Raw genomic sequence first — 65589 nt, 5'->3', positions numbered from 1 at the left:
CACTGAGCCAGGGATTGCTGCCAACAGTAACAGTGTAACTTCAGTAGCCACAACTCTGATGCTCTGTATCCACCCTTGCGATCAATTATTTTGTTTCACCTATAGATATTGGAACAAAGAATTCATTCAAGAAGCACCTTTTTGCCTCAGGTGTTTCAGGATGTTTTTAAGAAGGGTGTTTTGTAAATCACTTTTTCCCCTTCCCAGCCTTAGTCCACAGAAGAGAGCTACAAAATTTTGAAAATAATTTGGGCTCAGCATTAACAAAAGTAGCAGTAGGTGTGAGAGCCGCAGGAATCACTGTGTTGTTTCAAGATTCTGAACCTTAACATCAAGACTCAAAATGTCACCACTCTCCAGAGAGCAGCAAGGTGCTGTGAAAAAAAATATTTTCAGTCTGAAGGAAAGTTTTGGTTGTCTTAAGTCTGAACAGTCTGGTTTTGACTCTCGTCTGAATTTAAACAGTTTGATTTCCCAGCTCTGTGAAATGGCAATGTTATCCAAAAGGTACAATTATAAAGGCAAAGTAAAACTTATTTGACAGTTATTTTGGGAAGAAGTGTTGTGATAAGTTTTCCACGATAATTGCAGTGAAAACAATCTACTTCTCATGGAGATTTTCTTTTCATGCAAACAGGTTTTGTTTTTCAATAGTCTGTTCTCTCAGGGGAAAAAAAACATAAAGACCTTTAAATTGATTTTTTTTTTTTTTTGCCAGTGACTCCTCTATGTTGATAATTTTCTCTGTTATGCTTTAGGTAATGACTGTGCAAGAAAACCTTGCTCCACCTTAGGCTGCCTTATTTCATACATACCTACACCCTTTTTATAGTAAATCATTTCTTTTCCTTCAACACCATGCAAAAAATACCACCACAGCAGGATCAGGATTCCAGACTTCCACCACCTTTTTCAAATTGTAGAGGTTTCACAAAAAAAAAAAAAAAAAAAAAAAAATTCTAGAAATGGGAAGTGAAAAAGAAAAGGAGGGGCCAAAACATAACCCTCAACACAAATATCCCTAAACAGGAGCTATGGACCTCTCCTGGGCCCCAAGGCCAGAGACAAAAATTGGCTAAAATCACACTGCTTGGAGCTCATCCCTCTAATGCAGCTTTGTGTTGGGGAGAACCAGGGAGTGGGTTAAGAGAGAGATCTGGCACTGTGAGAGATCAGAGGTTCAGTGCATCAATTCTCTCCCTGGCCCACACTTTTTTTAGAGGCATAGATGTCACTGGGAGAATGTGTTACCTCTTTTTATTCAGAGAAAGCATTTGTGGAAGATTCTCTCTGTTTTGTTGTTGGTTTTTGTTTTTTGGGGTTTTTTTCAAGGGAAGGCACCAATCATACATTTTTCATTGCCTCAGTGACAGGTGCAAGATCTAAAAGATTCAGGACCAGAATTAGAAGATGAGACCATCATAAAGAAAATGTGCTAAGGGTATGTGGGGGATCTCTTTTGACTGAGGACTGAATGTTGATCATTAATTGGTTGCTGTGCCAAATAAGTGATTTCCTTCCAACAATTCACTCTATACATTTGAGTTAACCAACTGTGCACAGCAGCCAAGTATTCCATGTTTGAACAGCCTTGGAATCCAGTCTGGGCTGGATCCCTCTGCACAAATAGCACAAGGGCAATGGAGCTGCTCCCTGCTAAACATCCAGGCAGAGGGGCTGACCCTGGAATTCTGACTAGCTCAGCCTGAAGAAGAACACACAGGCAGTTAGTTCAAATTTTGTTTCACTAGGTCAATTTTTCTCTCCCAAAGAATTAAGACTTTTGCTCACTATGAGTAATGCACTTAACAACTTGTTTTTCTAGACGGGTATGCCTTCTGTAGAATCATCCCAGCAAAAATCTGGGATTTATCCTCAAACACCTTAACCCCTGGTATTTATCATTAGAAACAGTAAATAAATGAAGGTGTGAATCAGGTAAATGACAATATAATGAACATCTTTAAAGCAGCAAGCAAATATAAAAATGAGATAATAGGTGACTCATGTAATTGCACAAATATAAATATTGTATCCATTATAGCACACATTACCCTGAAGGTGTGCACAACACAGAGTCACTGGATGATTTGTTTTGGGAGGGACCTCAAAGATCACCTCCTTCCAAACCCCCTGCCATGGGCAAGGACACCTCCCAGTACAAGGTTGCTCAGAGCCCCATCCTGCCTGGATATAGAGTTACAGAAATTTCTGTCTCAAAAAATACCCAGCCTGACTCTCCCACTCTCTGCCTACCCTCAACACCACAAGAGAACGTCAGTGCCAATTACTGCAATTAGTGACAAAGTTAATTCCATGAGTATGTGGATTATTGAATGCTTCTAGCTGGTTTTTTTTTTCTCACAATGAAAATCAGCCTCAACCTTTGTGCACTTTGAAAAAAAAAAAAAAGAATTAATTACCTGTAATGATTGCTCAGTATACCGGGCATGGCATATCATAATCCTTTTTTGTGCTCCAAAACCTCACAAAAAAATGTGCCTACACAACACAGGTGTGGGAACAGGAATTCGGTGACGTTTGTGAACAGGGTACAGGGAGTTTAAACAGCCTTGTTTGCAAGCACCCCATAAGTTTGTGAAAGATGTTTCAGCCCAAGATGATTTTGAATTTTCCTGTGATGATGCTCTGGGGCAGCTCAAAGACATCCAACTCCTTTCTAGGTTAATCCCACTGCCAGGTGGGCTCAGCTCCCCGTGCCTGCTCCAGCTGATTTCTGAGAAACCATTTTGCAAGTCAGATATGAAAACAACAAGAGCTTAGCTGGAATGCAAATTATTCTTCTGGGGCCTGCCAGCATTAATGGGAGGAGGATGGGACCCATAATCTTTGCAGGACTAAATATAATGGAAGGCTCTGTTTCCCTGTTACTGTCTTCCTTCAAGGGCTCCAGCAGGAGATCAATGACTAAGACTTGTCCTCTGCTGTCATTTCTTTGTCTCAGTTCCTTAGAATGCTCTTTTCTTTCCTCACTTTAATCTGGTCTGGTTTGCTCTCCTGAGGGGTATTAATTCAATAATTTTCTAGGCTAGACTCTGGCATTGGAGACTTTCTCCTCCACCAGCCTGATCTGTCCCTGCTTTCAAGACAAACATATGAGAATCTGGCACATTTATCTAGCAAGAATATACCCAGAAACAATTAAGCTAACGATCCTTCTCTGAAGCACCAGTTCTTTAAATGAATCACCACAAAACAATCCTTCAAATTCCTGTATGAGCCCTGCAAAGGAAAGGTGTGTGAGAAAGGGAGAACCGGGGCAAGGGAGGGGCAACACCAATCCCTGCTCCCTGTGAACGGTGCCAGGGCTTGAGGGAATGGCATGAAGAGGTGTCAGGAGAGGTTTAGGTTGGATTTTAGGAAAATATTCTTCCTCTAGAGGGTGGTTGGACACTGAACAGGATGCCCAGGGAATGGGCATAGCCCCAAGGCTGCCAGAGCTCCAGGAGTTTGGACAACATTCTCAGGCACAGGGTGGGATTGTTGGGGTGTCTGTGTAACCAGGAGTTGGAGTCTGATCCCTGTGGGTCCCTTTCAGATCAGGATATTCTGTGATTCTGCATTTCAAGTGTAGAGTGCATAGGATAACAAGAGGATCTATGATCACTAGCAAATAAAACAATATTAAAATAATTTAAAATATCCATTCAAGTCCTCCAAGATTGTGTTGACTTTGGCAGTCACTTGATTTCAGTGCCTAAGGATTATGAAACAGCCTTAAAGTTTGCATCTCTACAGCAGCTGCCATTTAAGATTTTCAGAATATTCTGGAAATATGATTTGGCTACATTTAACAATTCATCAGGGTTTCACTAAGATGAATTTCCCTTGTTTTATTAACAGAGAAATTCAGTGGTTAGATATCTGGCTGAAGTACTTCCACAAAGATTTCCTGAAGACTATGGATACCACTCCTTAAAGACTAAAAATCTGCCCACATCTGGCATGGAAAGCTTTCAGATGAATTAGTGCAGCAGATCATTGGTACCACAAGAGGTGAAGAACTGGTGTGTGGAAACCTCAAGCACTCGGAAAACTTTTTATTTCCCCGAAGAAAGCTTAAAACCCAAATAAATGCAAGTGATTGAACAACATGAGGATATGCATTCTATTTATTTATTTTTATGAAAGCAATGTAAGCCGTGGAGAGACGTAGAAATAGAGAAGCTTTAGGACTGTCAATGTATTTCCTCAAGAAAGGAAGAAATGGTTACCTACTGCTAACTGGAGTACTTTGAGATACACTGCCCATGTGCACATTTGCTGCTCATTCTCCACCCTGTGTCTCTCTGACCAACAGAGAGGGTGAATGCACACCAGTGTGCAAAGTAGAATGGGTGTGGAGGCTGGTAAGTGCCCCTCTGTGTGGACTGTAAGGGGAGGTGGGTGCAGAAGTCACTGAAATGAAAAAGCCTCAGTGCTTGAGGTCCTCATGACATATGTGTCCTTACAGATAGAGAAAATATATATTATATAAATATATGCATATATTAAATAAATATATAAATATAAAAATATATAAAATATATAAATATAAAATATACAATATATATATATATATTTATATATAAATATATATAAAATATATATATATTTATATTTATATTTATATATAATTATATAAAATATATACATATATTCCTATATATTACATAGGCATATATTTACACATAAATATATATTTTTATATAAATATAAAATCTTTATATATTACATATATAAATATATGTAATATAAATATATGCACACGTGAAATATAAATCACAAAGGCTGTGGGTAAGTAATCTCCTTTTCTGTGATGTGGCACATATTACTGCATGGGAGATGCATTACTGCATGGCATAAAAAAAAAAAAACCCATATATTTCTTAGATCAGTGGCTGGGTATTTTGCATGCAGCTTATTTCTTCCACTGTCTCATATTGCACTGTGATCTCCTTGGGAAAGGGACACTCATGTCCTACAAAGGGCCAGCACAAAGCACTGCCAGTCTGCCCCCTCTGTTCTACTGTGACACAAATTATTAAACCCACTTGCTTGGCATTTCTACTGCCTTTGTCTTCCAGTTACTGCTGAAGACACAAAAGGAGCTGTGAACTCAGTCTCAAGAAGTGAAAAATGGCTAAAAATTCTGAATTAGTCTTGTAAGAAGCCACTGGGAATTCAGCTTACAAGAAAGATGGAGAGAGATTATTTATGAGGGCAGGTGGTGGCAGGGCAAGGGGGAACAGGTTCAGATTGGAAGAGGGTAGGTTTAGATTAGATATTTAAAAGAAATTTTTTATTTTGAGGGTGCTGAGGCCCTGGCACAGGCTGCCCAGAGAAGCTGGGGCTGCCCCATCCCTGGAAGTGTCCAAGGCCAGGTAGGATGAGGCTCTGAGAGCAACCTGGGATGGTGGAAGGTGTCCCTGCCCATGGCAGGGGTTGGAGCTGGATGATTTTTAAGGTCCCTTCCAACTCAAACCATCCAGTGATTCTCTGATTCTGTGACAACTTTCTGTTCAGCTCTGCTACGTAACAGGGAAGGGGGAAGTTACACTGCTGGATGAGGTGAAAGGGAAGGGAGGAGCCCCTCCTTTGTTGAGCAATCCTGAATCCACACGTCACTTTGCAATGTTAATAGTCAGGTGAAAACTGCCTTCTAACCTGAGGTACTCAAACAGCAGGTGAATAAAATTTATGGGGAAAGATTCATGTGCAAACGTAAAAGAAAAGTGCACACCCCAGTTATTTAAAGAAAAGCAGTAATTCAAGTACTCTTGAAGTATATTTCCCTATAGATTTCTTATTTAAATGTGGGATTTATTGGCTGAGTGAAAGTATTTTCATAAATCTGACGCCAATTTACACTGCAGGTGCTGTCCAAACAAGCAACACTACCTGAAAGTTGAAGTCAAGTCTCTAAAATTAACCCACAAAGGTCAGAACCTGCATTCAGTTGAGGAGAACAAAAAATTCCGTTACCAGTTCTGATCTTATCACTGCAGATCTGTGTTTGCTTTTGCTTCAGCACGTTCTTTTCTCCCTGTTCCTGGCTGTAAGTGCCTCATGGCCCAGCCTGAGAGCAGGACTGTTGAGGGTTTTCCCATTTTCCATTATGTTGTGGCTGACTGCACTGGGGTAAGGCAAATGTGAGGGATGAAGGAGGGGACCAGCACTGCACTACCTGAGAGGAGGTTTGGGAAAAAAACCCATGGCTTGGCCACAGCCCAGCTCCTCCAAACACAAAAAGGTAGATCCCAGCTAGAAACAAAACACCTCCCTCTGGCGTGTTCAGGTGATGTGCCAAAATCTCTTAGCTCTAAGTCATGTTATAAACACTTTGGTTTGTACTGGGGATGTGCAGACACTTAAAAGCATCTTTCCCCTGTCCCAAATGTGGTTTTGTAAAACCCCTGTCCTCGCTGCTGCTTGTGCAGCTTTGGGTCACCTGGGGGCAGGTAACCAGAGCAGCTCCCCGGAGTGGCAGATCCTTTGGTAAGCAGGACAGAACAATCTCCAGGCTCAAGTACACAGCACAGCAGGTCTCCATGGGGTCAGAAAAGAGGCTCATTAGCTGTCTATATCATAGGCAGGTTTGTGGTTTTGCTTATTTCCTGCATTACTGCACTGGAAAGCAACACTTTCCCAAACTCATGCCACTTGAAATTAATAGTTATTGTTATTGCTGCCAGTACAGAAATAGAGAGGATGGAGGGAGGAGCACTGAGAGGCTCATTATCTGACTGGAAAAACATATTTTCCATCCTAGACTGGTCTTCTCTCCGCTAAGTGATTCATCCAAAGATATTCTTGCAGGATTCCAGAAAGGATCCACTCTTATCCCACGAAGCCTGAGATTTGACTCATTGTGGTTGGCTCTCCAAACTCCCTTAATATCCCAAAGCTTTCCCTCCTTTCTCCAAGTAACCAATATCTTTGCCTTTTATAAAAGAATAAAACCAAGGAGGGATCGGGTTTTCTTGAGATTTACCACCCAAACTCTGGCTTCTTGACACCATGAGTAGGTTAACCTTGTTGGTGTAGTGAATTTACCAGATACTCTCCAGCCTTGCAAGAATTCAGTTTTGTAGCTTTTCAAAGTATTTTCAGCCAAGCTATTGTTGGCTGAAGAGAGAGAGGAGTCTGTCTACCCCAGGTGAAAGGGGGAAAGAGGAGGACAGAGGAGTTTTGAAGGAGCAGAAATGAAAAAGCAGTTTTCAGTAGTGATGCAATCACACAGCAAGATACCTCAAAAAGGCACACAACCAGATGCCTCCAAAAGGCACACTTATGGTGCACTTTTAATTAAAAAAGTTTTTGTTCACCTTCTAGCTGGTAAAAATTGGAGAAAAATGAGGAGGGGAAGGACAGAAATAATGACACACCTCCCTTATGTCTGTCCTTGGCTTGTTCCCCTAGCCTGGGGAAATTCCCGGCAGCAATGTGAGTAGAGAGTCAACAGCTTCACCTGATGGTTATCAACAGACACTGGGACTATAAAAGGAGGAATTACGTCATCTCTAAGGATCAGTCGTAAATAAATTTGTCATTGCATACAAACATGGGAATGTACAACATGTGAGCTCATCCAGCTCTGTGAATGCAGCAGTTGGAAGAGCTAAAATATTGCCCACATGCATCAGGTCTCAAATCCTCTTTAGGCCATGGGATCCTTCCCGAGAGGCCGTGGACAGATGGGCTGGAACATCTCTGGAGAGCGTATTCAGGAATATTCCTGAGAGTAGATTCAAGTGCACAGCAGAGGAAAAGCTACATGAAGGAAGACTTGCACTACCCTCCTCTCTCATCTTTGGACCTTCACTTCTACCAGAGCTCATCCTGTGAGCTACAGAGCTTCAGAAAGGCTGTGAGCCTTTCCTCTTTCAGTTCAACCCATCTGACCACGAATTTTTGAATTGTTCCACTGGCTGCAATAAGAGATGAGTTATTTCATAGAACCATAGAATGATTTGGGTTGGAAAGGGCCTTAAAGTTCCAAAACCCTGCCATGGACAGGGACATCTTCCACAATCCCAGGTTGCTCACAGCCTCCTCCAACCTCATTTTTGAACACTTCCAGGGATCCAGGGGCATCCACAGCTTTTCTGGGCAACCTGTTCCAGTGCCTCACCACCCTCACAGGGAAGATTTTCTTTCTAATATCCCATCTTTGAAGGGCAGTAGGTTTAGAATCCCATTCCCCCTTGTCCTATCACTGCATGCTCTTGTATAAAGTCTATTATTCTTTTGAGTTATTCAAGCCACAGAACAGGATCTGTGTTTCAGAAGCCATTTCCATTTGAAGAAGCATAGAAATCACTGAGTTTCCAGTTCTGTAAAGAAAGTGATATGCAATTTGATTTCTATGGGAATGTGTTATTTGCCACAGGGCAAAGAAAAGAGAAATCCACAGGCAACGATAAAAGTACACAGTGAGTGGCAACAAACTGAACAACTGAATTATTGTATCTGTTGCTGTTTTAAAAGAGAGCTCGAGAAAGGTGTGGAGAAATGAGCAAAAAATTTCTGTCCTGGGGTCAGAACCACCTGCACCGGCTTAAGAGGTAGTTACAGGTAAGGTAGATAGAGAAAAATGCTCTTTTATATGTTTTATGTGATCTCTTTATCACACATAGATTTCTTCTGCATGGCTCTGCAAATCCCTTTGCAGAGAATTTACATATATCTGTGGTAAAAAAAGAATATGATATATACTGCGCAGTAATAAATGTACCCTGCCAAGACATGGCAAGTCATTAAGCTTTAAAATATGGCAGAAATTATAAAATACTTTAAGAAGTTTTAACTGGACATATAAGTATAGTCACAACAGGAAAGAAAACCTACCAAAGCCCAAAACCATTTATTGTTTGTCGGGAAGGAATGTGAGAACCTGTGCTATTCTTGGGACTTGGTTTCAAAGTACTTTGAACAGTTATTTAGGTGTCTTCTTCTGCTTGGTAGATAAACAGAATAATTTGCCAGATTGCTGAATGAATCACTGCTGAGAACAAAACAACACTTTAGTTTCAGATCCTGAACAGCTTCCACCTTCTGCTGGGAAGGAAAATCCACCAGTGCCAAATCATGTGACAAGGAAGTAATGTGACAAAAGCACTTTGTCCACATGTAACTCAGTGCTGGCTCACCTTGGCATGTGTAGCACAGCTGCCTCCCCCTGGTTTTGTGATTATGAAATCTGTGAAAGAAAAGGAGGAAATTGACTTTGCAGTGTTACACAACAGGGCAGGAATTAAACACGGGAGATTCGATTTAGGGCTTAGAATCATAGATTCATTCAATGGTTTGGGCTGGAAGGGAACTTAAAGATCATCTATTTCCCTCTATCACCTATAGATCATCTACAACCCTCTGCCATGGGCAGGGACAGCTTCCACTAGAAGTGGTTTCTGAGAGCCCCCTTCAACCTGGCCTTGGACACTTCTAGGACTGGGGAATCCACAGCTTCTCTGGGCACCCTGGGCCAGGGCCTCCCCACCCTGACAGTGACCTCTGCCTGCCTTGGGTGCCCCCCTACCACTGGCTCCAGCACATGGCCAAGCAATGGCAGGATTAGCAGAAAAATAAAACCCAAACCCTGTTGGCAGGAGGGAGAACAGTTTCTCTGTGGAAAGGCAGAGGAAGGGTTGCCCTCTCCCTTGAGCAGGAGAAGCCCCTGCTGCCAGCCCAGGGGCCAAGGACTGGATGGCTGATCCTCAACCAGGACATCTCCAGGAGGAAGGTGTGTTTGGTCAGCTGTGACCTCAGAGGGTGGTGTTTTATCAGCTGCCAGATTCCTGCTCTCTGCCAGTTCAAATCCCTCTGTGTACCTATTGAAATCAGCTGCTTACAGCTTTACAGTGAGAGGGGCTGCTCCTGGGGACTGCAGATCCTCTCCTAGCAAAGCAGAGCCCAAAGGCACCACTGTGAGCTCCCAGCAGAGAGCTCAGAAAACTGGGCAACAGGTACAGAGCATTAACTCACCTGCCTGTGCTGAGTGAATTAGTCAAGGCTGTGTTGGCAGGGGAAATGCAGTAAAACTTTCCATGAGATTTTACTCGGGCACGTTAATAATGTAAGGTTGGTTTGCAAGGGCACCACAAAGCATTCATTAAGTCCAGCAGCTGTAATTGCAGATTTTGTGTGTAAGTAGACAGAAAACCTGAGTAAACCTGTGTCAGTAGATGTGCAGAGTGTGGCTAAGGGATTCTGTAGGTTAGCAGGGTCCATCTGACTCCCTCAGGAAGTGCTAAAACAGAGACAGATCTGTTTGCATCTTTATGGAGACTGGGAAAGAAAACAAACTCCAAGCAGGTGACTTTAGAGAACAGGTATAGTTTGTTCAGCTGACAGTCACTAATCCCTGCTCCTAAACAAACAAAAGCTGTACAATCACAGAAACAATTTAAGGCGATTTTTCATCCTTTATTCTGTCTCCTGCTTCCTCCATCATGTGCCAAAAGCAGCAGGAATTCCAGCAAGAAGTTGCCATGAAGACTTACGTTAAATATCAGCAACTTGCACAAAGGGAGGTTGTGTTTTCACTCAGCACCCCACTTTGAAAAAACCCAGGCACCATCACACGAACTTCAAACTGCATCTCTTACTCTTGATTTTGAATTTCCTTGGAAAAGTTGAGCAGATGCCTGCACAGGCCTGGATGAAGGCTGCTGGGAGGCAAATGTGTGTCACATCTTGCTCTCAGTGACAGGTGCCAGAGGCAGTCACAGCAGCTGAATGGATTTGAGTGGCACTGGGGAATTCAAAGCAGGAGGAGCAAAGATGCAGCACACCAAGACATGGCACAAATATCAGCTGCTCATATGGATGGGAAGACACTTGCACATGTGGTTGCAACAGAGGGAGGCAGTGAGACAGTAGCATAGGCCACCCCAGGTGCTCCTTTCTCTGGTGTGTATGGCTTCATCCCATGAAAATCCCAGGATCCGTTTAAGAAATTAGATTTTGGGGGAAGTGCTAGAAATAAAAAACCTGGAAGATGCCAAATATGCATTTTCTCAGGGAGGCCACACAGCCTGCAGTCTGTATAGGGAGTACCAGAAGAGGTACGTAAGAATTGTGTTTTCTTTGGGAGTGCTGTGTCACAAGAGAAGTGCAGGATACAGGACATCCAAGATATAGGACAAAGACACAGCGTGGACATCCTGGCATGCAAAATCCTTAGGTGTCCTTTCAGGGAAGAGACTAAACTTCACAAGGTCATGCATCTCACTGATCTTTCAGAAAACAGAGGTGCCTTTGTCCTGTTCAAGACTTTGATGTCACAGCTGTAGCCAATCAGGTGAAAAGGAGGAGAACAGGTAGTCAGATAAATGCTAACAGGTAGTCAAATAAATGCCAAGAAACTCAGGAAATTTGCAGCAGTAGGTACCATTTCCTGTGACTAAGCCAGCCGATTTTTATGTGGGGTACAAAACGTAGTCTCAAACAACTTATCAGCTGAAAATCTTTCTGGGACAATAAAAACATGCCCAGAAGTAAACAGCATCTTGTTCAGCTGTAACTCCTGATGTATTCCTTACAGACACACAAAGGTGGGGCCTCAGAGCTGCTCTGTAAAAATTAAAGTTGGATTCAGTAAATGTGACATTCTGAATTCCAGTTCCTCTGCCACACTGTGACACAAAATAACTCACAGAAGCAGGCTAGATGTAAAAGGAAAGAAAAAGAACCCAAAAAAGCCAACTTTATTTTCTAACTCTACTATATATACAATAGCCAAAGTGACAGTGGATTGGAGGGTGAAACTGCCTCCTCTCCAAGCACACTGGTCAAACCAACAGTTCATTAATTCTCTCCACCCACAAAGAAGAATGCAAAACAATCATTATTTACATGAACATGCGTGAGAAAACTTAGTTCAAATATGTAAATATCAGAAGGTACAGGAACTTTTAGAAGAACTTTAAAACTCTTAAAAGAACTGGGCAACATTCCTCCATATTTTCACATTTTTGGCTGAAGTAGCCCAGTGGACAATTTGCTCACTGGGCAGGTATGATACAGAGCACTATTCAATGTGCTGGAATAACCCTGAGAACACTGTTGATATGTAACACTCAGTAATTACCTTCTCAAGGCTGGCACGAGAACAAACACATGACGCTTCTGTCTCCATGTACCAATAACAGCCGCATTTGTTCAAAAATATTGCTGTGAATCCCTTCCTTCATCTTTCCAAATTGCCAGATGCCAAGGGCAGCTAATAAATGAGAGCACTGTTTGTGGCCAACATTCCATATCAAAGCTGCAGACACTCTGAGAGGCAAAGCCAGACATTTCCTGAGTGGATTTGCAGAGTTTCAGTGTTACTAAGCATAAGCCACGGAGAATCCACGCTGTCAGTAGTGTTAGTAGCTGCCAGCACGTTCCCAAGGATGCAGGGATATTATTTGCTGGAATAATTACACCTCAATGAAAATTCTACCCAAATGTCTCTTTTGGGAAGGCAGACTCTTCTTGGAATTCAGAGTCACCTGGGGGGATCAAGGTTTTTTGGGATGGATGTGCGTCAGCCTGCTGAGAATGCAGCTCCTCATATCCTACTGAACCATGTCTGATCTGCCTCCAAATACCAGCGAAAGCAACTCCATAATGCCACCATACCTGGAGGTCCCAAGCACTCCTCAATGCTTATATCAATTTTTCCCCTGGATTTTCCCAAAGGCTTGATCCAGGTGAGGAAAGAGTAAAAGTCCCATGCAGCAATTTGCCAAATATTCACTGCATCAGCAATAAAGTAACCAAAGCTTATTTTCTCTTCTCTTTCTTATTTTATTTTCTTTTCTCTTTCTTATTTTCCTTAGGTTCTGGTCCTCCTCAGAGATACCTGTAGCAAAACCACCCACCCAACAACTCAAAGAAAAGCAGCTGCCAAATGATTGTGTTGTTTATGGGCTTAAACAGAAATATCGTGGAGGAGAAATGCCACTTTCTTTTGAAATTGATTACTTCTGCAGTAAAGCAGGAAAAGGAGAAAACCACTGTTGAAATAAAGGTTTCTTACTTCACCTGTTCCTACAAATGCTTGTAATTTTCCAGAAGGTATTAAATGTTTTTATGTGTAAGAAAATTACCAAGGAAAAAACACTTTTACTAATATTTCCTCTGTAAGGACAGGGAGAGGAAAAAGGGGAAAAGGTGAGCTCAAAATTGATCTCTCTGCACTGTAAAATTGCAGTATTCCTAAATGTGCTTAACTTTCTCTAACACACACCTGAACACTCAAAAAGATAGTTGGATAAAACTAATATTTTTTTTCATTCCTTACTGTTATTATTTCCCCAAATCCAGTTTCTAAGCAGAAACACTCCTTTACCCCGACCATCCTAATTGTTTTAGCCTTCATCATAGAGAGGACTGAACACCACCTGATTTAAAGAGAATATTGTGAGTGGATGTTTTGAGATCCATTGCAAGCACTACAGCAGAGTTTTATTAGTGAAACTTCCTCACAGAATTTGAACTTCCTTGCTCTGATCTTTTCCTTGCCATCTCCAAATATTCTGGCTTTTTCTCGATTCTTCTTTTACACTTGCACTATGGTTGTTTTGAGTGTGTAAATATTTGTGTTAGGTCTCTGAAACTCTTCCTTCTGCAGATTTCAGAGGAAAAAATCTCTGGGGAAAGGTGGGCAGGAGAGGCAGGGAAGAGAATTTTCTGCCTGTGGATCAGGGAAGCCATTAGGAGGCTCTCTGCTCTAGGCTTTTGACTAAATCATATTTGACATCATGGTTTTAGATCAATTGCAGCCAAACTTTTTCAGTTCCTTTGTTTCCTTCCGCAGCCTGCAAGTAAACTTTCCAAACTGGCATTAAAAACCTGACTTGTTTATATTTTAATGGACGAGGACATTTTCCAATATCTCAGCTTTTTGCCAACCCCACTGGGAGCAGAATTTGGCAGCGTTATAATATGGGGGAAAGGAATAGTGGTGAGTGTTTTGCATCAGGTGTCAGCAGTGCTGTGCTCTCAGTGAACAATGGGACATTAGACAGGCACACCACTGGCCTCAAGAGCTCCTTAGGAAACAGTGTGAGAAGTCAAAACCAAATCTTCATTTCTCCATATTTTCCATCCTTTGTTTTAAATAATTATTTAGAGCCAGTGCTTCATTGAAAGGACAAAATACGGGCAATGCCAAATTGGAAAGGGGAAAAGCAGCTCAGGGATTTGAAAGCAAACAGTGAGGCTCTGGGGCACAATGAGGTTAATTTCTTAATCCAAGGGATAGTGCAAAGAGAGAGGAAGCATTTCTTCACCTGTTGCTTACCAGCACAGGTGTAATAATTCAGCATTGGTGAAATAATAACTGTAAGGAATGAAAAAAAATATTAGTTTTATCCAACTATCTTTTTGAGTGTTCAGGTGTGTGTTAGAGAAAGTTAAGCACATTTAGGAATAATGCGATTTTACAGCGCAGAGAGATCAATTTGAGCTCACCTTTTCCCCTTTTTCCTCTCCCTGTCCTTACAGAGGAAATATGAGTAAAATGCTTTTTCCTAGGTAATTTTCTCACAGATAAAATTAATGTTGAGGGCTTTGTTTTTATTTATGTATATGTTTATTCATTTGCATTTATGTTTTTAAATTGTAGAGATGTCAACACTGGCAGCAGCCTGGGCTGCAGTGATCATGCCCTGGTGGGTTTCACAAGCCTGAGGTATATAGGCCAGGCAAAGAGTCAGAACATTGAATTTTAAAAGACCAAACTTTCAGTTGCTTAAGGAATCAGTGGATACAACCCCCTGGACAACTTCCTTCAGGGAAAAAGGAGCTGTGCAGAGCTGGCCACTCTTTAAGAACCTATTTATTCAAGCAAAGAGCACTCAGTTCTTCTTTTGGAGCAGCTGTCAGAGCTGTGCAAATTAAACACCTGGGGAGGCTGCTGTGACAGTAGTTTCAGATTGAATCACCACATTGCTGCAATAAATTGGACTGGGAATGTTGAATGCTCTTTTGGTTGTCTGTGCTGAAAAGGATGAAACTAAAGCGTGTTTGCCCTTTGTAAAGATGAAGAAAGAGACCCTTAGGAGGTACAGGGATATAGTTGGTGGTAACTGCAGTCCACTGGGGTTTGGATAAGGTCTTGTGTCATGTTTTCAGTGATTTCTGAACATTATACTGATACTGGAACAGTTCAGGAGCTGCCACATCCACCAAGTGCACTTCTTTAATACCTGTGACCAAATCACACAGGAAAACATAACAGTACAGAAGTCAACAATAAGTTACAAGGCTGCTTTTATTGAGATACCAAAATTCCTATAAACAGACTCAGTCATAAATAACAGTTTCTGCTGAGCATGCAAGGTATCAAGTATTTCTGCTGAGCAATACAAGCTACCAGTTCACATTTCATCCTGAGGAGTAGTGCTCAGCTTTTGAAAATAGCATAGCTCCACCAAAATCAACAGGCAGATCTCTAATTCTGTCACCTCCAAGAAGTTCAGGATTGTAACTACTAAAAACTAGAAAAATATTTATAGTAAAATACCTGATCCTGTCACTCAGTGCAGAAGGCAAACACATTTCACATTTGACAGCAAATTGAGCAAAAGTTAAGAGACTCCTACATAACAGGCACTAATGGTCATGTTGTTGTCCAAAGAAGTTGTGGACTCTCCATCCCTGGAAGTGTCCAAGGCCAGGCTGAGCACCCTGGGATAGTGGGACTTGGAGCAGGATGGTCTTTAAGGTCCCTTCCAACCCAAACCATTCTATGATTCCACATTCATCAGACCAAGACTGCAAAGAGAATTTATAGTTTCACCACTTACAACTAAATGGATTTTTATTTTTTTTTTAGATCAGGATCTGGTAACTCTTATTTCCATAAGGAAAAGACAAGTCAAAGTGTCTTACTCCTTATAGAGTCACTTGAATCTGAAGTAGAATGCAAATTATTAATCTGAAATTTATTGATATATTTAAAAGGTATATATAAAAGCTCTAAAATCAATCAGTACAACCTTTTGCCAAATGTGGAAGTCTTTTACCCAGTAATCTTACTACCTAAAGGAAATTGAACTAGGAGGATAGAAAAACCACTTTCCTATGCTATTCTGTACCCAAAAATCAGCACCTCAGTGCTATGACTACTAGAAACATTCATGACTTCAGGCTAAGGACCATTTTCCACTAAGAGTTATTTATAATGGTGTCCATTGAGCTTAAGGAGGAATTTATTTATAAGTTACTAAGTTAGATGTGACCCAGGCAGAGCAGGTTATCACGGTGTAGGAGGAGTGACTGCAGCAAACAGAACCAAGGGCTGGTGGGACAAGCTATTGACACCTCTTCACCTCCCATCTTCCAACACACTCACTGAGGTGGAGATTTGGGGCAGCAGAGAAGAGCAAGCAGCCCAGGAAAGAGCCCTGCAGGGGGTGCTGACTGCATGAGGAGATTTTGGCTCCAGTTTATCCTGTTGTTGTGCCCAATGGACCGTGAAAAGTGAGCCTGTGATGCTGCACCGATGGTCTTGCACCCAGGCAAAATTCAGGTCAAATTTAGAATTCTTCATTTGTAATTGGAGAGCTCTCAGGTGGGCAGCAGTGTGTGGCTTGACTGCACAGTCATTAGGGTCTAATTAAGCAGAAGACACAGGTGCCAGTTGATTTATCTGGAAAAACATGGGCTGCCAGCAACAAAAATAGTTTCTTTTTTTTTTCTTTCTTTCTTTTCCACTGAAAACTTGTCAATTACAGAATGAATCAAACTCAAAAACTCATGCTGAAGAACACCCTGAGCAGGTTAAGCCCCAGATCCACTGTGGCTTTTCCCTACTTGGTGGCAAGTCCAAGGCTTGTTCCCCAGCTTCTGTATACTTAAGGCGTTGCACAATTAGCTCTTCAACCCTGGTGCAGCTCAAAGTTTCAACCTCACCCTGAGTAAACAGCAAGTTACAAACTGATAAAGAGATCTCTCTGAGGGTTTGCTGATTTGCTTCCTTGAATATCAGTGGAAAGATGCAGCTTGTCAATATTAATGGCACAAGGGATGCTAAGATGAGCACATAGTGATATGTCACAGTGAGAAAACCAGATCTTGAAACTCGAAGAGAAAGCCAGATGTCTTTGTTTTCTTTCCTTCTATTTTATCAATGGAAAAACTGCCAAAATTCACTTCAACCTGGAGCTTTTGTCACAAAGAGTTCTTAGGATACCAGGGAAGAACCAGATTGCTAAGAAAAAAAAAGAGGTGGAGGGGAGAGAGGGGGTATAGAAGCTTTTTGTATATTACATTAATTTGAAAGAGTCAGTGTTGTGTAGAACAAGGAAAGCCAAATGTTGAGTGAAGACAAACTTCTCCATGTGATGAGATATGATCCCACTAGAAAAAACAATATAAACCAAATTAATCAGGATTGAGAAAGGCAATCAGCTCCCTTCCAAAGACATTAAATACATAGGAAAGAAGAGCTGAGTAGTGCCAGCTCCAAAACGGAGCTATCAACTGAGGCTCCATCGTGATGTAGAAGTGTTATGAGCCTGACAATATCCTCTATGCTCCAGCATCTTTGCACAACTCCAGAATTCCCATTACTACAAGGTATTACTCAGGAGAGCAGAATGATGAATGCAAGAGAAGCCATTCTTGCTCCGTGCAGAGACTCAGAGATTTCATGTGTAGGTTTTAAGTCAATGAACCTCGATATGCCCTTTTTGCTGGGTTATGGCTCCGTGGTGGGATTTGTATCCCCCAACCAACTGTGGGATTGTAGATGGAACTTCAGCTGTTGGAGTTGCACCAAGGAGTCCCAGGTACCTTCCCTTGGGGCTCCTGGCACATGCAGCCCTTGGGAAGCCACCAGAGCATCACCCTCACCTGCAGCCATCTCCCAGGAGCTGCCCAGAGATGGGTAAGAGGGTGGCCTTGGGATGAAAGACACGGAAACACAGCTAAATGTGACCACTCCAGACTCAGAAGCAGGAAGCTGGGATAGTGCTCCCTGCCCCGTGCCTGGGGTGTATATTAAACACTAGTGTGCTCAGCGAATTGAAATGAATTACCTGCAAATGCCCTGGGGATGTGTCCAGCGCATTTGCTGAGGCCATGGCATTGTCCTGTGGGAGGCCTGCACCAGGGAAGGGTCACTGACTAACCCTGGCAATAATGGCAAATAAACCCGTTTCCAGGAACAGAATTCCATCCACAGCAAACATCCTTGAGCTGTGAAGTGGTGTTAGGTGCTGTTTCTCAGCCTGCCAGCTTTCTCACTTCTCTCTCCTCCTCTTAAAGAGACAAGCATGCAAATGATGCTGAGCTGCTAGAGCAGACTAATTTTACAGAAAAAGTGCTGAATCCTGTGGTAACCTGGAAAAGTGTTAAATTCCCAAGACCATGTGGCAGTAGTTAAGTCTCCTCAGAGCTGGGTTTTCAGACTCTGCAGGCACATGTAAGCACTGCTTATGCATCTCAATATTTCAAGCTCTTTATGTTTAACATCCCACTACTTTCTCAAAAAAATCTAAAAAAAAAAATAATAATTAAACCCAAGATCTTGCAGAAAGGGGTAACTTCTGAGGAAAATTTATAAAGAGAGTGGTAAAGTTTCTCTCTTTCATTACACTAGTCACTGGTTTAAAATGAAAAATTGCAATGTAATTACAAAATTACATTACATGGCTTTGTTGTGGAAATGCTTATTGGTGTTTTCTAAGGTGATGTGCCATTTACTCTGAGATCAAAGCTATGAAGGAAGATGAAGGACACAATGCTGTCTTCTTTCTCTTGTAGTTGAAATAATTTGAAAAGAGGGAAGAACAGTAGGAATTTCTTTCTTACTCGTATGGCCTTTACCCACAGCAAAAAGGAGAGCAGGTTCAAATATTCTCATATAAAAGATGGTCATCTACAAATATTTCACAATTTCAAGAAGAGATAAACAGCTAAAAAATGCAACTGATCATAATTGAGTACTTACATGTGGCAACCTGTGAATCACTAATCATAGAACACTTGGTAGCTGAAGTTGTCAGACTTGATCCTGAGGTTGTATCTTCCTGTCTTTCGTTGGTACTGGAAAATGAGAAGGGTCACAACTCCCAGCACAAAACCAAACACAGCAAGGGCTATGAGGATGATGTTTCCAATTCCCATTCCAGCCTCCTTCTCTCTCTTAGAATCAGATGCTAAGAAAAAAAAAAAATCAAGAGGTGAAAGAAAAAAACTTAAAATTCCTAAATCTTTTACTGGGGAGAGAAACGAGTCCTGCATATTAATTAGCCAACACGCCAGTACAGAACTGTGCTACAGAAGTGTATCAGCCTTCTGGGGAGGGTGATCCTGTTCTCTTTTTACATACCAGTGTAGAGCCCCTGCAGACATGAGTGTGATCTTCAGCTAAAGTAAGAACTAAAGAATTAGTACTGGTGGCTTTTTTAAATGCTGCCTTACTTTCAGAAGTACTTCAGAGGTGGAGCATTCCCCTATCTTAATCCTGCCTCCATTCATCTGTGATTATAAAAATGACTTGATTTGCTTTTATCATGTATGCAACTGCTCTTCATCCCCAGAGGATGTGGGGAAGGATTCTCTGTGTCTGCTGGGTCCCTCAGCTCCCAGCTGAGCCAGCAGAGATGTGGCTGGGGTGGCCAGTGGAGTGACACTGCCTTGGTCACCACGGGCTCAGTGCTGCAGCTGAGCAGTCATTTAGAGCCAGCTGAGCAGCCTGAGGTTGTCTGCAGCGTCTGCACAAGTCTGGCAGACAGGGCACAGGACCTGCAGGAGACCTGTGCTCTGCTGGAAGAGTGCCCAGACCCAGAGGGGAAGGAAAGAACGACCCAAATGCCCCAGTGTGGGCAAGAGTCAAGTCCCACATTGCCAAGTGCCTCCCAAGGCACCACAGATCACAGATAGAAAGCGTTCTCCTTCCCTTTGAACCACTTCCATAGATTTGCCCAAATCTGCAAGCAGAAACTCCTTTCCCTTTATTATTCTGCCTCTCTTCATGTTTGTACAAGTTTCTGTAATTCCTTCCTGCAAAGGCTCGATGCACCTACAAAAACATGCATTTGTTTGCTTACATTTTCAGGAGAGCACTTGTTTTGCCAGGCACTTGTGTGGTACCTGAGGTACACAGAAGATAATTATCACTGCACACATGTCTGCAATTAGAGACAAGATTTTTGGGTACTGCTGGCAACCACAGAGGTCAGTAATAGCAGTTCAAGCTACAGACACCCAGGGCATCATTCCAAAACAGGCCAAAGCAGTGCTGTGTAATATATTTAGTCTCATTTTTGAATTTCAGCATGAAAATAAGGAATAAAGTAGAACACGCACAGTGGAAATGGCAGCCTGTAGCCAGATACAGAGCAGGCCCTCCTGGGAACAGTGGCCTTTGCCATGACATGTGACCAAGTGTTGGCAGAGGATGTAAAGTTTTTCATGTTTCACTGCAGCATTTACACCTGTTATTACCTGACATCATTATTCATGTTACCCCCTTCAACACAGAGATGTAGATCACTTAAAATGTGGGGTGATTATCGAAACTAGAAATAAGAGACAGCATCCAAAAGGGCCACCTTTGCCTAGAAATCAATTTAGCACAACCCAAAGAAAGCTCCCCTCACCAGAGGCCCTTTAGGGAAATGACCATTATTCAAAATTAGAAATTAATCAGGATCTCCAGCAAAAATGGGAGTGAGAGCTACTTGTTCTAGGAGCTAAACAGAGAAAGCTGCATTATTTGCTTTATATTTTTTTAAAGAACTAATTCAGAAATGCGCACTGAGGTTCTATTTGAACAGACCGTGTAATGGAAAAAAAATACATTCTTCTAAGTCAGAGTCAGTTCCTAGGTCCAAAAGAACATTATGAACTGTCTGTTTATGGCAGCCATGAGTTAAGACTGATATTGGTGAGCCAAACCACTCTCAGTGAGTGTTTTATGTTAAGAAGTTTTAAATGCAAAGCTGGAGGGGGCCAAATGACTGAAAACATGAGAGACCGAGGGTGCCCTTGAAAGCATCACTCAGGTTAAATGCAGAAAAAGCAGGTGCATAACAAATCAGACCTCACTTGTCCCTTGCTGGTGCTTGCCCTCAATTAACCTGTACTGCACCAAATTAACCAAGGGTGCTGTGCATCAGCTGCGCTCTGCCACTTCCCCTCACCATGGTAATGAAGTCAGTACCAGGGAGCCAAGGGAAATACAACAATAAAATCTCTTATATCCTCTGATTTGGGACTTCAGAGCCCAACATAATTGCAGACTAACAGCAGTGTAAACACTTGGAAAACTGATTGCAATCTGAAAGATCGACTCCGCTTTCACACCTTACAATTGGAATAATTGTTTGATTTTGTGGTTGTTGCACTTGCTACCTTGTGCAAGCAGCCCCATAAAAGCACTTTATTTTCCTTTCTACATTCTCTTGCCAACCTGACAGTCCCTGCTCCGAGGAGGGCACGCGCTTCTCCACGCTGCCACGTGGCTCCAGCAGGAATGCCTGCTCCCAAGGAATATAGAGGGGCACAAAAACCATGTGTGTCACAGGCCTTCAGGTTCCTTTGCCAGCACAAAATAATCCTGGCGTGAAAGTCTGTTCTCAACTCACCAGCTGATTTACACAGGGGTCCCCAGGATGTTCTGTGCAGGGCGATGGTTTCTCCAGCCTTCAGCAGTCGAGCCCTCGCATGGCACCTCTGCAACGATCAATTCAAACTCCAACAAGTCATGTGGCTTACTAGTTCAAAATACAAAGCCTTCTGATGAGCTTGGGAAAGCCCAGTGCTACTCTCACCATCGAGCTTTTGTTGCTTAATGTTATGCTCTGTTAAACTGAAATTAGCACCAAAAGGAAGTCCAAAAGAAATGGCATCAGGGAAAAATCAGTATAAAATCTGTAATTAGTCACACAGGAACACACTGCTGTGAACAGACGTTTCACAGAGACAACCTTTTCATTAACTTTCTGTTTATTTTAGATAAACCTTATGGGAGAATAAATTTCTCACTAATGCCAAGGTTTTGAAAGCACTTTTGTTCGGATGTTTCTGCTGCCCATGGCAGGCACAGCAGATACTGCAACCAGCACCAGCAAAAGCAGCAGCAGCTTTCAGACCCTGCCGAGCCATGTGTCATTCTGAAGCTACCCACAACTTCAGTGACAAGGGAACCACTAATCTGGGAACTGCAAGCCTGAAATCCCTGTCCTGTGGATGCTGGGGATCAGCTGCTTTAGTTCTGTGTGAGCAGCCCTTGCACGGACATTTTCTGTGCACTTCCTTTTCTTTTGTTTGCTGCCTTTTTGTTTTAAGTCGCAGCCCAAAGGTCCCTGATGGCAACCAAAACCTACTGGCATTATTCAAAGGGTACTGTGGCTCTCCTGGAAGGGCACAAAAAACCCCAGAGAAATGGCAGCATCACACCATGACCAGCAAAATCAGCAGGGTGTCTTTCTTACCAGCTTGTTTACACCAGAATGTCCCTTCAGTGTTACCAGTTTGGCTCCACTGGAAAACCTCTACAATCCACTGCCAGCAAGAGTGTCTTCAGCTGGGTCAGCCCCCAGAAAAATACCCATGAGGTTATTTATGACTTTGGGCTGCTCTCAAGTAGCTTTCCCAGGTAGGTGGATCCATTAGAGAACACATTTATGTAGTTGCTCCCTGATGGCAATGAATTTTTGGTTCCACATGGCCATGGAGCAGCCACATTCCACCAAACATCTGCATGGTGGTGGCACATCACCCCTCTTCCCATTCAAAGCAATTTTTCTTACTCATTTCTTTCTGCTTTTCTCCTCAGCCAGTCCATTTTTTTTTTCAGCTCTAAACTTTAGAGCACCTTACTCTCTTCCACAGTGAAAAGAAGGAGTAAATAGACTGAGTAAGAAGAAATAATACAAGATGTAAGCATTGAGTGTGTGGGTGAAGAGTTGAGCTAAACCTGCCCTGAAGCAAGTCACCATTCCCCAGAGTAACAGGTCAGAGGAACAGATCCCAGACCCAGGGCACTTTCCCAGCCATCTTACATTATTTACAAATATCCTCTGTTCTTGCTCATCTTCCTTTATCTTTGCACCTTCTGCAGCTCCTCCTCCCTTCTTTGTAAAATCCATTGCTCACCCTGTCTAGATGTGCCTGGTGCTTGTCTTCCCCACATCACAATTTAGCCTCAATTGAAGATACTGAATTCACTGACTTCTCATAGGGGTAAATTTTGCATAGGAGAAAGAACAATGCATCCTATATACATTTTTATGCATACTCAGCTGCAAAAACGTTTCCTGTCCCGACTTTTTTTGTTTTTTTTTTTTTTTTTTTTTAATCTGGAGGAAGCCTTATACTTTGAGAAAGGAAACAAACATCTTCTGGTAGCCTTTTAAAATCCTTTAGGAACAGATCATTTGCTTTATAATGGGTTTAAACTGTTTTATTTAGAGCTAGAGGAAAATGTTAAACAATAGGGGAACACCAAATTGCTAATGAAAACATCCTTGATCAAAAAAGAGCCAGGAAGGTTGGCAGAGGAAGAGGAGAATTCCCAAGTGTCTGCTAGTAAGAAAAAAAAAACCATCAGTTAAACATATTTTTTCTTATTTCTATGGTAGCAACACATTTTTAGATAGAGCTGTGTATCACTTGCTTGCAAGTAAGAAGAAACAATGCAATGGTTTGTAGCACAGACAATTAAAAACTGCAGTCCTTATCAGAACAAGGCTTGGATTATTGCTTTAAAAAGCAATCAGGCTTTAAAAAGCCATAATAAACTGTATTAAAGTCACTGCCCTGGAAACTTAATGACACTGAGCTTCCTTTCCTGGCACCTAAACTCTCAGTTGAAGAAGTAAATCTGTAGGGGATAAGAAAAAAAAAAAGACAGAAAAATATATAAATTTACTCAGACATTCTTCTGACACTGCTACTCTGGGAGTTCCTATTTTGTGACACACCCATCTGAGCTGATACTTTTCTAAGCAGCCTAAATTCATTGCCTTTTAGTCACCCTTAAAATGAGTGAAAGGTCCAGTTCTCAGGTTCCCCAGCTCTGTGCAAGTTCCATGCTTTTTTCTGAGAGGATGAGCAACAGGAGGAAAAGCTGACACTTCTGTATGCTTGTAGCGTTTCCCCACACAAAGGAAACCTCCAAAGTTATTTTAAACCTTGTTTGGAAACATTACTCCTTCCATCCCATTGCAGGACTCCATATGGCACTGAGAAAAATACATTTTTCAGGGGGTAAATAATATATCAGAGCAAAACACTTACAGTCCTGCAGGTGCTTCCTGGTGACTCCATACAAATACGAATTCTGCAGTGTAAGTAAACCACAGAGTTGTTGACAAAGGAAAAAATTTTCATCTTAAACCGAGCTTTGCTCGATTTTCCATTTTCCAGCAGCATGGTGTAAGTATTTGGGATGGGACAGCTGAAAAGGGAGACAAAAACCACACAGAGCAGCTAAGGCTAGAGAAGGCAGGTTTTGGTTATAGCACAGAACTTGGGTTTTAAGGTTTTCCTTCCTGTAGGAAGTCACAGCCAGACCCTTCATGAAGCAGCTCTGGCAGTGCAGTGGTGGCAAGGGGCTGTTTGCTGCTTTGTTCTCACAGTAACCAAGTGGAACAGGAGCTGTGAGAAGTGTTTGGAGAGCTGGACAAGGAGGGAAAGAGTAACAGAAATAAGGATTTAAGCTTGGCTTCACCAAACACAAAAAAAAAAAAAAAAAAAAAAAAAACCTGAAACTTAAAGGATTTTGTTACTGAGCAAAATGATTATCCTGTATTTTAAGGTGAGCCTAAGAAATATGACATTGGGGTGAGATCGGGGATCCAGACAGGAACAAACTTCCTCTTTCACCAGAGGCTGCTCTAATATCATGTGTGAGGAATTAAATAACTTATTTCTTTGTGGACAAGAGACACATAAGCTTTTGATAAAGCTGAAACCACAGAGAAACCTCAGAACCACAGAGCAGGAGATAAAACACCCACTTCTCAAATGCTCTTTCACTACTGACTGCCAAAATCACCCTCAAGTGATTTCTTCAGGTTAAAATCACAATTCCCTCACAAAAATGGAAGGAAGACAACCAACCCCAAAAAACTTTCACATAGCCCTTTGAAATCCCTTTTCATATCTACCTTTCTTGTTCAGAGAAGGTGTAACCAGGCCAGATGGAAAGGGACTGTGCATGTGAATGATGAGAACACACATAAAAGTCATTTAAAATACAACACATTATTAGTCAGTACCACTGGAAGACCTAAGGTATGGCTCATGGTATTTGCAAATGGCATTGCTGTACCTGTTGCTGATAAAAACAAATGACAGGGGGTCCATTGAATTGTTGGTTGGAGTGGCCCAGCAGTCAGTGAGAACCACCTTGAGCTGGCTGTCTGCCCTCTGCATCCCCACTTCGATCAGCACATCCTCACTGGCAGAGACACTGAAATTTTTGGGGACTGGGGAGTTTCCAATAAACAGCTGCATTTCTGTTCTGAAGTATCCAGATCCATGCAAATCCTCAAAGATGGTGTAAAGTCTGAAAAATCAATTATCATTCTTTAAAGACCACACGTTTGACTGTAAGTTTCTGCAAGTCTTAAATCCATGCCTGTTTTCCCACATATTTAAATAGTGAAGGGTTATCTGCAGTCCAGGATGGCAGGACACTGTTCAAAAGGAAGGGTGAAAAAGCATGGATTTTTCATCTGGGAAGATAGAGATAATAGAAACACAAGTGGGAAAATCCAAAGGGTGGACTCAACAATTCAAACAGGGCAGAGAGAAATACCAGAGTGTAGCAGAAGGGGAATAAGACTATGAGCTCTCTGAAAGCACAAAATAAGGACAGTAAAAGCTTGGTGCAGAAGAGAAGAGCCAAAAAAAAAAAAAAAAATCTGAACAGAAAGGCATGAGAAAATTATAGAGCTCAAAGAAAAGTGGCCTGACAAAGACTTTGCTGGGGAATAGGAAGGAAAATAGAATCTCTGGACAGGGCTAGGAAACAGAAACTGTATTTGGTGCCAATAGTTTAAGCAGGATGATAGGCAGGAGAGGAGGGGCACTTGTATGGAGGGAGGACACTCCTCATGAGAAAAAGGCTTGTGCTGTCACATTTTCTGTCAGCACAGCCTTGATTTTCCGTGAAGTGTAGTTCTCATTCCTTCTTACTTGAAGGTGGAGCCTTCCCCAACAAAAAAAAATATTTGTATGATGTATCATCTGGTTTTTCAAGTTGACCAAATAAGGATTTGTGGGGGGTTAAAAACTGCCATTCTCAGAAGCCATGTAGCAACCTGCAGCCACACATCAGGTGGAAAGATACATGACTGATATGTTCCAGAAGCAGGAAAATGCTGTTTTGCTATAAGGGATTACCCAGGAAGGCAATGAGGAGACAGGAATTCTGACTCCCGAACCAGCAGATCCCAAAGGTTTATTTCCACCTGTGGTTTAGCCAGGTAAAGGCCAAGCTTGTTGGATCTACTGGTATATTAGTTAGAGCAGGAGAGAAGCACACAGCAGGGATCTCCTTGATGCCTTGGACTGGCTACCTAGAACAGAGGCTAGACAGAGTTAGAGAATAAAGTGGATATTTATTAAAGGCCTTTAACAGATACTCCTTGGGCCATGTAGGAGCCTGGCAGAGGCTACAGCCAAGATGGAAGAGGGGCATGAGTTTTTAAGGCAGATACAAGTTTGGTCTATTTGCATATCAGAGGTTAATTGTCCAGGTAATGAAATCACATTCCCCTGGTTTGGTTCCCTCCAATTCACTTTTGTTTATACTTTTCAGGCCTGAGGCTGTGCTGATGACTTTGGTTCTCAGGCCTGGAAGGATTGTTTTGTCTGACCACACTGTGAAGAGAGCTTACAAAGACTCTATATGGAGTTCAGAGTTATACACTAATGCAGTACAGGATCTGAAAAATAGAAAAGATAAAACTTAAGGCATCATTCAGAGCACAGGACTCCCAGGATGGCAGACTGCTCCCAGTGCTGCCACTGGATCCAGCTCCAGCCCCTGGGGGTTTTCCCATTGCAGCAGCACTCAGCCACACAGCAGAATTTGAAAGCAGAGAGAGCTGTTCCTCACCCTTCTGCAGTGTACCCAGAGGAAGTCAAGACATTGTTTTGAAACATACAGTGGATGGGACTGGCAATGTTCAAGTGGTGGATTATTCCCTCAGCAGAAACATCATTCCGAAGGGTGGTTCTCACCACAGTAGTAGTCATGTTCTGCAGCACAGAAAGGAAAAAATACATCAGTATTTCCAGGGTTGTACCAGAACTTTCCAGCTTCAGGTGCTTGGGTGTTCCCTGTTCTCCTGAGAGCAAAAATCAAACAGATTAAACCTCCAGTATCATTGTTGCTGTACAGAGAGGCAAAGAAAATACACCAGTCTTTCTCCTTTTCCTTTTTGTCACATCATAGAATAGCAGAACAGCTTTGGCTGGAAGGGATCTTAAAAATCATTAAGCTCCAAACCCTCTGCCATGGGCAAGGACACCTTCCACTAGGCCAGGCTGCCCAGAACTTTGTCTAACTTGGTCTTGAACACATCCAGGGATGGGACAATGATCATTCCTCAGCAATGGTCATTGCTCCAGAAGGGAGTTCCTGTGTTTTGGCATGGTCTGAACATAGCCATTGGTTTCGGATCCAAAGAGAGCTGTCACTCTTTGTCCCCAGTACTGGTAGCTATTGAAGTATTTGTCAGCATGAGATGGTGAAATTACTTTTAAGAAAAGACAGCTGCAAAGGGAACCCAGAAGAGGCATGGGAAGTGACTCAGTTTGGACAGGCCCATGACTTTTGCTGCCTGACCTCAAAGATTCCCCTTCTCTTTGGCGCTTCCCATCACACACTGAGGTAACTTTCCATCACAGGAAGGGGATTTCTTTCTCCAACAGAAGTTCAGCAACTAATAGATTGCACACCTAGCTAAGGATCTGCCACTGCCTCTCCCATCCTGAAAGAGAAATAAAGTGCTCCAGAGCTTGCTGGCATTCCCTTGATCAGAGGACTTACGGTCTCAACTTGGGTGCCACAGTTGCTCCAGCCCGCCTGCAGCACAACGTGGGTGCCATTGCTGGTGCTCACATTGCAGCCAGGCTCCCCCAGGAACAGGGAACTCTCTGGGATAGACTCCTGTTGCAAGAATCTCTTCTGGATGGCAAGGACAATCCTCTCAGTCTCACAAAGCACACTCACAGCGTCTTTAATGGAAACCTCTTGGGTGGGTTTGACAAGGGGGGCTGGAGATGCTCGAGGAGAAACATCAGGAGTTACCACAGGATCCATGGTGAGAGGAGTCAGCACCGTGCTGGAGAACATGGTGTCCTCCAGAGCTTTGTGCTCAGCAGGAGAGAAGTCCAGTGAAGCAGGGGAGGAAACGTGAGCTGAAGTTTGCAGAGATGTCACAGGTAAAATTGTGCTGTTCACAGGTTTCTTATCTGTCACTGTTGCCTTCTGGCTGAAGGGAAGTGCTGAAGAGTGCCAAAAATAAAGGTACTTTTGTAATTTACATGTTGAGATAGTTCTCATTAGGCAAAAGCAAACTCTTAGGAGGAAACTCACAGTTACTGGCAGGAAACCAGCTTCTTTTGTTCTTTTAACCTGCTCTACTTACTGCCAAAGCTGGGGCTTTTTTTTTAGAAAGGAGCCCACGAGACACATAAAGGGCCCATCAGTAAAGCTGTATTTCCTGGCAGCTGCAATAATTAGTGTGTAACACATGTACATACAGCTTTTGGAAGATCAGTGCTTGCACAATATTCTCCACTGGAAGTTGCTCAGCAAGTGCTTGTATGTTTTTGCCTGGAGCTGTAGGAGACTGCCCAGTTCTGGCTGGGGACATAACCAGGAGTTTGATAAAAAAACACAGGCCTCATTTGGGACTAGTTACTACCCAAAAGATGGGACCTGGAGTGCTTTGGAAAACTCATTTTGGGGGACGCGTGGGACAAACCTCATGCGGCAGCCCCATATTGCAGGTGTGCCCTGAGAGAGAGGAAGAAATGTGTCAGTGACCATCTGTAATGGTTCCAGGAAGGGAAAAGTGGGGGAAAAGGGAAGCACAGGTTCAGATCCATGTGTGTGTCAAGCGCCCAACATCCAGCACAGGTCTGGGCTTACACCCTGAGTATTCACCCAGCACTGACTGGGAGAGAATCAAGACAATAAACTCCATTTGCAGGGAAGCACAAACAATGTGTCTCATTGCACAAGACTCCTCTTAAATAATTTTAGTGGCTAAAACATAAAAATACCACCCATTTCCCAAGCAATATATAAAATCTGTACACATTTATAAATCCTTTTGGAACTGCCCAGCTTCCAGAAATGCCCCAAATGAAAAAGTCACTGATCTGTACAATAAAGGAAGGAAAATAAAAGTTGGAGCTCTTCCAGAGCTGGATTTCCCAAAAGCTTATCATCACATTAATATCTTAGTTAAAACGGAACAAATGTTAGTATCAACTGACAAATCAGTATGACTTCAGTAAAAAAATATTCCTTATCATTGTGGTTACAGAACCAAATATACATTACTGAAGAAGCTTAAGAGAATTTAGGAAATTAAAGCTCTTACATCAGCTAACAAGCAATCTGAGGAAAGAGAGAAGCCAGATGAATCAGCTCATAGAAGAATGTAGTTTGTAATATCAGCATTTTCTCCCTGCTGCCATACAGAAGTCAAGCCACCTATCAAGTATTTTCTGTTACTTTCTCTATTACCTGTTCTGTCCCCTCTGCTACTGCTAATGAAAATCACTAAGAATCTTGACAACCCTGTCTAATTTTTGTGGCAAATATGAGAAACAGAACTGTTAAAAGAACCTTGCAGCATTAAATATTAATGCAGTACATCCCCACTCCTAAAGTGATCCACTGCCCAAGGGGATGCTTCTGACCTCCTCAGTTTCTCCCCCATTTCACAATTCTGAGAAGATGCTGAGTAAAGCCCAGCATGAGTGAAGCAGAAGGCTTGTGTGACTGGTCCAGATTGCAGTCTAGTGCTGTCTTCATTTTTACCTGGCCAAAATTTTCATTTTTGAGAGAAAAAACATGCTTTTACTTCTCTTTCTCTTTCCAAAGTCTAAAAACTGGAGCAAACCAGACCACAGGTGGGACTCAGAAAGCAGCACCAGCCACCTGCTCTATGGGGACCTGTCCCTGAAACAAACCCTGTGTTTTAGCCCAGGTTTGGGGGAGGCAGGCACTCTACAAAGCATTACCACAAGATAGTTGTGATCCTACTAATTACCAGGATATGTAACTTCCCAGACCTACAGCTGTGAGTGTAACAGGCAAAAAACAATATTATAGAGCAGAGAATAAATATGTTTCTGAAGTAATTTTGCATGAGATTCTAACTGACAGCTTATAACAACGTTCTTTGGACAAATGGATTGTGTCAGGGACACAGTATTTTCTATTTTTTTTTTCAGAGGTGACTTGTGAAACAGAATTCAGCTGCTCTTAGTCAGGAGATTAATGTTTTTTGTTACTTACTTCAATTACATATAAAACAAAAGAAGTACAATCAACCATCATGCTGGGCTTGGCAAAGTGTGGGCTTTCACCTGAGCTCCAGACCCACAGGTGTGTGAGGAAAACAACTCTCCTAGTGAAGAAGAACACACATATTCATTTTTTTCCTTGGTATTTCTATTTAAATGGAAAAATTATTAGTGCAAAGCAGAGCGTAATGTGTTTTAAATTATTTTAAACAGTGCTAGTTATGGCTGTGTTCAGGGACTTATTTCCAGTGGTAGCTTATAAATCCCTCAGTCCATGACCTCTAACATCTCCTTACCTTTTTCTCTGTAAAACTGATTCTAGATATTGTCAAAAAGACCAGTTGGGTTTGTCCTTTTGGATCAGTGGTACCTCACTTCCCATGTCATCTGTGGGTGCTCTCTGAAAACCTTACTGGATGGATAAGCAGGAGCAATATAAGGAGAGAGAAAGGCTCTTCATCCATGCGTTTTACAGATATTTTCACCTCAGAAGACACAGATTAATAATAGCTTTTATCATCTGTCTGGTTCTGAAGAACTGCTGGGGCACAAGCTGCTCCTCACCGTGTATGGAGAGGCTGCTCCTGTCCATGGTGAAGTAGGAGCTGTGTTCCAAGGCCTCACAAAAAGTGGTGATGACATGGTGGACATCCACTTCTTCTGCAAGCAGCAAACTGAAACTTACCACTGTGCTCCCATTAGTAACACCCATTTCCAGCACTTTAATCAGACCAGCATCCATCTGCTGGAGCACCTCAAGGGGCAGAGATTTGTGCACCTGGAATAAAAACAAGGTGAGTGTGGGGATGGGCAGATGGAGCAGTTACATTTCAGGCTGTGTACACTGCTCAGAAATGAGTGTTGTGCAGCAGACAATTGACCTTTTGCTTTGTAACATTTTTCATCCAGAGCAGCTGAAGGATGTGGTGCACATTTAAGCATGAGTATTGAACGAGCCAAACGATTAAGATATCTCATCTGTCATTTGGCACAAGCCCTTGTCTCTGGTCACAGAAAGGGAGGGAGGAGATTGCAGGGAAGCTCCCATGTTCTGCCTCTCAAAATGCCCCTGAGGAGAGGGGCAATCCAAGGAATTCCTGTCCAATACAAGGAGTTGCTGGTGGAAGTGGAGGTGCTCCTGACACTCCACACTGCTTAGAGGGCTCTCTTAGCCCAGGAACATTACAACTTCGAGCAGGTGACCTTCAAGCTTTGCTTTACAGCTGATTTCTCACCAGAGCCAAGCAAACCCCACCTCTTCCTAAATGCCCAGACCAGGGTATCATGGGGCCAGGTGGGGGCTACCACACTGTGGCCACCTCCAACTGCTTCTTCCTCTCCCTGATTTCTGCAGGGAATATCTGGAGCAGCAGGGCTGGATTTCAGCCATGAGTTTAAGGCACAGTTTATGTCAGTGTGTAATGCTCGGGGATGCCAGCAGTGATTCCCACCAGGAAGAGCCCAGGGAAGAGGCAAGCACTGGGAGCCACCAGGAGAAGCCTTGCTTGCCTTGCACCCACGCTCAGAGCTGGTGCATTTAGTGCTGGATTCTCACAGCTTTTGCACAGCCTTGTGCCCTGCTGCTGTGCATTACCCAGCCCTGACTTCCCCACTGTCTGTTACTCAGCCCTGCAGATGGTCCCAGGATTTGCAGGTGTCCTGCAGCCCTTTCCTGATCCCCAGAGCTGGTGTGTTTCTCATGCTGGGTGCCAAGGCAGCATGGCACAGAGCAAACCCCCTGTGTGCCCCTGGAAACAGCTGCCATGTGCCTGCAAGTCCCACACAGCAAACCGGGGAGTGCCCCATGGAGCACGCAGGCAGAGCTGGGAGGATGGAGACAGCTGGCTCCCCTCCAAAAACCTGGGCAGAACATAAACCGTCCTTGTCAGACCCCAAATCTCCCATTTCACCAAAACAGGGCTTCTTGGGCTCCTTCTCTCTTTCTGCTGTTTCACAAGCAGGTACTGAAAAGTTGGAGGTCGGACCTAAGTTTTCAGCTTTCATAATTTCTGTGTGAACTTCTCAATATCAAACACAGACACCAGTGACATCCTCTTAGCCCACGCTGATTTCATCCTCTTTCCCTATCTGAAAATTTTATTTTATCAGTTCTTCTTTTTCACAGAATCACAGAATCATTTAGGTTGGAAAAGACCTCTAAGATCATCAAGTCCAACCTGTGACTAATCCCCACCTTGTCCCCAGCCCAGAGCACTGAGTGCCATGTCCAGCCCTTCCCTGGACACCTGCAGGGATGGGCACTCCAAACCTCCCTAGGCAGCCCCTGCCAAGGCCTGAGCACCCTTTCCATGGGGAAATTCCTCCTGGTGTCCACCCTGAACCTTCCCTAGAGCAGCTTGAGGCCAATTCCTCTTGTCCTGTCACTTGTTCCCTGTGACCAGAGCCTGACCCCCACCTGGCTACAGGGTTTGTTTGGTTGGTTTGTTTTGTTTCTGTCCTTATTCCAATTTTTCCTCCCAAAGCAGGACCCAGAGCTTGAATAGCATCGGGGCGGGCACATTCACAGTATTTGTATTTAGCCACTAGGTGACACTACAAAACCCTTTATCCAAGAGACTCCAGGATTTCCCAACAGGTACCACACCCTGGGTTATCAAAACAACGCTTCCTGAAGCGGGGCTCGAAATAAATAAATAAATAAATAAAAATTTTTAAAAAGGAGACGGGGAAGGAGACTGAACTTTTTGGAAATAAATAGTCAATATATAATACCCTTGAGTATGAGGATTTTATACAAGAGAAATTATCTTCAGGTCTGTCACTGTATCTGCAATTTCTGTAGCACACAAAGGAAACCTAAGCAGGGAATGCACTGACAGTCTGGAAACTGGGAATAAGTAAATAAAAGGTACAGTGATTTGAACAGAATATTGTTTGAAGATTGTTTTTTCACTCAGAGAGGAAAAAAATTCCCCACTGTGTGTGGTTTGGCTGCACCTTCAGGGAGAAGGTTCCAGAGCACACATCTGCCCAGCCACCATCACCAGCAGCTTCCAGAATGTGGAGGTGGATAAACTCAGATTAACAAAAGGGTGAAATTACACTGAAATAGTGAAAATTTCTTAATCCCTATTCCTACACTCATTCCACATTCATATAGCTTCAACTACAATCATTCTAGGTGCATTCAGCTACACAAACAAACACAGGCTGTGTGCCTTCCACATGAGGGGGTCACCTTCATCAGTTCCACACCTTTTGTCAAGTTTAAGACACCCACATTCAAAACAAGCTTTCCACTTGGGAATTTATTGCATCTCAGTGAATGCATTTTCAACTCAAACCTTTTGCTTTCCCAACATTTTGTTGGGGACAAGCCATGCTATCCTTCTTGGGGTGTTATAAAACACAAGGTGAACTAAACCCAGGACTTAAATTTTTTTTTTTTTTTTTTTTTTTTTGCCTTTAGCTATGTTGTTTTTAAGTTGCATTACAAGAAAGGTGGTGGAACTGGCCTGGACAATGACAGTGCAGGTTGTCACATCAAGTTTTACCTCCTTCTCATTATTTAAAGGATGATATTTCCATTTGATGTGCTGCCAATTTAACCACATGGCACTTAAGTGCTGGGACTTAAGAACATTATACACATCAGGGTTTTTAAATCCTCTGAATTGTAGATTATGACTCCAAAGAGGTTTAAAAAAATTCTCTGGCAAATTGTATTTAACTGGAACCTGAGAGTGCTTTTAAAGCTCATAAAACTTTCCTCATTTACTTTCAAAGATCCATTTCTGGTCCTCATAACCTGAAAAGAAAATATACAGATCTTTCTGGTCTCCTAAATTTTCTTTGGCATCTAGAAATACAATATTTGTAATATTATTTACAGCAGCTATGCAATTATAGCCCATTTACAGTGGCTCAGAGGTGGAAGGAATCAACACTAACACATCTCTCCAGCTGATCCACAAAACCAGAGTGCTGGAAAAAGGAGTTAGTTCCTTATAATCCCAAATGATCATTTTCTGCCTGAAAATTTGAGACCCAAGTAAAACTGACACAAAACTTCATTTTGTTCCCTTTTGTAACCATTTTACATTTTTTCCTAAATATATTAGTACCCGTGATTTTCTGGGCTAAGATAACTGAGTGAATGAAGGAAATACATTCATTTTTTTTTTTATATGTCCATTTCAATACTGTGCTGTTCTGAAATAGCCTCGGGCAGAGCGTGGTGCTGAACGAGAGAGAGAGAGGTCAGCAGAGAATTGGTCCCTTTTCACTTTGCTAATCACATCACTCTCGTTCTGTCACAGTTTTTCTGATGTGACAGCTTGGGGCCAAAACAGCTCCGGGAAAGCTGTGCTCTGCTAACACACCCAGAAAGGTGCAAACCAGTCGTGGCCAGTGGGAAACTGATTTGATGTCCGAGAAGGATAAAAGCATCACCCTCTCCCCTCCCTGCAGTGGTCTGTGACCCCAGGCTGTGCCCCTGTGCCAGCTGTGCTCCAGTGGCACGTGGGGACTCTGTCCTCAGTGAGTCTTGGGAGGCCTCTGCAGGGTTTGAAAATCCATCAAATTGCCAGTGATGGATTTATCACCACACTCATCAAGGCCTCTGAAAACACAGACAGTGCAGGGGAGGTAAGGGAGGCAATAAAGCAGCCCAGCATAACCAGTGGATTTCCAGGCATGGGTGTGTTGGAGGGAGCACCAGAAGGAACAAACTTCTGACAAATTCACTGCAATATTAGATACTGTCAAAGGCAACACCCCAGAATGCTGAGAGGGTTAAAGGCACAGCAGATACCATGCTGTGCTTTGATCTTGCACTCTAATTAGAAGTGAGGGCAGAGGTGTCTTTTCAAGAAACCACTCCCTTTCCAGATATGGGGCTACAAAATCCAGGATGATTACAAGAACTGTCAGCCTTGAGGCTGACAAAGGATAATAATAATCATACAGCTAATTAGGATAGTGCTGTTCAGGGCAAGGGTATCAGAACACTTTGCTAGTTCTATTACCTTTCCACCACACCCCTGGTATGAGAAGGAGAGGACATGGAGGTACCAGAGAATCCCAAAATCCTGATCTTCCTCTAAAACACAGCTGCACACTTATCCTGCAGCCTCAGGCAGTCAGGGGAAGCCAAACCTCACAGGTGTGTCAAGGGACACACATGAGTTATACAGGCTTTGGGGGGAAAAGACCATACACGGGGTTTTATTGAGACAGGTAACAGGTCACATCCTTCTTCACCACTTACTTCATCAACAAAGAGCTGTGCAAAGGTTTGATTTTCCTCACTGCTGTTATTGCTAAAGCCTGGAGAGTATTCCATGTTTGTTATCCGAACTGTGCCACTAAGTTTCTGGAAGGCTGCAAGGTAAGAAAAAAGACAATTTCTGTACCATGTGCTTTATGGGCTGCAGTCCATGGACAGGTGTGTCACAGTGTCCAGCATCCCTGGCCACATGTATCCACTCATAGCAGCAGCAGGCCAGTCCTCTAAAATGTAGCCCAACCCCCAAAAGTCTAAAAATAAATCATCCAGCATCTTAGTCTGCCCTGCCTGAGTCCCAGATGGCTCTCAAGGAAGGCAGTGACCTCCTGTAGGTCTCATATCTGCCAGCTCTGCTTTGGATGCTCGGGGGTGTCTGGAATGTTGCTCTATCCAGGCATTGGAATCGCTCTCCCAGGCTCAGCTGGCTGTCCCACCAGTCCCTCCAAAGGGAAACCACTGCAGCACCAAATCCTCCCTGCAGCCTCAGAGGAAGGCTGGGCTGCTGCCTGAGCTTACACATCTACACTTTGGACAGCTGTGGTGGGACGAGGTGAATCCCAACAGGGTGGGATTCCCTCCCACTTCCCTTCCCAACTTCCCTCCTAGTTCACATCTGCTGAATGACATCAAGGCAGACTCAAACATTTGAGTTTATTTCCTGATTTCTCAGTGTTTCCCAGTGTCTCTGGGTTTAGCATTGTTACTACAGATGCTGAAGTGATCAGAGAGCAGAGAAGGAGCTTCTCAAGGCATGGTCTGTGCCTCTGGCATCCATTTAGTGATGACTGCAATCATCCAGTGCTGCGACCATTGCCAGCAAATTGCCTTCGCTCTGCCCCCAGCTCCTAACAAATCATCACTTTTGGCACAGCAAAACCTGATGTTTCAATGGTTTATATAAACACAGGAAAGTCTTCACCAAAAACCTCAAGAACTTTACCATCTGGCTAAGGATTCAGTTTAAAATTCTGAATCAAGTTACCAGTCTTTACTTTCTGGTGTAGCAACCTGCTTTCCTCCCTGCACACACCTGACTGCACCTCCACAGGGTATCAGGCACCAGGTTCCAGCTCCGAGACTGTCTGACTCCTATATTCAGTTTTAATCTGCCATTTTAGCTGCTTTCTTTGAAACAGAAGGAATTATAAAGCTCTGCATAAACTCTGTGGAGCAATTTATACCCAAGTTCTGCTCACGTTAGGAAAATAATCACTTGGACTAGGGCAGGTACTGGAGGAAAAGAAATAGTAATCAGGTAAAGCTTTACAGGGGAGGGGAGAAATGCCTGCTTGAAGCGAGCCACTGGAGGAGGGTTCCTTTATCCCAGCATAATTCTGATCCCAAAGGAATCCTCACCACCAACAGTCAGATCAAAGGATTTGGGCTTGCTTTTTGCCATGGCTAGTCCTGTCATGTGAACATAGGTATTTAGGGGATAAAACACATTCAGTTGTCTCAGATGAGAGGGGGAAATGTTCTGAATTACTCTCAAATAATAGCAAAAAAGTCCCCTGATATTTAGAAGACCAGACTATGAAGAGTTGGCTGAGGCTGAGCCTCCAGGTCAGAGATGATGCCACAAGGAGGAGGCTGCATATGAAACTTCACCAAACATGGGCTTTTGCCCTCTGAATTTCCTGCCCCAGGCTAGTAAGATGCCACTCTGGTGGCTCTTGCTCTTATTCCTTAGGCATAATCCATTCACAAGCTTCTTTCCCAGCAAAAGCACTTGGCTTAATATTTGATTCATCAGGAATATAAACCACGTTTTTATAAACGGAACTCTTTTTGTGTAGAATTCTTCAGGTTTTTTTTCCAGCTGGGAACAGCCTTTATGTGGCTTTTTGTCAGTTAAAATTAACCAATTTTATGCTTAATTTTTTTTTCATTAGAAAAACCCCAAACATCTTTCTTAGGAGGAGAGAAGACAGCAGCTGAGCAGGGCATTGGCACAGCTGCCCAAGGCAGGGCAGGATGGCAGGAGGGGACACCTGGTGAGCAGGGCTGGGGGGACAAGAGAGGCTGGAGAAGCAGCAGAACATGGCTGAAAAAGCCTCATTCCTTTTTCCATTTTCCAGGGAGAAAGGAATGAGGGAGCACCACAAGTGGGGCTGGATGAGTGGAGACCACCAAGAACACGAGATCACAGGGGAGGGGGAGATAAAAGAGCAGAGGCAAGTGTGACTTGGGATCAGAGAGATGTGGAGGGCACGAGAGACAGAATAAAGACAAGCAGAAGCAAAACTGAAAATAGCCAAATTGAATAGTGACCCACTACAGAAAAAAAATATACATTTAGTAATGGGCAGAGACAGCAGCATTCCTGTCCCAAACAGAACTGTGATTTTAAGACCAAATCTGACTCTCTGAACTATGATTCAGCTCCAATCAACAGAAAAATCCCCTAATTAGCTGCAACACATCTACCAAAACCCAAACAGATTAAACCTTCCCCAGCCTTGTTGCTCTCAATTGCATCTCTTGAAGCAGTGTCTCTCGGGTTTCCAGGCAGCTCCTGCCTCACAGGGGATTTGTGGAGCATTCTGACTGATCATCCTCTGCTGAGAGCAATGGGAAGGCAGGTCCTTTTCCTCCCTGGCTCCCTAAATTAACTCCAAAGACAGCTGCTGCTGCTGTGTCCTGGTGCCAGAGGCTGCAGGAAAAACCAGGATGTGTGGCAAAAGGACGAGCAGCAAATGTTGCCACGAGCCACGCTCAGTGCACTCTTTTATGTGCTTCCTCCTCTTGGAGTGAAGAAATGTAACATCAATAAAAGCAACTGCTAAATTGCCAGGAAGAGGAATCGCTCTCACAAGCTGATTTAGCAAAGAGAAAGTGCCAATTCCTGCAGAAAATATTATTGACATAGAAAAAATTGCAAGCACCAAGAAAATAATTTTGACATTGAAAAAATAGTTTTAAATGCCTTTTTCTGAACTCTGAGCAAGGCTTTGCTTCTCCCCCAGGTGAGTTCCCACACGTGCAGATCCCATGGGATGTGTACTCACCATGGTCCGGGCTAGGGGCTGGAGAGGTGCCTGACCAATCTGGTGACTCCAAGGCGCCAGAGTGTCCCTCAGACCAAGAGCTGTTCTCCCTTGTCACCTCTCCATCTGCTCTGGGGGTGGCAATGCCAGCATTCCCTGTGGCCAGCAGAGCTGTGTTGGGGCCACCTGGAGAGTTGCCTTGGGGCACAGCAGGAGCTGTGTGAGTCCTGGTGGCAGCTGAGGCTGTCTGATTTGGAAACAGCCACAGGGAGCCGAGCTGCACCTGCTTGGCTGTGCCCACAGGTGTGTTTGGGACAGCGGCCTTGGCCACCGAGCTTGGGCTGCTGGCCACTGTGCCCACGGCCAGTGCCCTGCTGGGGGTGACCCCCATGGCCGTGGGGCTGCTGGCCCTGCTGAAACCCATCCATGGGGCCAGACCTTTTTGCCAAGGGGTTGGAGGAGCACTGGCGGCACTGTGGGACGCTTGTTGGTCACCCGGGGCCAGCGCAGCAGGGAGGAGTGTGGTGGTGGCGCTCAACGCGGGGCCCGTGGTGGCAGTGGGAGCAGGGCCTGCAGGGCTTCTGCCCTCTTCAGGAGCCAAGTCTGTGGTGGTTCTTATTTCAGGAGCCACGGCTTCAGTGAGAGGATCCACAATCTCACCTGGAACACAATAAACACACCCTGAAATGGAGCCTCAAACTGGATGAGGAGGCACCAGGGCCTGGCCTGAAAATGGCACCATGGCTCAACCACCCATGGCAGCATTACAAAAACAGGTCTTGGATGGTCATGAACAGAGTGAAGAACACGTGATTTTTATGGGGTTGAGTCTGGTTTGGGCTGATACAAAGAAACAGATTTGATTCTTGGGTGTCCTGTTCTGGTTGGCAAAGCTTTGGATCAATTTGGTGGGAGGACATTGGCCACAGACATGGCAAAAGAGGGAAAAATACTCCTTGCAGTTATCAGGCTTATCAAAGAGGATAAGCTGAATTTATTTATTTATTTTAATAGTAATGATAATGATAATGATTATGATAATAATAATAATAATAATAATAATAATAATAAACATGTATATGTATATGTATATATATATACACACATATATAGTTAGAGACATGTCACCCCTTCAGCCACAGATTGCAAAGGTGCAGTTTTCTGAAGAGATGCTATAAAGCAGATGTAAAACCCCACAACTTGTTCCAATGTTTCATGTCAGAAAAACCCCAAAACCAAAAAAAAATAAAAACCACAAACAAACAAACAAACAAAAAACACACAAAAAAAAATCCCCTACATGCCAGCCTTTTTCTCACCCTCACAATTTCTTCCAGGTCGGGATGGATTGGTATCCATGGTTGTCTTGCACCTGCACATATAGGAGCCCATCAAATCTATACACTCTGCTAACACAGAGCAGTCATTCTCAGCTTGGGAAGCACATTCATCCCAGTCTGTGGGACCAAAACAAGAACAAGGGTCAGACAGCCTCCCTGCTGGCTGCATTAAGCTAGAAATAATCATTAAGTAGTCCTTTTTTAATTTACTTATATGGTGTTCCTTTTTCATCATTTACTTGTCAGCCAAGCTTTGAGCGATGCAGAACACTATCTGTTTTGTTATTCTCTTGTTCTTGTATTCTGAAAAGTGTTTTTTTTCTGAGTAAAGACGTTTTAAAGAATTGTTTTTAGAGGTAAACACATTTAAAGTGAAAAAAAATGCTCTAGGTTTGTACTACAATTATATCAAAATCACTCACTATACCAAGTTCTGTGTACAGCACCTCCAGATATATCAGGTAATTAATGGATCTGTTACCACTAGCTACCAGTAGATACAACATTAAATAGGAACTTAATCCAAATAATCTTCTGCTTCAAATATAAAGTAAATGCTAGTAACTCCCACGGGAAGCATTAATCTGTTCTTAACAGAGGAAGTGCTAAGGGCAAAATCTCTTTTTATACAATTTTTCTTTTCAAAAGTAATGCTGTAGAACTGTGACCCTCTTTCTGGTAGTGTCAGAAAAGACATCCTGATTCATCAATGCATGAAGATGCTCTAAGGGTGTTCTTTATGTCTGATTTCAGCTGCTCTGAATCAGTTAGAGATGCCTTTTTATGCAGTGATGGACCTATTTTATTGCTGAATCTCTTCTCTTTTGAGGGATTTATATCTGGAGTCTTGTGTTGCCATTCACACCCTGTTCCAGCAAATCTGCAAGAGCTGATTTAGTCCTTTGGACAGGAATAATTCCTGTGAATCCCAGGTGAGCCCGCCCTGTGTGACTGCCTTGCGCACTCACCTCCTGCCTCAGGGTCTGAAAGAGGGAGAGCAGCAAATGAGGCTAAAAACTGTGTCTTGGGACAAGTAATTCTGATCAGAGGCTAGAAAATTGTTCTGAATAACAAAGGAACATAAGTGCTTGTCCTGCAAACTTGCAGATTAATGATGGTGATTATTTCTCTGAAACAAAGGAACGCCCCATTCTACGTGCATGCACATACACACACTCATCTTTCTGCTTGCTTTTCCCTCCTTCTAGCTAATATTTCAATTCTTTTCACTTTGTTTGTCATTGGGTAATTGCTGTGTCCATGATAGTCTCCATTAGACAATTTCACATGCCTATGGCCAGCAGTTGCCTATTATGTTCCAGCCTCAGCCACTTAGAGGGAATGCAGAAGTGTGCAGGATTGACTGAACACCAGAGATGAAATCTCATTAATTCCTAACTGTGCTATGAAATAATTGTGACCCTTGGTGGCTTCCAACACCATCTGAGAGATGCTAATTGCCAAATCACTTACATTCACTGCCTCCATTGTCTCTGAGGGTTTCCTTTCTCCTCACTTAACAGGGTTTTAAAGCAAATTCCTTCACCTCTGATGGCCACATTCAATCATGCATGGGTCAAAACGCTGGCACTGAGTGGTGCATCACTTGTGCACTTACACACACACACACTGCACTATTTTCCTCTCTAAACCATCCCATCTCAGCCAAGGTCTGCTCTGAGCTCTCCTTCTGCACTCTTGGCACCTCTCTGGCCCTTCACATTTGGCATTTCCCTACACACACCTCAACCAACAGTCCTAGTCCAAAAATTATTAAAATGCCACCTTTGTGTTCATTCCGATTACCTATTATACACCCGTAGTGGGTACATGCAAAGGGTAAAAATCTGTGAAAATCCTTGCCAAATGATGTTGCAGATGCTAAAGATTTATCTGGTTTGACGGGGAGATTCATGGGGGATAAACAAACCCAAAGAAATCCCTCTGGATTCAGGGAGTTCTGGAGCTGAAAACAGTTGTTGGCTAAGGGACTGTTTGTGGGAGGTGATGCCTTCTCCAGGAGTTGGCTCCTGGCTGGTCCTGAGGCTGGGTCATTGTGCTAGAAGGATCTTGGGCCTGACTCAGCACACATCCTCTCCTCTCCTCTCTTCTCTTCTCCTCTCCTCTCACAAAACAGATTTTATTGTGTCTATTCATCATGGCAATAAACTTAATAATTTATGGATCTTCAAAGAGATCTGGTTCACTCCCTTCAGTTGTGCTGTCCCTTCTGACTTCTCCTCCCTGCTTTTCACAGTTGAATGGACTGTCACTAAAGCAAGCACAAAGCCTGGTGGTGGCCAGGCTGCAGGGAGAATCCAGGGGACAGGGTTTGGGTGGGTTTATTGCCAAAGGTCATGTCCTGGGGCTCTCCAGGATCAGGAAGGAAAACACCCCATTTTACAAATCCTTCCTTCATGTGTTTCACTCCTTATTTTCCACTTAGGAAACTCATGTTGAAGAAATTCTTCTTTGGGTAGAACTAAGAAATAAACCCCTTTTCTCAGCCCCTAAGGAGGAGTGGAGGTGTTGGCTGTGCCCCTGGATAAGTGTGGTGCTACTGGAAGCCACCTGGTTTCTGCAGCTAAAGTGACAGTCCAGAGCCATGACCTTCTTCTTCCTCAGCCTCTTTGTCTCAGGATCAATAACATTTAGAAAACATTTTGGTACACATCAACCTCTTGCAATTCAGTCTCAGCTGCCACTGTGTTATTTGTAGGCTTCAAGTGCAATTTGTCTCCTGGTTTTTTCCTGTCCTGTTCTCCTTAACCTGCATATGCTCTGCAACTCCAAAGGGAGTTTTTCCTGCTCAGAAAGGCTCAACACACCAAGAGAGAAGAATAACCCATTCTGTTGGCTTTGGCAACTTTCTGAACTCTGCTGTCTCTGCCAGCTGGGAAACCTGAGGACAGAACTCAGTCCTTTGAAGATAAAAGTGGTGATTATTGAAGATCAAACAAAGGCCTGGTTTAACATAAATTCCATGCATGCTTCTTCAGTCCTATTCACAGTAAGGACATTTGGGTATTCCTCTGGCTGGGTTTCTAGAGAGAAGATGTTAGATTTCTTAATCCTTGGCCCAAGTACAGTCCCCCTATCTTGGAGCACAAAACTGTCTAGAGGCAGTTCTGGGATCTAAAGGCTACAGATATTCCACAGTAATCCTGTCTGCCATTCAGCTCGAGAAAGATATGGCAAACTTCCAGCTGGGGACAGAGAAGAGAGGGAGGAAAATGAACAGGGAAACCAAAGGCTCCCCTTGGGTTAACCACAGTGAGGAGAAGCAGTGCCTGCAGGTACATGGGGACAGCCAGTGCTCCTTTGTCTGTCCCTTCTGGGCTTATGGATAAAACCCCTGGAAGAATACTCACATCATGGTTTTCTATCCACCAAACCACATCCTTTGTTTCTCTATTTTGTGAAGAATATTGATGATACTGCACGTGATCGAATCACAAACTCTGCTTTCTTCTTTGAAAAAAATAATAACAAAAATTACCTTCTACTGCAGTGTTTTGCTGATCCACCACAAGCACAGAGCCATTGTGCAGGGACGAAAGCACTGGGGCAAATGTGGAGGCATCCACTGGAAACTCGGGATCCTGCACGGTGATTCTGAGTCTCACAATGATGCTTCCTGCTGCCAGGGATTCAATCTGCACTTTCAACTTCCCAGATTTGTACAAGGCAGAAATGTTGGGTGGAAATGAATTTCCAAGCTGAGCAAATGGAGAAAAGCATTGACAATTAGGGAGCCAACAGGTACCTCTTTAAATATTTATATAAGCACAACAGCTGTGTAGCTGGTCTAAGCTCACATCAGGGTAGAGAGGCAAGAAAAGGCAGAGAGAAGAAAGGAGAGGGGAATGTTGTGCTCACAAACACCCAAGGAGGCAGAAGCAACACAGATGGGCATTGCTCCTTTTTCTTCCCATCCTGATGAAGCCAATCAGGTCTGCATTAATCTCAGAGAGGACTTACTCTGAGATTCCTACACAGAATCCAAAATCTTTCTACACAGCAAAAGTGAACAATTTGCAACTGTGGGAAATAAAGCCATGTGAGGAGGTTCAATTAGCAATTTCTGTTGGGCAAATGCCTCTTCTCTGCTGCCCTTGAATGTATAGCTCCATTATTGCTTTGGGATTTTCTCTTGCATTTAAATTCACACATGGTTACGAGTCAGCCTTTGTTTTGGGTGGAGATCCCAATTCTTCTGTATGGGCCCTGTTCTGTGCAGCAAAACTGTAGGAGATTGCTCCATCTGAAACCTCCCCCTTTTTTGGGAAGCTCAGAGCTTCCACCAGACTTCATGACTCAAGTTTTGTTTCTGGCTGATTATACCTGACTGTGGACAGTGGCCACATGTGTGCAGGCAAGGAATGGGGGTGGAGAAGAAAGCCTGATCCAGATACTTTCCTTGAAAGAAGAAAGAGAGCAGGCAGAGAACTATTTATTTGAGAGGAGTAGGACATTAATTGAGCAGACTGTGCTGAAATGAATGCCAGGAATGCCATTTCAATATTCCATTTAAAAGCCTCAAGTTAATTTACTGTGAGTTTATTGCCAAATTAAAGATCCAAGGAAAGGAGCCCCTGTTGCATGCCTGCATTTGTAATTCCTTCACTCTTCTGCAAGGGAAAATTCTCACTGGCTTCATTGCTAACAAGGCCAAGGGCTTGATCTGTCTAGTGTGTTGTAATTATAAAGAAAGGTCACAGGAAATAGCGTGCTGATTTTGAAGGAATATTTCATCCAGGCATAAAATCCTCTATTACATTAAATAACTTTTACATTGAAAAAAATGTATTACACAGAGACGTAGTCATTTTACCTCTGTAAGCAACAGCCTTGAAAATTCCTCATATGCTGAGCTGCTGGAATTATGGAAATCATCAGTGAAGTTGTAGTTGAGAATCCTCATAGTAACATCAAATATCTTGGCCTCTGTAAAACACAACATTAAAACACACTGACAAAGTAGGAAAGGATTCAGTTAAAATTTATGTACCTGGACCAAAATCTTAGCTGATGGAGGAAAGGAGGACAAGATTGAGAGATTTTGGTATTAAATCAAGAAAATAAATCCAACAGGCTTCTACAAGCTTCTGATACATTGAGAAGATGCACTTATATCAGGTCTAAAGGGATATTTTGGTGCCTAATTGGAACTGCATGAGAACTGGGTGTACACATACCTGGGTCTGGCCCTACATAACTCCTGCCTTGAAGCTCATCTCTGGCCCACCAGTCACAGTTTTTATTTATTTCTTTTTCTGATCTTGGTAGTGGGGATAATATATTCTTAAACTTAAAATACAACAAAAAGCTGTGCATTCCCCTTGTGTGGTGAGTCCTGACAAACACTGTACAGAGTACAGGAGCCAAAACCAAGAGCCAAGGAATCTCTAACTGCTTTATCCTGTATAAACACTCCCAGGCTGTTACTCCTTGGACTGATCCTTGGAAAACTTTTCTTTTTCTCAAGGTCTCCAACTTCATACTCTGAAGTTCAGCTCTCTGTTTTCATAACCACTAGACCTCCTACTATCCCTCCACGAAGAGAGTAATTTCCTTCTGACCCAAACTGGAGTCATCCCTCAGCTCATCAAAGGGAGGCTCTTAGGGATAAACATGAACAGCAGCATTCCCACTGTGGTCAGTAATAAAGAGTCCACTGCCTGCTCTTTGAAAAAAAGGGGAGAGATCTATTTCTTTATTTGCATGGAGGCTTAGGAAATAATTTAAGACTAGAGAAAAAGCAAAATTATGTTTGATCAACACACTAGGGCCTCAGGAAGCTCCCACCAACAGTTAATTGAACAGAACTGGGCAGGTAGTCTGCATCTTTCTTACTCAGTCCTTGTAATTCTCTTTAATCCTTTATTCAGCAGAATCTGCCCTTCCTCTGGGCACTCTGGCTAGCTCAGCTGAGCCCTTGACAAACCAGTTGCCTGGGTTTCCCTCTGGCCACAGCCATCAACCAGGGAAAAACGAGGCCTGCTGGGAGATGGGTGGCAGAAAGCGGTGCCAGGCATCAAAGCAACGAATTTTTAAAAAACAAGTGTAAGCTTAGCCTGATATCTGTAATAATCTAATCAGCTCCAGCACTGCTTTATCAACTAAGGCCAAAGTTCTGCTGTCTGATATTCTTGGTTGGATAAACGCTGGAGTAGATGAGATAAAAAGTGCTGAAGAAGTTGTTCAGTGAGGACCATAGGGTCATTGCTGAACTGCAAGCGAGTGGGGATGGATGGAGGAGAAGGGAGAAAATAGAGATCTACTATATTATATATATTTTTAAAGTGTTTCTTTACCTGTTTTAACATTTTGATGGGAGATAATGGTTTTTCCACAAGTTTCATAGCTGATCTCTACTGAATACATCACACCTGCTTCCAGGTGAGACACGTCCACTTGCATTTCCTCTGTCTTCAGGTTTTGCACAGTTTCATTGCCCTTGGCCACCTGGACTTGGAAAGTGTGGTTCAGAGTGGAACTGACAAGCCAGGACATTTCAAAGCTGTTGCTGGTAACGCTCAGGATTCGATGGTTTGTAACTGCAGAGGGATCTGTTGCAAGAAAACAGCAGCAAGAGCTGGCACAGCAAAAGCAACAGTTCACTTTTAATGCCTTCTGCTGTTCTAAATCCACTACAGACAAGCACTCTGACAGTCAATAGGGTCAGGATAGAATCTGCCCCTCTCACACCAGCAGATGCCCTCATCCATGAACCACCCCACTAGAGTTACTGATTTAGTGTTTAACCTTTTTATTTTCTTTTACTATATACACTTCTGTTGAATCACAGCATCACAGAATAGTTTGGGCTGGAAAGAGCCCTAAAGCTTATCCAGTTCCACCCCCTGCCATGGGCAGGGACACCTTCCACTAGACCAGGCTGCTCAGAGACCAGTCCAACTTGGCCCTGAGCACTTCCAGGGATAAGGCAGCCACAATCCCTGTGGACAACCTAATCTCCTCCAAATCACTAACATAAATAATCAGCCAGCGAGCTACAGGTGCAAACAACAGGAATAAATTTGGAAGAGTGACTCTGGGTACTCTACATGTGTTGACACCTACTTTAATCACCAAAATGCCTCTGTTCAGGCAAAGGTTGCCTGGATTTATCCTGGAAAACTTCCCAGACCCCAGCTAACAGATGCTGGGGGAGAGTGGCATGCAGCACTTCACCTGTCATTCCACTCTAGTGCAGTGCAGTCATTGTCATGTCCATGGGAAAAGACAGGGCCCTTCAGAGATGATTCCTGCCCTGGGAGGAGGAGGTGTTTAAAGTGGTAGGATGAGTTGCTCTGCATCAGAGCCAGTCTGTCTGGCTCGAGAGAGAGAGAGAGAGAGCCCAGACAAGACACCTCTGCTGGAGAGAGCTGGGGGCAGGAGAGATGAGCATCACACCCCATGCTAACCCAGAGACCATGGCATGCTGCTGCCACAGCTTCAAGTCTTTCATGCTAATGGTTAGGCTAAGGAGAAAAGGTTGTTTTCATAAATTGCTTCAAGAGAACACAATTGTTTCCAGCACTCTGAGCCAGGTGGCTGCCAAACACCCCCAAAAGCCACTCCCCACTGCGCTACAGGGGCCTCAGTTTAATTCCTCTGGCTTCAGCTTCGATCAGAAGTCGTGGATGAAGATCAAGAATACCCAGCCTGTCTCTCTGAACTCCCAAAGAACAACTTAAATCTATTTCCTCCCACAGAAGAACAGGGTGTTGTTGAAAGGATTGTAATAACTCTTGCCCAAAAGGGCTGGATCACCCATATAAACACAAATCCACTGAGGTTTGTTCCCATCACAAATCAAGAAAACATTTATTAAAATCCAAGGTTACTTACAGCACCCAGCATCTGTAGATTGGTTGGTTATGGACAAGAGACTTGATTTCCTTAGAGAAGGAGAGCTACTGCCAGTGTTAACAGCATTTACTGAACTTGGAGTAGATACTCCAATGCCTAGGGGAAAATTGTATTATCAGAGTCAGAGTATTTCTAAGAAAATTAATCCAAAATAATACCATTTAGGTTTTCCACACGAAAAGCAGCAATAGAAGTAATAGAAATAAAAAATAAAAATGGTATCATATCACAAAAGCATAAAGTAGTACATTATCTTAATTTTTGAGATTAAGGGATTGTAAAATTGTTTTCTAATTAAAGCATCGAATCTGCAAGCAGTTATTCATCTCATTATCTTAAAGCCCATTAGCAGGCCCATTGATGTCTGTGGGCTGTAAGTATATTTTGCTGAACTGGTACCACAAGGAATTATTTCAGCCAGTGCCAAACTCCAGCTGCTTGCAGCAGAGAGCTCAGCAGCAGTGCAGGAGCTCAGGGCGGGATCACACAACCACTGAGTCCAGGCTGCAGTCAAAACAGGAAAAAAGAAAATGGTAGAAATAATTCCACTAATTGTTCCTCAAGAGGCTGGGGAGGTGCACTGACAACAAGTGACTGGTTCTGAGAAGCAGTAGGGTCTGAAGCTTTAGCTTTTGGCAGATAAGTGAGGACAGCTCAGGGTGAAATGGAGGAAACACAAGGGACTGTGAAATAAATACTCTGCATTTCCATCAGAAACAGGTAACAGGTTTATGTGGCATTTTCTCCCAACAGGAGGAGAAGGGGCACTCATGTTCCAGAAATTCCTGCAGGTGACTCCTGCAAAGGAGCACAAAGTCCTGCAGGAACATCCTCAGCACTTCCCAGGGTGAGACCTACATTTCTTACCTTCCTTCCTTGGGCTCAGCCGGTGAGGGATGACAGTGGCATGTTCATGCTGAGGGTGGCAGCTGTAATAACCCTCCAGGTTTACACAGCTGCTCTTCTCAGGGCAAGCATTGAATTCAGCATAGGAGCATTCATTGACATCTAGGAAGAACAATACACCTTGCACAGATATTGGGAGCAGCATCAAGATCCTCTGCACTGCGTGTAGACCAGGCTCTGGCTATGATAAATTCAGTGTAAATGTGCAGTAATGCTGTTAAAGCTATTCTGGATGTTACCACCCTATCACTTTTTATCCCAATTCTTTGGAATTAGAAGACAATTAGGAGCAGCTCCTGCTTACACCTGTAGGATGCCATCCAAACCTGAGATGTCAGCACAGGAGGAAGGAGGACTACCCAGTGATTTTACTGAAAACAGTAAAAAACCTGAGTAAACACAGAATAAGAAAAATGCATTTCTGGGGTGAAAATGTACAGACAACTGCAGAGCAATAAGTAGCTTGACATAATTTAAAATTAATATATTGAAATGTTTATGTAACACTTAAAAAGTACATAGTAATATTCTATAGTAATTAACAGACTATAAATATGACTTGTTTCATACAAGCTACTGGCAGTAACATGGCAACAGAATATATCTGCTTCCCAAGAAAACAGGTTTTTTAAGAGCCTGTTTAATACAATTAATGATTGTGCTACAAATATGCACATATTTGCTTTTTCATCTGAAAAAAATGATATTACTGGGAGAAAATAAATTTGAGGGCTCAGAAGTGTTCCCTTCCAAACTATTCACTCCAAAATAGTGATTAACTCTCCATCCTATAACAGAAAGGTCAGGGCCATGTTTGCAAAGTTTGCTATCTTTGAAAGCAAATTTATGGTTCTATAAATGAGATCCCAAGTGAAGAGGGACGAAAGCCCCTAAAATGTGACAGGATTACAGTCAGTGACCTTGCACTTGTGTGTCAATCACTTCATACACACGCTTCACCATGGCCTTCAGGGAGGAGGAGACCTCTGCCAGAGGAGCTGGGTGGTGCATGCCCAGGAGAAGCTGGGAGGCCACTGTCCCAGCGTAGATGTCCCCACGGTTACTCTGGATGTGGTGCACAGAGGCATTCAGGGGCTGCAATGCACCAGTGATCTGGAAAACAGGGCAGCAAACACTGGAGCACCTTGGTCATTTCCCAGCACATGAATTATGCAGTGGTTATTATCATAATCTGAGTGCAGAAGGAAATTCAGAAACCATGGCAAAGTGGTTTAGGCCTGTATTTATGCAAGGTGAGTTCTTATTTTCACATTTCACAACAGATTTATGTTACAGCAATGCCAAGCTCAGGGGGGTGTGGAGCTGATCTCAAAATGCTTTGGCAGAAGGAGTAACCCAGGAAGAGGTGGGAAAAGTCCTGCTTTGCAAAGTCTCCATGGATTCCAGTAAATCACACAGGCCACCACAATTCACCTGCAATAAAGCTGTTCAACACTTCCTGCTTTGAACAGCTAAATGGACTGCTGGCAAAGGGAATAGAAAGAAAAAGAGGAAAAGCAATAGACTCAGGATGAAGGGTGGGATTAAGAGAGGCCCCAGAGAGACCAAGCCATCCCAACTGAGAGTCAGGAATGAGAGAAGGGATTTGCTGGTGGGCTGAGCATTGAGAGTCAGTGGAACAAGCAGCAGGACACTCTGAGTGTCCTCCCTCACTGATCAGCTTCACCTCAACTTCCCATTTCCTGAGCATTTCACTTTCACATTGCTTCTTTTAGACCAAGATGTAAAAGCCTTGGTGGATCCTTGCCCCTACTACACAGCAACGGGACCAGGGTTTCTTGCTTTTTTAGGATATGAGAAGGGAAAATTAGATAGGAAAAATGACATGCATGCTGTTGTTATCATTTCTATTCTCCTGCTCATCAGTGCCAGCAGATTATAGCAGATAGGTTTGTCTTGGAAAGGCTTAACTTAAAATTCCGTATCAGAAAACATCATGCTTTGAAGGTCTTGAAGTCTGGTCCCAGTCTGTCATAGGCCCAAAACTGAACTGAGACAGAGCTGGAGCAAGCACTACTTAAGCAGGAAAACCCCCTTTATTTCAGTATGTCTTTAAATTGCCCTTGGAAGAGACCTGAAAAATTTGCTAAAGAAGCTGATAAATCAATGTTACTTGAATTTCTTAAGGACGCATTTGACATTCAGTAATCAGAAACACAGAAATAATCAGAAATAGGGCCAAAAAAAAAAAACAGTCTGTCAGAACAAAGGGGGAGCAAAGAGTGGCCCCTGAGTAACAGAATCATGGGCACAATGAGGGAAGAGTTGCTTCTGTACATACCACGGAGTGCAAAAGGCGGGAATGATTCAGAAGGTGGGAATCCACCCGGGTTAATTCATTAAAATCCATTTTCACGAGCACTGTCACGTTGTACCAGAACATCCTCCCTGCAGGAAACAAAACAGCCAAGTCATCTGAGGTCTGGTGCTGCAGAAGGCGACAGAGCTTCAGGGAGGCTCTGAGCAAGCAAAGCAAGATTTCACTTGGCAAAGGTGAGGGCCAGCTAGGGCCTCGTTTGCCATATGCCACAGGCAGAGGAGCCAGGGAAGGTTTGCTGGACCCACAGCACCCACACTCCACTCAGTGCTCACAGGTATAGTAAAAGTGGCCCCCAATGTCTGGGAAGAATGAGGTTAATTAATTACTTTATTATGTTATATTACACGATAACTATATTATATTAACAAGAACTATCATTAACTAGTTATATTACTAATAAGAAAAACTTGTGACTCTCTGCTGAGAGTCTTGACACAGTTGTGGATTTAATTGGTTAATGAATTTAAACAGCTATTACTAGAATTTAATCAAGTAATCACCATGGGTAAACAGTCTCTATACTATATTCTACATGGGCACAAACAGGGAGCAGCGAATGAGAGAAGAATTGTTTTGATTCTCTTTTCTCTGCTTCTCTCATGGCTTCTCTCAGGAGAAATCCTGAGAAACCTAAGTGTCTCTGTGTTCAGAGGGCATGTGAATACCACACACGGGTGCAAGCACTGAAGCCGAATCTCCTGGAATCCATCCAAGGCACATTCCCATATTTGTTTCAGGAAGAGCTATGGTAACAGTTTTCCTGCCCACTCCCACCCTCAGGAGGGAAAATTAAGGATATTTCCATTAGAAGCAGTTGAATTTATCAGTAACATACCCTCTGGCATGGGATCCACACAGCCTGCTCCTCTGGATGAGCTGCAGCATTTTTTCAGCCCTGGACACTGAGTATCGAACGTGCAAGGATAATCAAATGTTTCCATATCCTTCATTGGACAAATACCAGGTCTTGAGGCAAATACACTGGATCTATTGAGTGCTAAGTAACAAAAACATTTCTGAGAACAAACATACAGAAAGTTGTTTCCATAAAATTGTGATATTTAATTTATACCAAACACCTCCTCCTCAGCTGAGAAGGCTGTCTGTTCTGAGTTTTTAATGGGAAGAAAACGGCAGCCTAAAATATCATTATTTCATTTCAAGGGTGTAAATATTCTCAGATCTTTCTGTTGTCCATGACATTTCTGTTGCAGAAATTCTGAGTTTCTAACTTTCCATTAATAATTAAGGATGGATGGGCTCATAGGTAAGTTTCTAAATGTGGACACACTGAGAAACAGAAAATATGCCTGATATCAGCTGTGACTAATCCAAATAATAGATAATGATCAAAGAAAACAGGTACTGTGTAAGAGAGAAATTGGGAACTTTCATTTAACATTTTGTGGCACAAATTTAACCTTAGTTTCAGTAATTCTGTTCCAGCTGGCCACTCCAGGAGGTTGGTAGCCCACGCCAGAGAGCCCTGCAGAGAGGTGGCTGAGGCAGGAGGTTGCTGCTTCCCAAGCCAAGGGCAGACAGTGGTTCTGGGTCAGTACCAGCACAAAATCTCTTCTAGGGAGGAAAAGAGAAAATATTTCCAAGCCCTACAAACTCACTTCTTTACCCACACTCCCAAACACAGCTCCATGTAATGCTCAGCTCTGGTCTTTCTAAGCAGCCTAGAAGAAATTTCTTTTCCATTCGTTTTGCACCTCCAGGTTTTTGATCCTTTACTGAGCAACTGAAATCAGACGGGAGAAAAATGAACCTGATTGCTGCAATAGAAGCAGTTGTGGTGCAGGAAAACCACATTTGACGTAATAAAGCCTATACCAAGTGAAAGGTCCACAGCAAACTATAAATCTATTATGGTCCACAGCAAACTATAAATCTATTATGAATCTATTATGAGTTCTGTGGGTTTACAGTTTCTGTTATCCCACAGCTCTGGATGAGAGTAAATGTGAGGTTTCTGAGAAGCAGGAGGGGATATTGAAGCTAGCACTTTTGGTCTCTGCCAAGTGATCTTCTTATCCAGGGAAATAAATTTGATTAACCAAGATTTAACCTGAATCTGCATAACTTGCTGCCACATGCATGTTCCAGGTCCTCCTCTCTCTGGGGCTGGCACTCCACAGGTGTTCCCCCAAACAGGTCCTTTCCCTAGAAATATCCCTCTTGATGTTCAAAGCCACATTCAGGTGTCATACAGCCTCGGTTGCCCTTAGCTGAGTCTCACACACATTCCCAGCCTCAAGTGATTGCTCCTTCTCAGCCTCCTGGGCAGGGAGCTAAGCAGCCTCTCACACTGGATTTTGCACAAACATGAGAACCAAGGGATTTGCCTGTGTTAGAAAATTCCCTATTCACCAGTGCTCCTTACTGTTCAAACCAGGTGGATCCTGGTCAGCTGCACCCAGGCATGGAAATTCCTCCAGCTCTGAGATTCAGGTGCAATTCAAACAGGTTTGAGGTTAAAAGCAGGGTTTTTTTCCCACCTGTGTCTCTTTTTTTTTTTTTTTTTTTTTTTGGTGTGTTTAACTGCAGTGTAAATGGTTTAATGAGTCACATGCAATCTCAGAAAACACTATTGAATCCTGGCTGGGTGCCACAGTAGCCATTTATCTGAAATCAAAAGGTCATCGTTTTCAGATCAACGGAAACAGAGATGGATTCACTTCACATTTCTGCCTAATTGTACCAGATGCACTTTGGAAATTCAATTTATGCTCTCCCCTTCAATCATGCTGGGGACAGTCACCTACCAAGCAAGCAGTGAGGAGCAAGCCAGCCAACTCCTGTGTCATTTGGATGAAGTACAGGCTTTTCTCCTCCGTTATTTACATAAATGTATGGAAGCAGAACTGCAGCTTAGCAACCAAAGGTCACTTGCCAGCTTGCCTCTGGACAGATGCTGGATCTGCTGTGACTGCAGGATGGGGCAACTCCCAGGAGATTGATGCTGAGGGACATTAGCTCAGCCATACCCCAGTTCCCCTCCCTCTATCTGGAAGGAATGGTTTCTTCCAGAGGTTGTGGTGGAGCCAGGGACCAGCACCCTGCATTTGTCTCAGGTATCAGAAGGTGGAGACAAATCGATGAAATTACAGAGGAAGGTCCTGGGAAAGTCTGTTCCAAAAGCAGGCTGGCAGTTTTCATCACACAACCCTGGGTTTGGGGTCCTTGAGCATTGGTAGACGTTACTTGCTCAGGTGGATGTTTTCCATCCTGATTGCCTCTCCAGGGGTTTAATTGGGATTTGTCCTGATCCAGCATCTGACAAATATTTAACACCCTTCCTGGGTGTTCCTTTTGCCTTAGAGAGGAGAAGGCTGAGGGGGATGTGATCAAGGTTTACAAAATCCCAAAGGCAGAGGACAAAGTGAAGGCAGAGCTGGTTTTCACCAGAGCCCACAATAATAAAATGGATGAAAGAACTCACTTCTTTACCCAAACAGGAGGGACCTTCTGCAATTTGTCAGCACAGGGGGTGTGGAGACAGACAGCTTCAGAGGACTCAAAAAGGGACAAGGCAATTCCCAGACAGGATTCCCATCTGCAGACACCGTGAGGAACAGGCAGGGATGCTGATACTCCCATTTCTGCAGCTGCTGGGGGCACACAAGGGACACAAACTGCAGCGCAGCAGGAGCCACCTGCTTCTGGGTGAAGTCCAACAGGACATTCCGGCACCTTCTCACCCCAGGATGATGCTGCAGTGCTGCCCATATGTGACACCACTGTCCCCTGGCTTTCCTGTGACAGCCGAGCACAGGGACAGCTGTGGCCAGCTCCTGCAGCTCTGGTTCCAGCCAGCATGGGCACATCTGCATGCCAGCTCTGGAAGGTCCCAGCCCTGCTGAGGAGCTGCTGGGACACCTACAATGAGTCTTTTTTTACTTTTTTGTTGTTTTTCTGAAAACCTTCAGAAGATGCACACACAAGGCACGCTGATTTAAGCCTGACTTTAACATTGCAAATCAAGTGCTCTCAAGAATTAAAGTTGTCTTGGGCTTTATTTCGAGGTATTTTTGTACATGTGTGCTTAAAAACCAGCCTTCATCATGTGCTGATGCACTCTTTCCCTCCCTAGCTGGGGATCAGGCAGGGTTAGATGGCAGATAAGGAGCTCTCTGGTTTCATCTTATGCTGGAAAGTGGGCAGCAAGCCAGCCACCAGGAGAAATAACCATAGCATCCACTCAGGCAGCTGGAAGCAAGCCTGGAGAGCTGGATCCTATCTCTACCTAAAAGACAAGGTGCTGGGAGAAGTTTTGTGTGGTGAAACAACCTTCAGGCTTTCACAGGTCCATGAGCTTGACTTGCAGCCCTGTGCCCCAACCGTACAAGTTGTTCAAAGCAGCACTAAGCACCATGAAAATCAGAATAAATTAATGAAAAAGTTAAAACTGCACCAAGGTGTCTGAAGGCAGGTCTGAAACCAACACAGAATGATTTGATCTCAGCTTCTCTGCAGCTCAGTTGCCCATCTGTGAATGACACAGGAGCTCCCTCGCTTCCCACAGCTTTTGTGAAGACAAATTTCTGCCTGTGAATCCCCCAGGATTCACCTTCAGAGGTGATAAATAATTCTCTACTCAGCGAGAGGCTGAGCAGAGCACTGAATGTGGAGGTCAGGATGGCACACAGGATGGGGAGCTCCTCAGAGGGGCTCCATCATCCCTGGGCACTGGGAAATGTCGTCCTTGGGGCACCGCAGAGCTGGGTCAGGTAATTAAGAGTTCACTGATCTGCATGCCTGGGCAAAAAGAGAGAAAACAAAGGTTGTTTTATTTAATTCTACCTTAAGAATTAATTCCAGCACTTCCTAACTTTTAGATATTTAACTTTCCAGCTGTTATTTAAAAATGTCAAAGTCAGTTGTGTGTGCACCTGTAACACTGTCCTGATGGACAAACACACAACTAGTAAGAACTACCAGAGCAACTTAACCAGTGATCTAGAGTAAAGAAATCAGAAGAGCAGGGCCTGCCATATCCCAGGCTGGGGTAATTGCTTCCTTCTAGGAAGAGCAGGTGAGGAGTGGCCAGGAACAGGTTGCTGTGAAAGGTCATGGAAACCTTTCCACTCCTGGCAGGATGGAGAGCATGCCAGCATGGATAACGTCAAGAAGAAAATAACAGCACTTCAGCAGCGTGCTGTGCAGTACTTTCTGCAGTTCCAGTTTCTCTTCTCATCATTTATTTAAGACCGTGTCTAGACAGTGCATTACCATTCACAGAATTTATGACTAATACCCTGAAAAGCAAAGATACCAGAATAATGTAAACATGGAAATCACCTAGAAGCCATACAAATCCTTAAATGGTTTTAAATATTCCCAAGTTAACTTTTACAGGAAAACGTGTCAGGGTGACCACAGTATTTCATGGACAAACTTGCCCAGAGTGCCCATCAACAACATGGCAAGGGCAGAGTGGAAATTCTGCAGCTAAGCTTTACAAGAGATTTACAGATTTGTTCATGTTGGATGAAATAGAATCATCAACAGCTCTCAAGCCTAAAATATCCCTAGAGATGCTTTTAGGGATCTCTAAATAGACAGAATTATACTGGGAAAAAATATTTCAAGTGTTACCAAGATGCTTTTTTTTTCCACACAAGAAGATGGTCTTGATTTTCAGAGGTTCAGAAACACCTGGATTTCTTGTGCAAACAGTGACAACCACAGTGGCTTTTCCACATTTAGCTGGCACAGCTCTTTCCTTGTACTACAGAATTAAAATGCCATTTTCTCTGATTGCCTCTCAGTCTTGCCATTTGATACTTACAGGCGCACATGTATGACCATGTCTGTATATCCAAAAGACTTCACTGAAGTAACTTTTCAACCATAATTAGATGTACTGGAGATTTCCCCCAGCGTGGAACTGATGCTTGAAAAATAGAGATGATCAGCAGCAGATCCTTTGCCTGTCTGACAAATCTGCTTGGGCACACAGTAACCTGCAGCTCAAATTCTCCTTTGCATGGGACTCCACAACAGCCATGGAGCCAAACAATAGCAGTAAATTAGGAATTATGCTTTAATTTCTCTTCTCTAGCAAATAATTTTAGGAACAAGTAAAACACATCGACCATTTTTGTATTCCCATCGTCCTGTTAAAATCCTGCTAGACACAAGATTCTACTTGTGACTGTGGAGAAAACGCCTGGGGAAAAAAAATGTTTGGAAGTTCTTTTTCCAATGCTCTGAAGCAATTTAAATGTGGGATGAGCACATTGTTCTTGACAGATCCCATGACAGGACATATGGCTCATCCCCCCTCATGCCACGTTACATGATCTGGTGCAGGAGCAGGTTTGGGGACATTCCCACACATCTGAGTCACCCAAGTCTTATGACCCAAAACAAGGGCCAGAGCTGCAACAGGACCTTTCATTTCAATCTGTTGTTCCTGTGTGTGGTTATGTAAATGCCCAGGTCCACACTGAAAAGTGGAAATTGGGAAAATGCAAAGTCATACTGAAAATAGGAGACAAAACTATGTCCTGCAGAACTTTTGTAGATGACAGAACAGTTCAGTGCTGCTTTAGATAATTCAAGATGCCTGCTCAGCTTAAAAGCATCTAAATTTATCCATTGGAAAAAGAAAGTTGTTTTTCTCCAAGGAATCCCCTCCATCTATGTCTCAAGTTGTGATAAAACTGTGCATTTCTGATTGACAACTGGTAACCCTGATGTGGGAAGGGGAAAAGTCTTCCATCTTGAGACAAAGGTGGTTGAGTCTTCCTGAGTAGAGTCTCATTAACACTCAGATGTTAGATCAGATCCACCAAAAAGTTCACCAGTTCTCAGACCTCCCACACAGTCACAGGTAACCAAGGAAGTCCTAAGAAAATAGATCCTAGTGTAGTTTTGGTTGGAAAGCATCTGGTATCAAGTTGCCCTGAGGTCACAGGTTGTTTTAAATTTGAACCAAAATTGGGTTTGCATTCTGGGAACAGACCCTGCTCCACATCAAAGGAGATGTTATTCCAAGTGCATCCTGAATTACTTTTGAGGAGAAAGCTCCTGGTGTAAATGCAGGCAGGCTCAGAGCAGACACAGCACCAGACAGTGAATTGTTGCTCTTGGCCAGGGATATTGGCCTGAACCTGGACAGGTAATGAGCCCTTGGAGGGCTAACAAGCAGGTGCCTTCCTCAGGCTCCCCTGGAAGTTTAGTGAATTTGTGACTAGAGGTGGCAAAGAGCAAGAATCAGGAGCTTTAATCTGCTATGTCTACTCCTTGCCATGTTGGACAAAGTTTACTGTACATTATTTTGAACTCATTTATTTCAGTGAATAGGAACTATGGCCCAGAACTGAATTAAGCCTTTACACATCTCAGCTGAAGTGAATCTTCTTCCATAAAAAGCATTTCTTTCCTCTCTTAATCTGACTAAAACTTACCTAGAGAGCAGTAGAGTCCAACTTGTTCATACCCTTCGCAGCAATCTGTAAGAGTGATGGTTTCAGGGACTTCAAGGCTGTGAAACTCTGTTCTGTAGAGTGTCTGGGGACACACCATCCACGGGATCCACCCTCCACAGGACGTGTTCTTCTCATAGGACTTTTGGTAGGCAACCATTTTAAACACATTTTTGGTCAGGGTGTAGTTGCACAGATGGTACCCTAGCAAAGAGAGGCCTTTTTCTAGGAAACAGAAACAGGAAAGAAAGGGATCAGCATTAACTTGTCATCCTGCTGGCTTTTGGCTTCCTTTTCTACCTCTGTCAAGGTCGGGATTGAAGGCACTTGATAGTTCACATTCAGACTCAGGTGTTTATTGTTTCTTATCAATGTTACAGCCTCACAGCAGTGAGTTCTGCAGTCCTTCCTTAACAAGGCACAAAATGGCCAACTATCGCTTGTTACAAGGTCTTTTAAGGATAAACTGTCCAATTAAGAAATGACACCTAGATTATTTTCATTTTTAACTGATCCCTCGAAGTCCACAGTGTGGACTTTTCTGTCCAATTACAAAACATCACCCAAACCCCTGAAGAAAAAGGAAGAGAAGGTGAAGAAGAAGAGAAGGTAAAGAAGAACAACCTGCCTCCACCCTAAAACCTCCATCTTGCTTCATATTTATTTCTATATTCTAAAACCCCAAAGTCTGAGTTTTCCACCCTGTGATATTACACACTTCTAACCAACCACACACCCATAATTCCAGTGCTATTAATCAATTTTGGAAGCCTGTTCCATGGCCTCAGGTCAAATGCAGTGTTCTCCAGGGAGTCAGAGTCTGTCTGCACAGAAAGTCTAAAATTCTCAGCAGCCAGAACTCCAACTTCACCCCAGAGCCGAAGTTCCCTGCAGCATCCAGTGGAAAACAGTGTTATAAGATAGTAGTGACAGAACCAACACAGATGAATGATTTCCAGGAAGGCTGACGTTGGGAAGAACATCGCTTCAAAAAACAGACACAAGAAAGAATTGGTAGTGACTGCTTGTCATAGGCATCACTTTGGTCATGAAAGGATGAAGATTGGCAGAAAACTCAAAGAGTTCTTGGTGCCTTCAGGTTCGAGGCGGAAAAAGGGCAATTTAACTCAAGTTAATATTAAAGAAATTTACATATGTTAATATAAATTAACAGTAGAGCACAATAGGCACTTCCAGGGCAGAGTCATCCAAGTAGTTTAAAAGCCCACTCCAGCCTCCTGCTGCCAAAGCCTTCATTGCTTCCCACTGACTATAAAGGAAACAAAGGGTGAGGAACTCATGGGCAGATGAGTCACAGTAGATGTCTGGAATAAGACATCCTTCAGACATCACCCTAGGCTAAAACTGGGTACTCATACATCACTGGGAAGCACTTCCAGATATCTGACACAAAAGGTATTCCTGGAGATCCTGCACTGCCTCTCTGCATTTGTAGCAGACCTTGTTGATCAGCCATTGGAAACCTGCAGTGGTTCATTGACTTTGAGTACAAACAAAGTCATTAACTGCATCAGGTCTGGGGATGGGACTCAGCTTCCAGAGTTCTGAAACCATTTCTGATGAGGAGTGAACTTGTTAGGTGCTTTACTTAAAACTGAAATACTTCAGCAGAGATAGGGGAAAAAACCCAACACCAAACAACAGAAAGAAACCCCAACAACAGAAACAAAAGCAGATGGAGTTTGAGAATTAGCAATAAGCAACCTACAGTCATGTCACAGACATCAGGCTGGCTCCTAATGAGATGTTACAGAAGCCAGAGGGGCTGAGTCACCCTGTGTCCCATTTGGGAAACAGATCGGATGGAATTAAAATGCCTGTATCATCCTCTAACCAAAGCAGAAGAAACTTTAAACTTTAATAAGGCTAAATATGAATTAGCTGCAGAGATTCAAATATAGCAGGACTGTTTTGGGGTTTTTTTGGGCGGGTTTTTTTGGGGTTTTTTTTGGGGGGGTTTTTTTGGGTTTTTTTTTTTTTTTTTTTTTTTTTTTTTTTTTTTTTTTTTTTGTTGAGAGCTCTGAGGGCACCAGGGCCAGCCAACAGACAGACTGAAGCTAACACAATATACACAACAGGCATACAATTAAAACATTTACAGCTAATCTTATTTGTACACCTTATCTCCTGCTTGAAAACATGAAACATGTTAAAAATAATTCAAGAAGGAAAAAAAAATTGTTAGGCTTTTAGGAATCCTGTGCTTTTTTCACAGCTAAACAAAAGACATTTGTGCAATTGAGCAAGACTAGGAAAAGAGTTTTGGAGAGGAAGATCCATTTGCAGTGCAGGGACAGTCCAGAAGAAAACATGGAATAGACTTGGTGTCTAGAAATGGCCTTTGGAAGCCCAGCCCTGCTCTGCCTCACTCATCTGTGCCTTCCTCCTGCAGCAAAAGGCAGAGTTGATGCTGGGCTGTGCTCCAGGGAGTGCCTGTGAGAGCCAGAGAGCTCCAGGCACTCAGTGCTGCTGCTTGGAGCAGGTCAGCAGGAAAATACTGAGCGTGGAAACCTCGCTCCCTGCTTCTTCCTCCCGGCCAGCCTCCAGCAGGACACCTCTGTGTCTGCTCCCTGAGGCTCTGGGGACAGTGGCTGAGGTCTCCACACCCCTGAGAGGCACCAGGCTGCTCTTTGTCCCTAAGCAGGGAGTGGAAGGAGCTGCCCAGGAGGGACAGGGAGACACCCAGCCTGGCTCAAAGCCTGGCTCAAGCCCAGACCCTGCCTGAGCCAGGAGAGGAGCCCCAAGGCTGGGATGGAGTTCTGACCAGGACATGGCTGCAGAGGAGGAAATGGAAGGAGAGGCGAGGCAGAGAAATCAGTTATCCTGTAACTTTAGGATAACTCTCTGGGACAATGGGAAAGGAAAGTAAACGTGGGTTCTGGAGCAGGAATCAGAGATCAGGAGCTGCTTCTTATTCAATGTGTTTGATCCATTAACACCTCACACGAGGCACAAGTGCCTGACAAGAAGCAGACAGCTGTCATTGCATTTTGGAAAGTATTCCCTTGCCATGTGTTAAGACTGCTCCAAGAATACCTTTCTCTGGAAATGCTTCTAGGCATGTAGGTGTGGGGTGAAAAAAACCCTTTCTTCAGCTTTTTTATTTGTTTTTGGGTTTTTTTTTGGTTTTTTAAAATTTGGTATGTAACCTGAATGGCTAAATAACCAGAGGGGAACAGAATTAATACTTAAATAATTTTGGTTATAACCTTTCCCTGGAGAAAGTGCACAAGCATCTGTTGTGACCAGGGAATGAGGCAGGAGCAGGACAAATATTGTTCTATGAAAACGAGAAAGACAAACTCCTACATGAAGGAATCAGATTGTTATAGTATAAAATCAGTTTTGAGAGGAGTAGGGCAGGTAAGAAGCAAGAGCTCAGCCTTGTTCCTCCTCCCCATGATCCCTCCTTTTCTCCAGAGCTCACATAAAGCCTGGCAAGAGCAAAGCAGGGACTGGAAGGGAAAAACTGAGTAAGTAGAGCACTGAGGATTCGTGTTGTCCGTGCAGAGCTGAGGCTGCAGCACTGGAAAGCTAAAAATTCCAGTGTCAGCTGAGCTGGCTTAGTCTCTACAGCAATGTGCAACATAAATACAGGTATGAAACTGAGAATAAGATGGTGTAGAATTAGAGACAGTTTATAATTGGAAGCTACAGCTGTCAGAGCAGATATGAAGTCATATTTCATACTTAAACATTGATACTAGGTACATATATATATATATATATATATACACACACACACACACACTAGGTATAGAATGAAGCTGCCAAAGCCTAAAGCTCTGAGATGAGGCTGTGATGGTACAAAAAGATGCCCTCAGTGCCAGAAGTTGGACTGAAGGTGTCAGGGAAAGGTGCAGCACCACCAGCCTCTGCCCCATCCATCTCTTCCAGACCGTTCAAAACAAGCTTTGACACTCACAGGGTTCAATTATTTTGCTGACAGCGGTTTGCTGCTGAGCAATGTGGCTTGGATCAATTTGGGCTCTTTAGCAAATTGGCTTTCTGTTCTCATTACTCCCATCTATGGGGTTATGGCACAATCAAATGGAATTAAAATGCACTGGCTGTTGTTTTCAGTGACTCAAAGCTGAAGTCAATGGCACAGCAGAAGGCAGTCACCTGCCATTAGTATGGACATGCTACACCTATCATTTCTGGATTTTAGAATTTTGTCTCAGAAGCTACCAGCTTTCAGCACCATCAGGGAAAATATAATTTTTTTTTGTTTTTGTATGTTAAGCAAGAGCATAAACAATTAAAGCAAACCCTTTATTAATAGGAACAAACACTGAGAGGAAAGCCTGGGAGCAAAGGCTGCACAGGAACAGGCTCCTTGGAACTCGAGGTTAAACTCAGATCAGAACTGAGAGCATAACCAAAAACAGTAATAAAAAAATGTCTCATAGCATTTATGCCACAGACAGAGCTGCAGTTCTGGAAACTTCACCACTCAGGTGTCATGGGAGCCACTGTGAGCTGGGATCTGCCAAATCTTTTCTCACTGGAGAGCAGTAAAACTGAAAGATAAGCCCCTTTCTTGTCTTGACATAACCTTAAAAAAACTGTTGTAAAGGGTTCATGGAGGGCAGATTCAAGCTCAGTTTTGAAATGCAAATGCTCCAAAATGTGAAAAAAAAAAAAAGGAACATGGACTCGAATTTTTTACAAATTCCAAATTTTAAAGTCAACACCATTTACTTTAAATGGCACTGGGATGGGAGCTCTATTGGCCCTAATCTCTGCAAACCTCTTTTCAGCTGTGGCTTTGACAGAATAACAGAAAAGTCTGCAAGGACCTAGGAAATATGATTTATATTTAACTGAGACTCACAAAACCACTTAAGTAAAGAAAAGCAATGAAGAGCAGTCAAAAATCGTTATATTTTCTCATTCAAATGAATCAAACCAGAAATGAAGAGTAAATTAGGGGTTCATTTAGCAGTTGCAGTTAGGTTAGGGTTTTTCAAAATTACAGCCCATAGCACAGATGGAATTTAAGCATGTCTTTCACAGCTTCATCTTACCCGTCCCCAGGAATTTGCCAGGCACATTTCCTGATAATGCTTATTTTAAAGACAATTTTCATAAAAATTTGCACAATACTGAAGACAAAGCAGAAATTCTCCTTGTTCATTTCTGGCACAAAGGAAATGACAAGAATTTTGCCTGGGGATGAAACGCTGGGGACAAAGCTTACGTTTTTGCTTGGTTAGATTTTCTCTGTTCAATTATCAACAGAGGATTCTTAAATGGTCACTGGGACATTGCCAGCTCTCCAGAGAGGGGCCACCTTGGCTGGTTTATTTCAAAGAAATATTATTTATTTCTATCCAACATCCAAACTGAGCTGTCCTCTGGCCAGGTTTGCATCACTCACCTGTAATTTCATCTCCCCTTCCCTGCTGTGTGGCTGCCCAGAGGATGAGAACAGAAGTAAGAGTGATCCTGGTCACTGCAGGGCCCATCCTGGATAAATCTTTCTTATCCCTTTGTTTCCAAGGTGGCAGAGCTTGGCTGTCCTCACACGTAGGCTTTTGGATTAGGGGAAAAGGCGCTCTGTGTTTTTTCCTTTTGCAGGGAGGTGATAACTGCTGGCAACAGAAACAAAGATGCTCCACTGGGAATTTTGCTGGTTCTCTCTCCTTTGTGTTCTCTCCAGGGAATTTGCCTCTTCTGCCTGTTCTACTTGGCTCCCCTGGCCTAACTTTGAGAAAAAAGGCATTTTAAAACTGCTGGTTTAGCCCCTGTTTATCCTTCAGAGCACTTATTCCCTCACAGCCCTTAAACACTCAACATCTGGGAGCCAGACTTACACACCTCAAGTACCAGGTATAAACATCTTGAATTCAGTTCCTGTCCACACATCAGGTGGTAGTGCTTGGAATGTCTTTAATTCTGTACCTTGAAAGCAAACTAAGAGCAAAAGCAAATCTCTACGTGAATGTTTATTCCTGAGTTTAAGCTGTTTGTCCAGGTGCTGTCACTGTGCTCCTCATTCCTGCAATTCCAGCATCCCCTAAGACAGAGCAATGCCAGGCAATCAAGAGCCTTGTTAAGGAGGGTGGGAATCAGGTCTGAGAAACCAAAAATCTATTTTTTTTTCCATTGTCTAAATAGTCAAGGCACATTCCCAAGATAGATGTGCCTCCAGCTTTACAGCACATGACAATAACTTCAGTGCAATGTCACTTGGCTCAGGCAAAGACAAGGAACGAACACGGGAGGATATTTTATGAGGAGCTGACACTAAAGGATGGAAAATCACAGGTACAGCTCTTGGAGCTGAGGCAATATGTTCAGAGAAGCACTTAAATATGCATCACAGTGTTGCAGACAATTTCATGTGGGTGAAAGGGATCTGGAACCACGGACCCTCTCATTTGTGTATGTTCAGGGAGCCCGGCTGGGGCCTGGAGTAGCATTGAGGCACGTGTGAGCTGTTCTTTTGGCTTGGAAAATCAAATATCAAGCTCATCACGGGGAAAAGAAAATGAAAAGTAAGAAAAACAAAGGAAAATCAAAGCTTTCCCAGGGGAAAGAAAAAAAAAAATAAAATCAGTATTGTAGAATGGTTCAATTTTTTTTTTTTTAAATAAAAAAAGAATTGATGTGGCAACATTTCTGCTCTAAGGAGAATGTGCACCTTAGTACCAGGAAGTCTTGCCAGGCTGTATCCACAGATGCACCACTTATATCTCCTGCCAGGAAGGCAACAAGAAGCCACTGGCTATAGGCTGGGCAGGGGATGCCATCTGACTTAAAAACCCCACAAATAAATAATCATAAGAAAGAGGACTTAAATCTGTGAAATTCAATGTTCAAATATAAATATTTCTCTTCATGATCTGTATTTTTTTTGACCTATCTAATTTTTCAGGAAAAACACCTTGGTTGAATTTTTTTGGCCAGCACTGAC

The 65589-nt window shown here is 43.2% G+C and overlaps 1 protein-coding gene across 1 annotated transcript; it reads right to left on the bottom strand.

Annotated features, from left to right (window-relative positions):
* Positions 1 to 15814: 15814 nt before the first annotated feature.
* On the bottom strand, positions 15815 to 65179 carry UMODL1 (uromodulin like 1). Its single transcript, XM_068179591.1, has 21 exons — positions 64051 to 65179; positions 58629 to 58871; positions 52046 to 52207; positions 51172 to 51278; positions 49790 to 49982; positions 48831 to 48971; positions 47943 to 48059; positions 46403 to 46657; positions 44920 to 45032; positions 43585 to 43804; positions 40065 to 40202; positions 38767 to 39405; positions 35741 to 35853; positions 31075 to 31288; positions 28016 to 28473; positions 27080 to 27222; positions 25286 to 25522; positions 24250 to 24409; positions 21594 to 21681; positions 18953 to 19160; positions 15815 to 18260 (listed from the first exon to the last, which is right to left on the bottom strand). Exons 1-20 carry the CDS (start codon positions 64136 to 64138, stop codon positions 18973 to 18975), a joined length of 4017 nt encoding a protein of 1338 aa, XP_068035692.1. The 5' UTR covers positions 64139 to 65179; the 3' UTR covers positions 15815 to 18260; positions 18953 to 18972.
* Positions 65180 to 65589: the final 410 nt, after the last annotated feature.

Source organism: Anomalospiza imberbis, chromosome 2 (genome assembly GCF_031753505.1).
Source record: "Anomalospiza imberbis isolate Cuckoo-Finch-1a 21T00152 chromosome 2, ASM3175350v1, whole genome shotgun sequence".
Taxonomy (NCBI): Eukaryota; Metazoa; Chordata; class Aves; order Passeriformes; family Viduidae; genus Anomalospiza; species Anomalospiza imberbis.
The sequence above is the reverse complement of the archived record's forward strand: the minus strand, read 5'-3'. Positions and strand labels throughout refer to the sequence as shown.

Excerpts from the sequence above, each read along its gene's own strand:
- UMODL1 (XM_068179591.1), bottom strand. The coding sequence starts at position 64,138 with ATGGGCCCTGCAGTGACCAGGATCACTCTTACTTCTGTTCTCATCCTC. Across the intron at positions 21,682-24,249 it reads CAGGAAGCACCTGCAGGACT|AGGTGCCATGCGAGGGCTCG; the intron begins GTAAGTGTTTTG and ends TGATCGTTGCAG. Across the intron at positions 19,161-21,593 it reads ACCCCTGTGTAAATCAGCTG|CATCTGATTCTAAGAGAGAG; the intron begins GTGAGTTGAGAA and ends TTTTTTTCTTAG.